The sequence below is a fragment of the Solanum stenotomum genome, chromosome 6, assembly GCF_019186545.1.
Source record: "Solanum stenotomum isolate F172 chromosome 6, ASM1918654v1, whole genome shotgun sequence".
Classification (NCBI taxonomy): domain Eukaryota; kingdom Viridiplantae; phylum Streptophyta; class Magnoliopsida; order Solanales; family Solanaceae; genus Solanum; species Solanum stenotomum.
The window spans coordinates 18,082,639-18,154,727 of record NC_064287.1 but is presented as its reverse complement, the minus strand read 5'-3'; the positions used below and the strand labels follow the sequence as shown (position 1 = coordinate 18,154,727).

The following is a 72,089-nucleotide window of genomic DNA, read 5'->3' as shown; positions in this document are numbered from 1 at the left end:
TTACCGAAGCTGAAAGGCCCACTGCTACAATGATGAAAAGATATGGTGATAGAGGATCCGCCGGTCGAAGACCTCGTGATGGATGATATCACCAAAATGGTTAACAACGTGAGATGCAAACCATTTGCATAATCTTTGTAATCCATTCCAATGAAAATCCCATCTTTATCATCTTTCTCAAAAAGTTCCACTCCACTCTATCATATGCTTTGCTCATGTCCATTTTCAAAGTAACAAATCATGTCTTTCCTTGTGTTTTACCTTTTAAATTGTGATTGACCTCAAAACCAATCATGACATTATCAAGAATAAATCTTCCGGGGATAAATGCACTCTGGTCTTCATCAACGCAATCCTCTAAGCAAAATTTCATGCGATTTGCCAACATCTTGCAAACTATACGATCAATAAGAATACATAGAGAAATCAATCTTTGATTAGAAACTAGCTCACGTTGCTTCTTTTTTGGAATCAAAATATTTTTTGTAAAAATTATTTCCTGTAATGACTCCATTGTTATTGACAAAACTGAGTATCGCATTCGTCACATCTTTACCAATTACAGCCTAAAATCTCTGATTAAAACTCAAATTCATCCCATATGGACTTGGCGCCTTATCTGAATGCATTGAGAAGACAACTTCTTTCACCTCATCAATAGTGAAAAGTCAATTCAAGGATGCATTTCGATCTTCTGTAATTTCCCCCTTAAATATATCAAGAATTGGGTTCATGTATCCTTACTCAGGAGTGTATAATGATTAAAAAAATCTATAGATCTTGCCCTCCAAACCACTATTCCAACCAGTGTTATCTCTTGTATTAAGATTAGCAAATCACAAATAATAAAAGATGAAAAGAAAAATAAATGAACTATCCGAGTCCTCAGAACTCATTGTATGTCCTTAAGAAATTTAATCTCCTCAAGTACCCGAGGTTGTTGATTAATTACTCCGAAGATAAAATGGATTAACCATTAAAGAAGTAGTGGTACCTGAAACTTCAATAATTTCAATGAACTCAAAATGACCGCAACGGATCACATACACAGAAACGATCGATCGATTTTGTTTAGTTAGAAATGTATGCAAGAGAAGGAAGAATTCGATGTAGAAAAAGGAGAGAAAGCCTCTCTATTTATAGACAACAAAGGTTGAAGGTCACAACTTTTTGAAAAGAAATACCACCTTTCAGGAAGGTCACAACCCCTTGGAAAAGGTACAACCTTTCATAAAGGTCACAACCCTTCGGCAAAGTCTCAGCCCTTTCGGAGAATCACAACCCTTCATTTTCTATTCACACCTTTAAAACCCAACAATCCCCTACATGAATAGGGAATGACTATTGTTAAAACATATGGATGAAAATTGTGTGATTCATAAGTAAGGATTGATTGCATCTGGATAATTTGGTTTACCTTTGCACTTTCCACAGTGAACATATATCGGATATAGTGAACATATATCGGATATACTCGATCAATCGATAGATTTGATATCTTTGAACAGTCTAACTTTGGTGTATACCTAGACAATATATGTCACACTATCAACTTTAGAATTGTTTTTTATTTTCATTGTTTTGTTCATTTCAGCCATGAACATGTCTTGGTTTATAAGTGCATAGAAAACTGGCCTTACCGGATTCTCCTTGATGCGGCTTACACTTCATACTTACATAGGTAATTTAAAAATGTCTTATCCCATAGATACACCATTTTACATACCCTGTATCAAACTTAGAAACCATTAAAAAGTCCTAATGGCTTATCCTTGTTACTTAACATTGTCTTATCATGAGAATGGATCATAAAAAATATTTTGACAATGTTGGACCTTCATCAATGACTTTGTTTGATCTCCTTGAACCTAGATCTTGGGATCTCCAGTTTTCTAGGTAGAGTTACTGGCACAATGACTTGTCCTCGGCCATAGTCCCATTCCTTGGACAATCTATCAACTCCCTCTCTAGTTAGGCCTTTTGTAAGTGGATCCAAGACATTATCCTTTGACTTTACATAGTCAATTAGGATAATTCAACTAGAGATTAGTTCTCTAATGATATTATGTATACATCATATATGATCAGACTTTCTGTTATACATCATTCTCCATTCCCTACCTATTGTAAATTAACTCTCACAGTGTATGCATATTAGAGCTAAAGGTTTGGGCCAAAAATATTTCAAGAAATTTCATAGTCTTTCAACTTCTTCCCCAACCATTTTAAGAGTGATAAAGTCAAATTTCATAGTAGAGTGAGCGATACAATTCTGTTTGGATGATTTCCAAGAGACTGCTCCTTAACCAAGTGTAAGTACATATCCACTCTTGTATTTTACTTCATTTGACTTGGCTATTTAATTTGCATCTCTATAGTCTTCTAATACTGTTGAATATTAGTTATAATGCAAAGTAATAGTTTTTAAGTAAGTTTTAAATACTCCAAAACTCTTTTAATTGTCATTCAATGAGCTTGATTGAGATTACTCGTGAACTGACTCAGGTTAATATCACATGCTATATCTGATAGTGTACATTTCATGATATATATCATACTTCTCAATACAATAACATAATCTAGAGTCACTTTTGTCTTCATTCTTTTGAACTACATTGCTCACTTATATTGGAGTCTTGTCAATATTAAAATCCAAATACTTGAACTTGTCCAGTACCTTTTCAAACACATCCGTAACTTCAATGTCTTTCATATCGAAGCTACTTTCTAGCAAATGCATAATACCATTTATGCCAGAAATGTCTTTTTTGATGATCAACATGTCATCAACGTAAATCCAAACAATGACCTTGTGATTTGGGTGCCTTTAATGTAAAAACATTTATCACATTCATTAATCTTGAATTCATTTTCCAACATAGTTTGGTCAAACTTCATATGTCATAATTTGGGAACTTGTTTTTAGTCCACAAAGTGACTTAACAAGTTTATAGACTTTCTTTTTATTACTAGGAACCACAAATCCCTCGGGTTGTTCCTAGTATAGACTTTCTATTACCAGGAACCACAAAGCCCTTGGGTTGTTTCATGTAAATTTCTCCCTCAAATTCTCCATTTAAAAAAAAAATGTTTCACATCCATTTTGATGAATTTGAAAGCCATATACCGCAACTAGCACAATTAACATCTGAATTGGTGTAATCCTAATTAGTGGCTATCTTGTGTCAAAATATTCAAGGCTTTATTATTGTCTAAAGCCTATGACAACAAGTCTTGCTTTGCATTTTTCAATAGTTTCATCAACTTTCTTCTCCTTTTGTAGATCCACTTTGAACCCAAAGTTTATTTCCTGGAGGTAGATCAACCAACTCTCAAGTATGGTTGGTCAAGATTGATCTATCTCACTGTTGACAGCCTATTCCCAAAAAAAATGAGTTCGCAGAGGACATAAGTTCTTCGAATTTATGAGACTCATTTCCAAGAAGAAATGTTTCAAAATCAAACTCGAAGGAAGTAATTTGTCAATTGACATTTACGACGCCTCTGAATCTCTTTATTAAATACATCCTCCTTTGGTTCTTTCCAAGGTCGTTTAGACTCTTTACTTAACTATCCAATATTTCAGATTTATGAACCATAAATCGACATGCTTTACTATTTGTAGCATATCCAATGAACATACAATCCACAGTCTTAGGTCATATTTTGACCCATTTGGGAATAGGTCCCTCATTTCCATTTCTCAAATGGAATAGACTGTATTGGAAATTGCTAGATCACTATCTCTCAAGAATTAATTTTTGTATATACTTTAAGGGACGACAAATAATTCTCTATTAGGATAGAACAAAGCCTGAACAAACACGTCTTTTTGCTTCTGCCTTTCTTACCAAACAAAAGTTTTTGTTTGTTACTCCCTTTACTAACAAACAAAAAAATTCTCTCTTTCTGAACAGACAAACCTTTTGTTGTTCTCTTTTTCTATAATGACAGCATCCCCCATAAATTTTGTGGTAAATCTGAACTTTTAAGTAGGACATTCAATATTTCGTTCAAAGTTTTTTTTTTCCTGTCAACAATTTCATTAGATTGAGCTGAGTATGTGTAGTAATTTGATGGATGATTCCATTTTCCAAATATATTTCTGCAAAAGAAGATTCATATTCTCCACATATACTACTTCTAATCATGATAATCTTTTTATCCAAAAAAAACTTCAGTTTTATATTGCCTATATGTTTCTATTGCTTCATCCTTACCATTTAGCAAATAGACATAACAATATCTAGTGCAATTGTCAATAAAATTTATGAACACTTTTTCCAACCAAGAGATAGTGTTGACTTTATATCACAAATGTCAATGTGAATCAATTTAAGGGTTTAAAATTCCCTTCAAAATAATTATAAGTACGCTTAACATACTTCGATTCAATACATACTTGAGATTTTAATTTATTGCACTAAAACTTGGTCAAAACTTCTAACTTGTTCAAATTTTGCAAGGTTTTGTAATCGACATGTCACAAATAGTTTCATTCAAGCAAGTAATAACAAATAGAAATACTAAGTTTGAAAGTTATTTTGTCAGGTAACTTTTTCCCACATATATTTTGTTCTTTACTTTTTATAACTTTCTCATATACAAACATTGTTTTAGAGTCAACACCTTGCCATATGTCCTTTTCAGAAGGACTTTTCCATAACATTCAATTTGTTATAGAATTACCCATGACCATAGTCTCATCGATCGAATAAGGGCAATATCAACCAAATGTTTATGTTACAACACAAACATAACAGTTGACTTGTCACCAGTGTTCATACCTAGACAAATAAATTTATTTTAATAGACATATTTTCATGAAAAATCATAATCTTTTAAGTGACATGTTTACATCAAAGAGTATAATTCCTTTGAATGAGTAATATAATTTTATGGTTTTATACTAGTCATATCATATACTATTAAAGAGTGACTCAACGACCACAATATCAAATATACTCCAAAAATTTTGTGGGTCTAACGTAATACAAGAATGTCTTTAAATTTCATATCTTGTACTTTCAAATTTAAATTAGATAGTAAGTCTAACTTTTTCTTTATCACAAGTAAAGAAGCCCCCCACATTTTAAATATGTTCTTAAGATTATTTTTCATATATTTTTTCCCATGCTTTCAAATTGCGTACCATCAAAATACACATTGGCAACACGAAACCTTCTTTTGGAGATTCAATCCATAGAAACACCCATTGCAGGTACAAAAATCACTAATTTTATGTCACTGGTGTTTTTTTCCTTTATGTTAGAATTAGGTAGAACACTTAGTATTTAGAATAGTAACAATATAGATTCAATCGTTTTACAACTTATTTCTAGTTTAACGATGAAGTTTTTATATTCTTCCAATCCTTAACCGAATAAACCTTGAATTTTGATGACGTTTTATATTCTTTGAATCAGGTTCACATTGAGACAGAGTAGTAAACCAAAAAGGTTTTGATCTCCAGAAACCTCAAATACAACACCGCTTCTAGCTAACGATGAAGATTTTATCTTTTTCAAATCATTTAGACTTAATATTCCTAATGAAAATTTTGTACTCTTCGAGTCAGAATATTCATTCAAATGGAGTATTTAATAAATTTGTGAAGTTTTTATATTCTTCAAACCAATACACAATTTGATTTGTTCGTGCACTTCTTATATTCTTCAAACCAAAGCAGTAAAAAATCAGAGAATTTTAGTCTCCAAAAGTCAAACACAATCAAATTTCAAATGGAGTAGAAAATTACAAAGGTTTTTTTTCCTCCTCTAAATAGAATACATATTAATAGTAATAAAGATATATTCTGAGATCATCACATAATGACCATCTATCCTAACATTTATCAAATAAATCTCATAACTTATAAAGGATAGAAAAAAATAACAATCAAGGGAAATAGAGATAAAACCTGATTTTTACACCCATAGAATCGTATTCTATTTGTCAGCAATGATTCCATGCCAGTCACTTTTCTAGCTAATTTTTTTCTTCTTTCCCAGTTTCCATCATTTTCTAATTTTCCTTAAAAGACATTGAATTTCAATGAGAAACTAAACTCATATTCAAATATTGTTAGGAGACAATAGTTGTTCATTTACTTCTCCTCATAGTTATATAAAACCAAGAATTTAGGAAAAAATAAATAAAAATTAAAGTGCATATCTTAACCTTTATGCACAAAAGAACGTTTCTTATTGAAAAGAAAACTGAAGGGGTGCAACACTTCAATGCACTTGGGAAGAAAATAAAAATAATCTTACTCATCGAAGGAAAACATAATACAGAAAATAAACTCAAACATATTAGAGTAGTACTAATTCATCCCAAATCTCTTTTATCATATGATAAAATAATTCTCTTTTTCTTCTCCTTTTTTCCAACAAAAAGAACACAAAAAATAAAAGTAATTTCCTTATCACAGAAAATACCATCAATAATAAATTTCTTAAGTTTGTTATCTCCTGTATTCAGATTAGTAAACCAGAAATAATAAAAGATAAAAAGAAAAATAACAACCATGATCAATTGTTAGCAACAACCACTAAATAACATTAAGTGTATTTAGAAAGTCATTAAACACCAAGGGTAATCAACAACTATTAAACACCATCAATAGCCACTAATAACCATTGAATACTATTATTTACTTCTTTCATCTTCTAAAGATAGAAAGAAACAAAATATTTTCTTTTTATCTTCTTTAAAGAAAATAATAAGTTTTTTCACTTTTAAACTAATAAAAGTAAAAAACTATTAATTTCTAAACTGAAAAAAATAGTAATAGTCATTTTCTTTTCCGAACTCGATCAATTAACAAGGCATAGTAGGGACCACAAAGTTATTAGCAAAGGCTTTCAATTGTAATATTTAATTCGTAAAAGCATGAATTAACCATATTATAATAAATCACAGATTATACCAATAAAAATCTGTAACTGCACTCCTATATTTATTTCCAAATTTTTACCGTTACAACTTATTTAACTCCCCATGTTAAAATTACTGACACCAATCAATTAAATCAAACATCTGTAAAATTTAATTCATTGATTAATTTAATCCTTTATTTTTGTAATTTACGTGATGGATATACATAGAATCCACATGCAAGGTTTTCACATGATTACTTATAAACAACCATAAATGGGTGTCTTCTTTCTCATATCTGAGATATGGTTCTATCAACTAATTATTATTTCACGGATGTAATATGTTATTATCCAATCCATTAGGAATATTTTGACTCATCATAGAGTCTCACCTTTTAATAGATTAAAATAATAAAGCAAACTACACATATCATAATAACTACATCAAGATTAAAAGTATAAGCTCATGTAATGGACTAGTGATATTATTTATTGAAATTCAGAACCTGTAAATACATATCCCAATGTGGTACGTTCAATACATGCAAAGTGTACTAACATAAGAAGTTGGAATTTTACCATTCCCATAATTAAGATTGAATTATATTTAATCTTGTGTTACAATCATCAAGATGTTTCTCCAACTTCATCTTTGATTGTGAACATTTAATTTTTAACTTATAAGAACCGACAATTTTGATCTTCCACGTATTAGTTAAACAACTCTATACCCAAAAATCGTCCACTATATAAGAATGGACACACATATAAACACAATGATCTATTCAAACAAAGACTTTATTATAATAATTAACATAAAACGTAAAGTCTTTATAAAGGATTAAAACCAATACTATAGCGCAACCATATGGTTAATAGTATATCCCAACAATCTTCCACACATAGACTTATAACCATGCATGTACAATTTTAACACCCATTTTATCCACATGCTATCAAAAGAATTCTTGGTAAGCCTTTGGTAAATGGATTTGCCAAATTGTTTTTCGATTCAATCTTCAAAAATCTGACATCACCCCTTTGAGTTATATCACAAATCAAGTGATATTTCCTCTCAATGTGCTTACTCTTTTTATGGCTTCTTGATTCTTTTGAGTTGGCAACTGCACCACTATTATCACAATAGAGTGTGATTGGTGCCTCAATAGAAGGAACCAGTCAAAGCTCTTTTAGAAAATTTCTAAGCCAAAAAGCCTCTGTAGCCACACCAACGGCTGCTACATATTCAGCTTTCATGGTAGAATCAATAACACATGATTGCTTTATGCTCCTCAAAACAATAGTTCCGTCCACCTCCCAAAGTAAATACATATCTAAGGTCAATTTTCTAGAATCTCTATTTGACTGGAAATTTGAATCTATATATCAAATAGGTACAAGATTTCCATGGTGGAAAATAAGCATATAATCCCTAGTCCTTTTAAGGTACTTGATAATATACTTGACTACAGTCCAATGTTCTTGCCCAGAAATATGCAAACAATGCCTACAACAAAGCAGATATTTGGTGTAGTGCATAACATAGCATACATGAGACTCCCTACAACAGAAGCGTAACAGACCATCTTCATCCCCACTATCTTGTCAGTCGTTTTGGGCGATTGATTCTTTGATAAAGTAATTCTTGTCTAGAAGGAAGAAACCCCTTTCTGGAATTTTTCATGCAAAATCTCGCAAGAATAGTATCAATATTGAGTGCTTGAGACAAACCTAATATCCTTTGTTTGCAATCTCGCAAAAGCTTAATCCCAAGTATATGAGACGCTTCTCCCAAGTTTTTCATATAAAAAAGAGAGGACACGACTCCTTAACAGAATTCAAGATACTCACATTATTTTCTATCAGCAAGATATCATCTACGTAAGGAATATAAAATGTTACTCTATCTACCTCCCGTTTCTTATAGATGTATGATTCATTTTCAAACTGATCAAAACCAAAAGTTTTAATCAAATTGTCAAAACAAATGTTCCATGCCTAAGATGCCTCTTTCAATCCATAAATGAATCTCTTAAGTTTACAGACCATATTTTCATTGCCATTTACCATGAAATCTTCTGGTTGTGTCATATAAATGCACTCATCAAGACTTATGTTAAAAAAAATGGTCTTGACATCCATTTACGAAATCTCATAATTATAATAAGCAGTAATGGATAAGAGAATCCTATTGGATTTAAGCATGGCTACTGGGGAAAATTTTTCCTCATAATCGATTCCTTCTTTTTGAGTAAACCCTTTCGCAACACGACGAGCCTTAAACGTTTTCACTTTTCCATCCACACCTCTCTTTTTCTTGTAGATCCACTTACAACCAATAAGTTTATCACCTAGTGGTTGTTCCACAATATCCTAGACATGGTTTGAGTACATAGATTCCATTTCAGATTTCATAGCAACAACCCACACTTCAGCATCTTTATCATGTTGTGTTTCAGCGTAATTTAATGGTTATGTATTAGTCTCTTCAGGGATTTTATCATATTATTCTCCCAAGAGCGTAAATCGTTGTGGTGTTCTAATAACTCTCCCACTACGATGACTAGCAACTATAGGATTTGCTACATCTTGAACTAAATTATGAACATTTTGAACTATTTCCTCCACAATTTTAGGTTGCGCGACATTACTCCCACTACTTTGTGGTAGCGAGATGTCTTGATTCTGCTTTTGAGAACCTCTGGAGCATCCTCTTGAGAAACCTCTTTTCGACCGACATACCTCCCACTACGTGGATGCAATGGTATGTCAAGAATTGTTTGAGGTACTTGTGTTGTTGTTTCATTAATAGTTATTCCTTTGCTTTGTTCCTATAACACAAGTTTACTTCTAAGAACATGGTTAATTAAAGAGTCATGTTCCAGAAAATTGGCATTTGTTGAAACAATTACCTTGTGTTACTTAGGACAGTAAAATAAACCTCCTTTTGTTTCTTTTTTATATCCAATGAAAATGCACAGTTCTGTCCTTGATTCCAACTTATTTGTTTTCCCTTTTAATACATATGCTAGACATCCCCAAACTCGAATATGGCATAGATTAACTAGGCTTGTGCGCATTCCACAATTCGGATGGGGTTAAAGGAACAGATTTGGAAGGAACCAATTTAAGAATGTAATTTGCAGTTTCTAAGGCATGTCCCCAAAAGCTAAAAGAAAAATCTGGATAACTTAACATTGATCAAACGATTTCCAAAAGAGTTATATTTCTTCATTCTGCCACTCCATTTTGCTGTGGTGTTCATGGGAAAGAATATTGAGATGTAAAGTATGATTCTGATAAGTACATAATGAATTCCGCCAAAAGGTATTTACCACCACGATCTGATTGTAATGTGTTGATATGTTTACCATGTCACTTTTCCGTTTCTATCTTGAATTCTTTAAACATTTCAAAGCATTCAAATTTATGGCATAACAAATAAATGTATCCATATTTTGAGTAGTAATGTGTGAAAGTCACAAAAAACTTTAAAACCCCTTTGTCTCATATATTCATAGGACCTAAAAAATCAGAATGAATTAATTCTAAATTATTATTGGTTCTAGTTCCTTTTGATGGGAAATGTCTCTTTATCATTTTACCTTCTAAACAAGATTCACAAGTTGGTTGTGCCTCAACTTTCAACAAACATAGAGGTCCATTAGAAATCAACCGTGAAATCCTATTTATATCGATATGACATAGACATAAGTGCCATAAGTAAGTTTGACTCAATTCATAAATACGTTTTCTTATATGAGAAATATCAATATTATTTGATTCATTTTTGTAGCATGTTATGGGAGACTTCAAATACAAATAGATGATGTATTTTAGGAGCACTATGAATGAATTGCTTATCGTACTTAATAATAGGACAATTATTTACAAATAAAACTTCATAACCAACATCCATTATTTTTGAAACAGAAAGCAAATTCCTTCTTATCGAAAGTATATAATGAACATCTTTTAAAAACAAAATTTTGGAACTACTAAAGGAAAAAGAGATATTTCCAATTGCTAGGAATGGTGTTGGTTCCCCATTCGCCTGAAAATGCAAACTTCGTTCTCACCTTCATCACGTTTCTTGACACCCCTGCAAAGAAGTTTACACATGGACAGTGCTCCTTTTGATCTACAGCCCATAATTATGTGGAAACAACCACTAAGTAACTTTCAACAATATTTAAACAAGAATTATCTTTGTTCTTCATTTTGGCTTGATATTCAGGGGATTGCCTCTTGTGGTGACCAGGCTGCTTGCAGTGGTAGCACTTGACCTTAGGCTTAGCCACACCACCTCTAGAACCTCCAGGTGCCATAACCTTGCACGACTTCTTCTTCTTTTGGGCTATAGCCAACTTAGACGAAGAAGTGACATGTTTGTCCAACATGTAAGCCACAGAGGGAAGAGTTTTCTGCTTGATAATGGATTCCGCCGCAGTCAATTCATTCAATAATTTTGCAAGAGACGAATCCATCATGTTCATATTATAATTCAAGGGAAACTGTTGAGAACTGTCTGGCAGAGTTTGGAGGATCATCTCCACCTGAGATTCCTTATCAATAGCAGTGCCAAGTATCTCCAGCTCATTCAGCTAACTCATCATGTTAAGCACATGATCCTTGACAAGTGATCCTTCAACAATTTGGGTGATCAAGTAACCCTTCATTGCAGTTTGCTTGGTAGCACAATCCTACTCTCCAAACATCTCTTTTAGAGATTCGAGCATATTGTAAGCAGATGTCATAGACTGATGTTGAAGTTGCAAGACATTTTCTATTTAGGCAATAATGTAGCACCTTGCCATCTCATCAACCTTGACCAATTTATCATAAGCCTTGATCTCCTCATTAGTAGCATCCGCTGACCGCCAGTTGTACCAGGCGAAGAACCCTATTGATTAGGGCGACCTGTTGGTGCTCTGAAGCTATAGATTGATCCCTATTGTTGTTACCTCCTTACCCCTGCCTAGAACTTGGCAATCCTTCAACCTATGGACAGACTGACCACACTGAAACCACCCTTCCCTGCCTACAAGACGCTCACCCGGATGGTACCACACTTTGGACAAGTCGAGAAAGTCTTGTTACCTGAAGCACTCCCCTAAGACTTAGAGCATGATACCCAATCTTTTTAATTCTTTCGAAACCTAGGGGATGGAGTACTAGCTGATGAAGGTGCTTGGATTGTAGACCTTTGCTGAAATTGTGAGCGATTTCCACCGTCTGACTTTTGCTTTGAGTATTCATAATTTCCTATTTTGTCCTTTTTGTTATCCTTAGCCAATTCCCTAAGCTTATCTCCCTCAACCTCCTAAGAATGAGTCATTAGTCTAGAGATATCCAGATCCCTTAAGAGCATAGCATCACTGCACTCGGTCTTTACTTGATCGGATACCCTTAACAAGAACTTACTCATTTGTATCCTTGGATCAGGAACAATGTGTGGAGCATACTTGGAGAGTTAGGTAAACTTCAGCCCGTACTCTTGGACATACATTGAACCTTGCCTTAAGTTCATAAGCTCTTGGGAAGAACCTATGTAGAAAAGCTCTAGTAAAATAAGCCCAAGTCAGAAGAGTTGCATCCGCACCCTTTTTGTATTTCCACTAAGTTAACCAAATATGAGCCACATCCTTAAGTTGGTAGGATGCCTGCTCCACCCTCTAATTTCTAGTTACTTGGATTACCTCTAGGATGTTCTTGATTTCATCAATGAAGTTTTATGGGTCCTCACCAACCTTCGACTCTAGAACTATGGTAGATTCATCCGAACAAAGTCTCGAACCCTAGCTGCAGCTAATCCATCATTAGTTTTTGCAGAAACTATGGCATGTTGATTGTACTGATTGGCCACAGTCTGAGCCAAAAGTTGTATCGCATTACGAAATTTTGCATTCATAACCTCATGGTTCGGGACTAGAGGAACTGCGTTAGCATTCCGTGAATTAGGATACCGTGTGTTGACTCTACAAGAAGGCATGATCTAAAATACATAACGACAGATTAGAAAGAAGAAGTTGAATCATACCTCACGCACGATAATAATAGCAAAGATAGTGAAGTTTTTAATAAAACACTTTGTAGCCTCCCCCTCATAGATGTCGCGTGCTTCACACCCATGAAAAAGACTCTACCTAGTGCGGCTTTCAGTCATCCTAGGACTCTTGAACATAGCTCTACCACAAAGTTTGTTGTGCCCCGAGGCTACCCCCTTGACTTTACATGGGACCTAGTATCACGAGTGACCACAAGTTAACCCTGTGTCTATCATATATCAAGCATACTGAGAAATATAGAATTAGACATGCACTACGCAGAAGATAAAACAGTGGATAATTGAAACACCACTTAACAACTCAAGATGAATCTACTACTATGTCTGAAAATCCTGTTAATGAGTTGAGTTGTTAGGACATGTCCCCACCAAACTCTAAAACAATTTAAAACTGAAAGTGAAGACTAAAATAAAAGCATGTCTATTGTCCTTGGAAATAAGGACTCACCACTGACGCTTTTGAATGCGAACTGAGAATTGATCTAAGTGTGATCTGGATGCTGAGTACCTGAACCTACATCATAAACTGATGTAGCGCAGAGTATGCGTCAGTACTTTGAATATACTGAGCATGCAGGATATAAATATTAAGTTGAAAAAATATATATAAGTTGAACAAAGCATAACTGAGCACTGAAGTAAACTGAGCAAGAATGTAAATACTAAAATATAACTGAAAAGCTAAATTGAATGCAATGTCCAAGTATATACTGAACTGAAATGCTAAAGTATATACTAAAAACCTGGTCAAATGCCCAAAGAGTCTGACTGTGAAAGCTACTATTAACCGACATAAACCACGTGATCTAAGCGTGGAGTCCGATGTATACACCACATCGAGAGGACCCAAATATACCTTGCTAGGGGTAAAAAGGCATGACTGACATGATTACTAAATCCGATGCCAAAAAGAGGAGACTTATACTCTTACGGGGGTATGTAGTTCTTGGACAATGAGGATCCGCTAAACCCTAGTCCAACTCGGTGCTAAGTCTACTCCCAACTGAATATGTATATGGCTGAAATGTAACTAAAATACAGAATTGCTCAAAATATTGACATGCAATATGAGAATTCAACATTAATATACTGATAATGTGACATTCAAAATTTGGAGCATGATTATCTTCTAAATTGACCTAGCAACTGTAATTCATGAATTAATGGAATCTACACAAACTAGGGTTCTAAGTTTGGTACAAGGAATTAAACAACCTTCCAAAAAAAAACATGATATTTCTATTAAGAATATTATAACAGCTAAATCCCGACAAATCTCCAATGTTTTAGAAACCATAGGTCTAGATAAGCTATATAGAATCAAGGAACTGGATTAATTCTAGGGACCTAGTTGATGAAAGGAACCCACTAGTGAAATCCCACATACCAAGTGACGAAAACAACGGAGAAATCTTTTGCATTTCGGGGATGAAGCTTGAAGAACACTGTTGGTTGTTCTTGAAAGAAATTGTCGCCTCTTTCTCATCTGTTGGATCTAACTTGGATGATTTTTGGAGAATGAAAGTTTTGAGTAGGTTCTGACTAGATTATTAGAGTAAAACGATGTAGTTTAGATGTTAAATAAAGTAGTTTAGAGGCTCTATGCATACACGAAAAGACCAAAACTACCCTGACTTAAAAGCTGACGAGGCCCACCTATGGAGCCACTAACGGACAATTGATGGAACCACGGTCCGTCGAGTGGGTCGTGGTTGCTGGCCTGAGTACTCCCCTCTACGGTCCTCTTCACGGACCGTGAAGCTCGCCGTGGTTCTTCACTTGGGCTAGGGGGTCTGCTGGCTTGACTTGACGGGCCAATCCACGGCTCATCAGTGGGACCACTCCCCGTGGTGGGCACAATGGTCTACCACGCTGGTTGGATGTGAACCACGAGCAGGTCGACAGACCGTGGTCCCTTTCACGGTCCATGAACCCCTCCGTGGTTCACCCAAGTTTCTGTAGCTCAGTCTGCTAGGTTCCTAAGGTGTTACAATATGCATCATTTAACTTTTCATATTGTAATTAATTATAAAAACAATGTTGCTCTTTTGAATGCAAATAAATAGACAACTAATTGTATGGAATTCATAAATTGCATGTGGTACTAACTGTATGGAATCATAAATTGCACGTGGTCGATGAAGTTTATTTCCATTTTTCTACTATGGACCTTACACATACATTAAAAATTTCCTTCATTTTCTCGTAATTTTGTGAATTGATAGCCAAAATTATTGTGTATTTAGTTAAAGTAGATTTATTTTTTTGTCCTTTAAATACTGATCACGAGCATTTTTAGGTTTTTTTTTTAAATTGCTAAACAGAATAATTTAATTTAACTAAAATAGTAAACTTTAAAAAATCCATATAATTACCAAACAAACCCTATAGAAAGTATGCAAAAATTGGTCTACTTTCGGACTGATGAAAAATTTGATTTAGTTTATTGTTTTGTAAGCATTATAAAAAATAATTAATTTTGATACAAATTTTAAGATGAATTTGACTTATATCTTATTGGGATATAGATTAAAATTATGAAATACTCCATCTGGCTAACAATAGTTGTCCACTATTGATTTAACACGCACCTTTAGAAATAATTAATAATAGGGGTAATTACAATAGTACCCTTTGAGTATATTAAATTTAATGTTCTGGAAAATGTATTAGACATTGAATAGTATTAATAGCAAATGAGCCTTTCACTTCATCACTATGTTGCTCACACAACTTGTACTTCTTCATATAAAACCTCCCAAAATTCTTGTTTTCATCGCTTCACATATCCAGAATCTTCCGAGTCTTCTTCCATTCCAGAAAAAAATCAGCATCAATGGCTTCCCTGTAAGCCATCATTTGCTTAATTTTTTGTTAATTGTTCATCAAATGTGTTTAATTTATTCAAAATGGTTAGTAATTAACATTAATCATTTATGGAGGTACCGATTAAGAGATTGAGCTATGTTTGAGGTCCATTTGTTGTTTCAAATGTTGGGTAGGGTAGTGAGGGTTCTTTCCTATAGACTCTAGACTCAAAATAAAAGTATCTAAAGCAAGATTTTATGAAAAATAAAACAACAAAATAGCACGATACAAGATAAGTGCAACAACAGATAGTGGTTTCCATATAAAATTCCCTTTGTGGGGGTCCGACCCCTACGAGCTAGTAGAGAAGGGAGAGGAAAGAGGTCTTGGTGAACCGGCATAATTAGTGAACAAGTCCTTATATTAAATTCCATATGAAATTGTCCATGTTTTAAATTTCCAGCTTTAGTGTTGAGTGATTTATTAATCAATGGTCTTCTGAGGAGTTGAGTTAGCTACAAAGTTCATTTCTTTATCCATAGGATATTTGAGTTGAGTACCTTTTATATGTAAAGAAGAAGATGAAGTGTTACCTGGTACTTGTTGTTGTTGATGGTGGTGGGAGGTACTCATGAAACTAGTTGATTTGCCATTTAATAAAAAGAAAAAAAATGATGAAGCGAGAGGTAGGGTTTGGGGTTTGTGTGCGTGTATGTGATGCTTATCGTGACCAATGACACTAACCTACGGTATGAGTGTCTACGATCATCGATAGTATAGTAACCCAACTAAAGGTTGGGGTCGTGTCCCAAGGGAGTAGTTTTGGAAATTGATAGAAAAATAACATTTAGCTCTAACTAGTCATAGATGAAGACGTTATCGAATAAAAACATAGTAAATAAAAGGGTTGACACGAAAGTGTCAAATATCGATTTTGGGGTTTTGTTACAAGTAGTAAAAGTAGCAAAAATTAACAAGAAAATCAAGTATGGGGAAATATTCTTGGGGTGTGACCACAATACAATTTGAGATAAATAGTTGGGTACATGCTTTTGACCATAAATTTTTAAGATAATAGTGACTTGGCTAAGCTTTAAATGGAAACAAGTTCCCTCTCAGGCAACTTACCCCGTTTCAAATGCGTTCCTCTCGGACACCCATTTGTCGCATGAAGACCAGCCTACCCCTTACCCCACTCACTCTATCAAGCTGAGTGTTACGATATGGGACTAGGGCTCACCCACTCGGGTTGAACATCATGTCGACCCACTCCTTAGACCATCAGTCTAGTGGTCATGGTTTCGCCACCTCCCTCTCGGGCAAGCTGAAAACACATGAGTGACTTTGCATTTGCAACTACAAACCCTTTAGATTGAACCCCAACCAGTAGGTGAAATCACCATTAAACTACATCTAACCTATCAGCAAGCAAGACCCAACAATAATATCAACATATATTTGCTAAATCGTACCCCAAGAATGGAGTTTTTAGCCACACATCAAGAAATAACAAATTACACCTAAAATGATAGTAAAATAAAATGGGTATAAGAAATTAAACCTTAATTTAAGCAAAGGAAGAAGAATAGAGAAGACCCACTTCCAACTTGGAGAAGATGAACTACTTTCTTCAAGTTCCCAAAAACCCTCTCCAAACTTGAGAGAAAATATCTAAAAAGTACTATTCTATTTTGGAAATTAAAAATAAAAGTTCCACCCTTAAAAATAATAATAAGTTCAATACTTATATACTTCAGAAAATAGTGTTGGCAGATCTTTCGGAAAAGTTAGTCGATGTCGCCTAATGACTTCTGCGATTCGCCCTACGTCTGTCTCATCGCCATTTCATGCTTACCTTTAGCACCTTCACGTTCTGGACCATTGGGCAGTATAGTACTGCTTCCTGGAACTATTCGGCGAAGAGCCGACCGCTCCTTTCATTGCCTTTTTTATCCTTCTCCTTTAGGGCTTCGCGTACTGGAACAAAGGGTGGAGTAAATCCCTTCAGTGAATTGCCAAGTGTGCTTGGCGATGCTCGAGCTTCACCTTCGTCGTTCTTTTTAGCCTTTTTGTTCCTTTTTGCGCCTAAGTGTCCATGCTTTCACTAAAACTTAAGACTTTTCATCAGATATTTAGACAAAATAAGCATTCGAGGAGACTATTCTTATCAAAATAAATCCCTAAATGAGTCGAATTTGTGGACTCATCAGTATGTGATACAACAACACCACTGATTTTAAATTTTGGATTTAGTAATCCTTGTATACGTATGTTGTATGCAAATTGTTATTTTTTCAGTTTGCTTTTGATATGGATGTTCATGGGGTTATTCTTTTATTTGCACAGAAGTGTACAAGAACTTCTACCACTATCTCTGGATTCTACTTCCCAACCCTCATCACTTTTTGATGGAACTACCAGGATTAACTAAATATTTTCTCTTAATTTCTTTCTGGTCTGCCTTAAGAAAATATGTTTTTTGTCTGCCTTATGAATAATGTGTTCTTTGTCATCATCACCATATTATTTCTCCGACTGAAGATTGTTATCTGACTCGATTGTGTTTTTTGAAGGTTGTATATCAATTATCAATGCCCCTATTCTCAACGTGTGTGGATTACCAGGAATGTTAAGGTTCACCTTTATACCACTTCCTCTATTCTACTTTATCTAGCTTTTCTCTTTGCAGTTTGTTCTAAAAACAGGGACAACTTTCTATATTTGGAGACTCTTTAACCTAGAAATTACCATTTTACTCGTAATTGCATATCTTTAAAGCTATAAAAATGTCATGACATGTGTTAGATCGAAAGTCAAAAGATACTTTTGATATAGGGTAAAATCTTTTGTCTTTTCCAAATTTCATGTCCAGTCAAATACTGTCACATAAAATGAAAAAGAGTCAGTAGTTCTCAATTTTCTTTTCGTATTTACTAGTACACTGTGCGCTACAACAAGCAGCCCCTTTACTAGGTTGAGAAAAGGCTAGTGGGCAACGACTGATGAAAAGCAACAACTTCTTAGAATTCAGATAGGGTTGGAACCCTTTACAAGGGGTTGTTTGTTGCTAGACCGGAGAGAAGAAATTCTCGCGAATAGACATAATACTTAAACTCTTCGTATACAATTCTTATCTACAAAAAGCTTTGGGTCTTCTCTTGGATTTTAATATGCGTTAAAATTTTGATGATCTTTCATTTACATATACACATTCTATGTCTAAAATATTCGATTTGGATGCACCCATAGTTCAAAAGTTCTATCCACCTCAGAAAGGAAATGCTACTAATTAGAATTGTTTATTTTATTGATGTCTTTTGTTAATTTCATTTTGGAAGTAATTTCTATTATTGTTGGAATTATTCAGTCTGTGTGTTCTTATACCTGGCAATGGTCTTGTTTGCCTAGATAAATTTTCTAACATTTTGGATTGCAGGGTTCGCAAGACATGATCAAGTTAGTTCCAATTGATCTTCAGAACAGGCCTGATTGGTAGAAGGAAAAAGTTTACCCCACATATAAGGTAATTTTCCAGAATACCAACATTCATTTTCGCTTGCCCAATTCACATGTATTTGAAAATCTTGAGCTAAGAATTTGACAGAGGCATTTGGCCTCGTTGTAAATTGTATGAGAACCCCTGAAGAAAATATCCATGAATTTTTGGGAAAGGGATTTCTCTTCTTCTTTGTATTCAATGAATATTGACTGAGCTAGTGCATAAATGCTCTAGTCTTATCATTCATCTGAGTGAAGCAAGTGATTGTTTAAATCTTTGGGAGAGCATGCATCTCATTTTATGCTTCTGGTTATTTATATTTTCTACTCTTCACAGGTGCCATCCCTGGAGGACAATAACAAAGCGACGGGAGAGAGTTTGGATCTGGTTAAATATGTTGATAGTAACTTTGAAGGACCATCACTCTTGCCGGATGTAAGCTGCAAAATTTCATTATTATCCTATTTGTGTAGGAAAATCTTAAGCAGTAAATTGATAACAATAAAATATTGGCAAGTTAATACAGGACCCCGAAAAGAAAAAATTTGCTGAAGAATATTTTGTCCCAATAGTATACAGATCGTTCGCAAAAAATGCACGGACACTGGCTGGTGGGATTTGAGCTTTTGTTCGTTGAAACTCATTATGTTTTATTTGTTAAATGTTTCTTATGTAAGTTAATGGTATTCACACTTGTACCGGGTGCACATTTTGATTACCTAGAAACTGCTCTCCACAAATTTGACGGTGGGCCTTTCTTCCTCTGTCAATTCAGTCAGGTCATTACTATATTTAATTTTCTCTTCCTCTCCGATTATGTGTCATGTGAGATGGTAGTTTTTCCCAAAAACATACTCGACAAGCAGTACCGAGTACTGTGGGTGTACTTTTTTCCAAGAATTTCAAATTTCATAGAGAGTTTGTGCTGATATGAAAACTCTGGTTTGCTAGGTTGACATAACATATGCTCCAGTTATTGAAAGGTTCCATATTTTTAAGCCAGAGGGGTTTAACTATGATATCACAACCGGGAGGCCTAAACTAGCCAAATGGATTTAGGTAGGACTTATATTATATATGGAGTGTAAAATATGATTAATATTTTTATATTGTATAACAAATTTTATTATTCATCAACTTAATTAGTTGTATTAGATGTTGTATCATAGAATGTTCATCACAATAGAAAAAGGTTCATGGCTTGCACTTGGAAAGCATGGGACTAAGGCATGTTAAAATTGCCTTTGTTTTTTTTGGTGATAGTGTAAACCTCAACGCTAGCTGGTTGGTGCATTTTTCATGTATAATTTATGTGCTTTATAATGAAGTGAAGCCTTGGAACAACAATAAAGTTGTCTCTGCGTTACTACTGAGTCATGAGTTGCGCAGACTCTTCACTTTTGATGCACCCATTGACTTTTTTTAAGAGTCCGAGCAACATAATATGTTATGTATAACAGGTTCAAACCATGGAATCAACCACTGATATTTGTGTTAGGGTAGACTACATACATTACACCCCTTTGGTGTGCAGTCTTATCCTAATCCAGCAGCGTGAAAGTGGGATGCCTCCTACATCATTGTTCTATTTTAATTGAGCTTGATTAATCTTCTCGTAGGAAATGAACAAGCTTGACGGATACAAGCAAACAAAAGTCTTGGAACAGGAGTGTAACGACCCGAGAGCACCCTCTAGTCGTTACTGGCGTATTCGACCTCGAAGAGGTCTTCTACAAGCCCTTAACATTCATCATAACATGTATCATAGAATAAAATCATGGAAAATTTAAATCTTTTACTTTGGAAGTTCAACTTCACTTCATACATGAAAAATAGAATCTAACTTCGTCACAATGCACCATCTAGACATAGAAGTATCGAAAATGGGACTTAGCCCTTACATCAATAAGAAGTCTTGAAAATAGGAAGTACAACAATGTCTTTCAACATAAGCAAAGAACTAAACATAGAAGCTAGATCATAGGGTCTTGTCCCCGGACTTGAGGACTCAACAACTTGGGGAAACAACTCCAAGTGTCTTGAGAAGTAAGCTTTAATCCTCAACAGCCCGAACCTTAATGTTTGGGTAAAGGGAGAAAATATGGGTTAGTAAAATACACGTACTAAGTATGGCTACTATGCATAAAAACCATTGAAACATGCATAAAAGGACATTTTATTCAAAAATTGCTTTTTGCCAAGTAAATCCAATATGCACATAATTAAGTATCATAGTCCAAACCAACATAATATCATCCCAACATGTAGACAGCCCAAGCAAAACTAGTGCAATGCAAAGAATAGAACCCTATAACCCAATTCAAAGCCAAGTATCACATTAAGCAACCTACTTCATGCATACGTTCATAAGATCATATTTCATCATGACTTACCACATTCATAATGATCATACATAACATAGCTTCAACATACATAAGTCATAATAATCATAATCATAAGAGAACACTACTACAACCATCTCTTAGGATCCCACAAGTGCAATGTGCAAGAGAATTCCATACCCTCCCTTACACTATGTAGAAACCCTTAAGAAATCCCTAGTAAGAGTTCACACCTTTCATACATTCATTTACTTTTACATTAGGGAAATATTACAATAACCGACATAGACCATGAGAGCTACATGAAATCCGGTGTTCTACTCCCACACCGAAAAGAGAGGGTTAACACTTGCCTAAGGTGTAACCATTCTTACATAGCTATCTAGGTAGATCCACTAAGCTAGAGTCCTATGTGGGCACATAGTTAAGGGTCAAGGAGATTGCTTCTAGAAACCCTAACTTACTAAACGTGGGGGTTTCCATCTCATGAGACAACACATACCGTAGGTAATACGAACTTGCTAAACGTGAGGAAACCCATGTGGGGAGCCGAACTCACGAGACGTGAGACCCCATCTCATTTACATGCCCTTTCGGTGCTAAGCATTTAATTTCCTTTAGTAATCATCTTTAGTCATCACATAAGTTCACATTAGCCTTTACTAGACTCTTATGTAGACATCTTACCATAATAGCTCATATGTGTTCATAAGTGAGTAACAATCCTTTCAATTTAGGCAAGTGAGTAAATCTTTCACTTTACATTACATTACAATCGAACTACCTTTCAATCATATAACAATCATACCATAATATACATACATACTTCATAGCTAATTCAAGTGTAGATGGTTAAGGATGAGGAAACTAGGTCATCAAGACCACAATAACACATAATAATTAATTCACCTTTCATATTTGTGTTCAACGAAGAACAAACCATCGTACATTCTTGCCCTTCATGGGACATCCATACTTCAATTACCAAGAAATTCATAACCAATACATAATACAAGGTAATTCATGAAGTAATAACATAATCAACATCAATATAAGCAATTGACAAATTCCCTTCATAGCCTTCAAGGCTTCATTCAAAGACTCAACCCTAATTTCATAGAAGTTATACATAACCTAGGGTAGAATCATCATAAAAACGTGAATTACATAACATCACATTCAATTCATAGCCCTCATTCAATATCCAACACAAACTAGGGTTAGAATTATGAAAAGAAGGAGAAACATGGGCCTCATGGGGAATTCTTCAAGAAAACACCAATACAACATAAATTCATCCATAATAGTTCATATAACATCAATTAAAGTCAGTTTATAACATCAATTTCACTTTAGAAAGAAGACCCACGTTTTTGGATTGAAACCTAGAAATTGGAGATTTTGAAATTGATCTTGAAGGGGCCTCTTCGGGAAAGGAATCCCAAAAGTGATAAGCAACCATACCTTATTGATAAATTAACCACCAAAATCTGAGTTGAAACCTTGGAGAGTTGGTTTTCTTCTTAAAGCTCCAATCTTCTTCAATGGAGTTGTTGAGAAGTGACAGAGAGTAGAGAGAAGGAGGAACTTTAGGTTTACATCTTTGGGATTTTGTGTTTGAGCGATAAAAGTGAGGTAAATTGACTTAAAAAAATCATTATATACACGTTTCCTAAAGTACCCTAAATACCCCTCACTTAAATTGACTCTTTAATAAAGTAAAAAATAGATTTATGAATTTCTGCATTTTCATCGCAGTTCAAGTCCGCGACGCGGAGCTGTTCCCTGAAGATATTTGGAATTAAATTTCGAGACAGTAGAGTCCGCGACAGGATCGCGTCGCGGACTGAATATTTTCTCCTTGGGGAAGCAAGTGCGCGACGAGCCCTCATTCCCTCTATGCACAAATTGCAAGCTTCCTTGGCAGCTTGCTTGGCCAAGGTTGGGGTCTTCCTCGGGGCCCCTTAGGGTCACCCTGGGGAGTTGTATTCGAACGTTTTGACCCTAGAAACATATACTTACCTATTTTAAACCTTTTAACCCGATGATACCATCATACGACACTCCCAAACCTGCCCAAACACCTAAGGACACACTAGAACACATTCTTCTCTAGTTTTCGGATGGTCGTTTCTAGACGTTTAGACTTTTACTCTTCCAAACCAAGTCAATTACATTAGTTTAGGTTTATAAAAATCATTTTGGCTATTTTTAAGTCATTATTCATAAGGTGAGGCTCTAACTTAAGTCATAGAATTTTCGGGGTGTTACAATATCCCCCCTTAGGAACATTCATCCCCGAATGTCACTTGAACTTCTTTCTAGGGAGACAATGAATCAAACTAGCAGCACAACAACCAGTCACATCAACAACATCATATCATCATATCATATAGGGATTTAATCCACAACATCACTATGCTCTAAACTCTTTACTTCACATAAGTATAGGAGGAACTACCTTCTCCATATTCAATGAGCATCAACATATATGTTAAGCAATCAACAAGACATTTCTTTAGCAAGACAACATCAAGCATGCTCATTACAACTCTCATGAAGACAATATCACACAACATCTATGGGTGTAATTTCAATCATGAGAAACAAAATTCATGACAACTCAAAATACAACTTTAAGCATGAATTTTCACAAAAATATGCACATACAAGGAATTCATGTCATAATCATCAACACACATGATTTTTTTATTTATACCAAATAAGAGAGACTACTAACCTCAACTACGGCTAGGAGTAGGAGGAAAAAGATGAGGGTAGCGGGACTTCATGTCGGCCTCAGCCTCCCATGTTGCACCCTCAACTAGGTGGTTTCTCCATAGGACTTTTACGGGGGCAACCTCTTTATTCCTCAACTTCTTAACTTGACGATCTAGGATTTCAACCGGAACCTCTTCATAATAAAGGTTCTCATTCACCCCTAAACCTTCTAGAGGGAGAATGGACACCGAGTCACCTATAAACTTCTTTAAAATAGAAATATAGAACACTGGGTGAACCAGGGCTAACTCGATGAGTAATTTCAACTTATAAGCGACCTTTCCGACACGCTTCAAGATCTCATAAGGCCCAACATACCGGAGGCTAAGTTTCCCCTTCTTACCAAACCTCATCACCCCTTTCATGGGTGAGATGTTCAAGTGGACCCAATCACCTACTTCAAATTCAAGATCTCTCTTTCTATTATTGGCATAAGACTTTTGTCGACTATGAGCCATTTTCAACCTATCCTTAATAAGTCAAACTTTTTTCGTAGCCTCATAGACTACCTCGGGATCAGGAAGAGCAAATTCACCTACTTCAAACCACCCAACCGGAGATCGACACCTTCTACCATAAAGTGCTTCAAATGGTACCATAACAATACTTATGTGGTAGCTAATGTTGTAGGAAAATTCTATTAAAGGTAGGTGGTCATCCCAATTACCTTTGAAGTGAATGACACAGGCTCTCAACATGTCCTCTAGGGTTTGGATGGTGCGTTCCGCTTGACCATCCATTTGAGGGTGAAATGCGGTACTAAGTTTCACTTGAGTACCAAGCCCACTTTGGAAAGGCTTCCAAAAATGGGAAGTAAATTGGGCACCTCTATCCGAAATAATCGACAATGGGGCCCCATGCAATGTCACAATCTCCTTAATGTACAACTTAGCATAATCTTCTGCCAAATAAGAAACCTTGATGGGAAGGAAATGGACTGATTTAGTCAATCTATCCACAATGACCTAAATGGAATTATGTTGCCTAGTGGTTCGAGGCAAACCTACCACGAAGTCCATATTGATCTCTTCCCACTTCCAAGTGGGGTTGTCAATATCTTGAGTTAGACCTCCTAGTCCTTGGTGCTTGGCTTTGACTTGTTGGCAATTTGAGCACCTAGCCACAAAATCTGTTATGCCTCTTTTCATTCCGTTCCACCAATAGATCTCACGTAACTCGTGATACACTTTGGTGGCTCCCGGATGGATGGAGTATCGGGACCCATGGGCCTCCTCTAAGATTATCTCTCTTAGACCATCCACATCTGGCACACACAATCTTCTTTGGTGCCTAAGCACCCCATCTTTTCCTTGAGAGAAAGTTTCTATTGCTTTGTTGAGAACCGACTCTTTTAGTTGCNGCCTCCTCTAAGATTATCAATCTTAGACCATCCACATCCGGCACACACAATCTTCTTTGGTGCCTAAGCACCCCATCTTTTCCTTGAGAGAAAGTTTCTATTGCTTTGTTGAGAACCGACTCTTTTAGTTGCATCAATATATGGTCAAGATGTTGCTTAGACTTCACGTCAACAACAACCGATGACTCGGAATTATGACGGACAATAACACCTCCTTCTGGAAATCTTCAAGTCGGACACCCTACCAGGCTAGCCTATGTACATCACAAGCTAACTCCCTTTTCTCTTCTTCCACATGTGACACACTACCCATAGATATACGACTCAAAGCATCCACAACCACATTTGCTTTTGCGGGGTGGCAAAAGGACACTTATATCATAATCTTTTATGAGTTCCAACCACCTCCTTTGTCGAAGATTCAATTCTTTTTGGCTAAAAACATATTGAAGACTCTTGTGGTCGGTAAACTCATCCACATGTACCCCATAGAGATAATGTCTCCAAATCTTTACAGCAAAGACTACGGCCGCTAGCTCAAGGTCATGAATTGGATAATTCTTCTCATGCACCTTGAGTTGTCTCGAAGCATAAGCTATAACCTTACCATACTGCATCAGGACACAACCTAAACCTACTCGGGAAGCGTCACAATATACTACAAACCCTTCGGTGCCCTCCGGTAAGGTCAAAACCAGAACGGAGGTGAGCTTATCTTTCAACAATTGGAAGCTCTTTTAACAAGATTCCGACCATTTGAACTTGGACTTCTTTTGAGTTAAGGCTGTTAATAGAGATCCAATAGATGAAAATCCCTCAACAAACCTCCGGTAATAACCGGCCAAACCCAAAAAGCTTCGGATGTCGGAAGGATTCAAAGGTCTAGGTCAACTTTTGAACGCATCAGTTTTCTTTGGATCAACTTCTAGACCCTCACTAGAAACAATGTGACCAAGGAAAGCAACCGATCTTAGCGAAAACTCATACTTGTTAAACTTAGCATAGAATTGGTGATCTTTGAGGGCTTGCAATACTATACTCAAATGATTCATGTGATCATCCTCACTTTTAGAGTATATCAAGATGTCATCAATAAAGACAATAACAAATGAGTCTAGAAAATTTCTAAACACACGATTCATAACGTACATGAAAGCCGCCGGGGCATTTGTATGACCAAAGGACATCACTAAGAACTCAGAATGACCATATCTTGTTCGGAAGGCTATTTTCGGAACATCAACACCTCTCACCCTAAGTTGATGATAACCCGACCTCAAATCAATTTTTGAAAAGTAACTCGCTCCTTGAAGTTGATCAAATAAGTCATCAATCCTATGGAATGGATACTTGTTCTTAATGGTCACCTTATTTAACTATCAGTAATCAATACACATACGAATAGATCCATCCTTCTTCTTCACAAATAACACTGGTGCACCACAAGGAGATATACTAGGTTGGATAAACCTTTATCCAACAAATCTTTGAGTTGAGTTTTTAATTCCTTCAACTCCTTCGAGGCCATCCGGTAAGGAGGGATTGAAATGGGTTGTGTATCCGACAATAAATCTATGCCGAAATCTATTTCCCGTTCGGGAGGAATCCCGGGTAAGTCATCGAGAAAGACTTCTGGAAAATCCTTCACTACGGGGACCGACTCCAAAGGAGGAATCTCAGACTCAAGATCCTTGACCCTCACAATATGATAGAGGCAACCCTTAGAAATCAACTTACAAGCTTTTAGACATGAAGTGATCCTTCCCTTAGGAACGGAATTTCCTCCCTTCCATTCTAAAATGGGTTCATTAGGAAATTGAAACTTCACAATTCGGGTCCTACAATCTATGGACGCAAAACAAGCATGAAGCCAATCCATCCCCAATATAACATCAAAGTCTAACATCTCAAGTTCCACCAAATCAACTAAAGTGACTCTATTGGGCAAAGATATGGGACAGCCCTATAGACTCTGTTAGCAAATATGGAATCACCTATCGGGGTAGAAACCGTAAAGGGTTTATCTAAGACATCGGGAAGCATATTAAACTTCATAGCCACTAAAGGGGTTACAAAAGACACTTTGCACAAATAGGCTTCTCAAAATAAGGACCACCACCTCTTGCTTGTTGAGGCGTGGGGGTAGACACTTTACCTTTGTTGATCCTTGGAGTGTTAGGAAGACCTTGGTTGGAAAACCTCTTTTTGAAATTTGGCTTATCTTGAATTTCAAACCTAACCTTGGAAGAATTTCCATCATCGGTTCTTGACCTCTTCAATTCTCTACCAGCTTGCTTGCTTTTGCTCCTCAATTTGCGTGGCATGAACCATGAGGCTAGAAATGTCCATGCTTGGGATTAGCATAGCCGACCTACATTCATTCACCACAAGATCGGATACACCCATAACAAATTTGTTCATTGTAGCTCTAGAGTCCAACACCAAAGTAGGAGCATGCTTGGACAAATGAGTGAACTTGAGGCCATACTCTTTCACACTCATACCCCCTTGACGAAGGTTGATGAATTCTTGCATTTTCCTCTCCCTTAGTTCCAAGGGGAAAAACCTTTCTAGAAAAGCCATCTTGAATGTAGCCCAACTTATCGGACCCTCTCTAATAGGTCTCCCCTCCTTCCATTGTTCATACCACACTTGTGCCACATCTTTGAGTTGATAGGCGGCTAACTCCGCCTTTTCTTGAGAAGATATACCCATAGCCTCTAGAACCATAAACACTTCATCAATAAACCCTTGTGGATCTTCTTCCACTTTAGAGCAAAAGAAAGTAGGGGGATTCATCCTTGTGAAATTCCTTATCCTAGAAGCGGTAGTGCTAGCATTCGGGTTCACTTGCACCCTAGCATCCCTTGCAACTTGAGTGGCCAACACTTGAGTCAAATAATGAATAGCCGACCTTATCTCAACATTAGACTTAGCCTCTTCTTCAATAGGAACTTCAGTGTTTTGAGGAGCTTGAATGGGAACTGCCTCATTCACATTCTCCTTACCGACACTCCTTGAGTTATTCCTTCTTGTATTCATTGCCTATAAGCACAAGAGGAGGATTAGAAGAAAAGGACTAAATAGAGTTAAGACTCTTAGGCACTACTATGGAATAACAAAAGAGTGAAAGTTCTTAAGCATCTCGTAGCCTCTCATTAATAAATGTGGCGCGCTTCACACCCATGAACAAGACTCTAGTCGTGTGATATCTTGTGACATGAATCCTACATTATTCTCAAACTTATGCTCTGATACCAAGTTTGTAACGACACGACAGCACCCCCTAGTCGTTACTGGCGTATTCGACCTCGAAGAGGTCTTATACAAGCCCTTAACATTCACCATAACATGTATCATAGAATAAAATCATGGAAAAGATAAAACTTTTACTTTGGAAGTTCAACTTCATTTCATACATGAAAAATAGAATCTACCTTCGTCACAATGCACCATCTAGACATAGAACTATCGAAAATGGGACTTAGCCCTTACATCAATAAGAAGTCTTGAAAATAGGAAGTACAACAATGTCTTTCAACATAAGCAAAGAACTAAACATAGAAGCTAGATCATAGGGTCTTGTCCTCGAACTTAATGACTCACCAACTTGGGGAAGCAACTCCAAGTGTCTTGAAAAGTAAGCTTAAATCTTCAACGGCCCGAACCTAAATGTTTGGTAAAAGAGAGAAAATATGGGTTAGTACAACACACGTACTACGTATGGCTACTATGTATAAAAACCATTGAAACATGCATAAAAGGACATTTTATTCAAAACATGCTTTTTGCCAAGTAAATCCAATATGCATATAATTAAGTATCATAGTCCAAACAAACATAATATCATCCCAACATGTAGACAGCCCAAGCAATACTAGTGCAATGCAAAGAATAGAACCTGATAACCCTATTCAAAGACAAGCATCACATTAAGCAACCTACTTCATGCATACGTTCATAAGATCATATTTCATAAGAACTTACCACATTCATAATGATCATACATAATATAGCTTCAACATACATAAGTCATAATAATCATAATCAGAAGAGAACACTACTACAACCATCTCTTAGGATTCCACAAGTACAATGTGCAAGAGAAGTCACATACCCTCCCTTACACTATGTCGAAACCCTTAAGAAAGCCCTAGTAAAAGTTCACGGCTTCCATCCTTTCAATTACTTTTACATTAAGAAAATATTACAATAACCGACATAGACCATGAGAGCTATATGGAATCCGGTGTTCTACTCCCACACCGAAAAGAGAGGGTTAACACTTGCCTAAGGTGTAACCATTCGTACATAGCTATCTAGGTGGATCCACTAAGCTAGAGTCCTATGTGGGCACATAGTTAAGGGTTAAGGAGATTGCTTCTAGAACATACCGTAGGTAATCTAGACTTGCTGTAAGGAAACCCATGTGGGGAGCCAACTTACAAGACGTGAGAACCCCATCTCATTTACATGCCCTTTCGGTGCTAAGCATCTAATTCCCTTTAGTAATCATCTTTAGTCATCACATAAGTTCACATTAGCCTTTACTAGACTCTTAAGTAGACATCTTACCATAATAGCTCATATGTGTTCATAAGTGAGTAACAATCCTTTCACTTTAGAGACACTTTGCAAGTGAGTAAACCTTTCACTTTACACTACACTACAATCATGAGACCTACCTTTCAATATTATAACAATCATACCAGAATATACATACATACTTCATAGCTAATTCAAGTGTAGAGGGTTAAGGATGAGGAAACTAGGTCATCAACACCACAATAACACATTAGGTATAACATCATTACAATCTAAGTAATTCACCTTTCATATTTGAGTTCAAAGAAGAACCAACCTTCATACCTTCTTGCCCTTCGTTGGACATCCATACTTCAATTACCAAGCAATTCATAACCAATACATAATACAAGTTAATTCATGAAGTAATAACATAATCAACATTAATATAAGCAATTGACATATTCCCTTCATAGCCTTCGAGGCTTCATTCAAAGACTCAACCCTAATTTCATAGAAATTATACATAACCTAGGGTAAAATCCTCATACAAACATGAATTGCATAAAATCACATTCAATTCATAGCCTTCATTCAATATCCAACACAAACTAGGGTTAGAATTAGGAAAAGAAGGAGAAACATCGGTCTCATGGGGAATTCTTCAAGAAACCACCAATACAACATAAATTCATCCATAATTGCTCGTATAACATCAATCAAAGTCAGTTTATAACATCAATTTCGCTTTAGAAAGAAGACCCACATTTTTGGATTGAAACCTAGAAATTGGAGATTTTGAAATTCATCTTGAAGGGGCCACTTGGGGAAAGGAATCCCAACAGTGATAAGAAACCATACCTTATTGACGAATTAACCACGAATATCCGAGTTGAAACCTTGGAGAGTTGGTCTTCTTCTTGAAGCTCCAATCTTCTTCAATGGAGTTCTTGAGAAGAGAGAGAGTAGAGAGAAGGAGGAACTTTAGGTGTAGATCTTTGGGGTTTTGTGTTTGAGTGATAAAAGTGAGGTAAATTGACTTAAAAAATCATTATATACACGTCCCCTAATGTAACGCCCCTCAAAATGAAGTAGGAAGAACTAGAGCTTCACATGTGTTTTGATGGAGTATGGTTGTCCCGAGTCTTGTTTAAAAGAGTTTCGTTAGTCAACGTAAAGGCATGTGCTAGAGTCTATGTTAAAAAGGTGTTTTTAAATGATGGTTTAAGGAAGAGGCATGTGCCAAGCCAAGGGGACAAAGCTTGCTCAACTTTGGCCAAGCTACTGCCTCATGACCACGGACCACTTCACGACTAGTGGTCATGACCACGGCTCATGAAAGTGGCCGTGAAGGTCACTTGGTTGCAAACTTGCAAGGCCATTTAGCCAAGCCACTGCCTCCAAGTTCACGAGCATCACCACGACCCGTGGTGTTGACCACGGATCGTGGGAGCTTCTGTGAACTTGACTTTGCCTTGGAGGGCTTGGCAAGTGAGGGAGGCTCACTGCCTCAAGGACCACGGGAACCACCACGAGCCGTGGTGCCCCTCACAACCCGTTAAGTTGGGCGTGGTCCGTGATGGGCTGCCTCAAGAGAAGGGTTTTTAAGTAATTTCATTTTAATTGTTCATTATGAGGGGTTGATTTTAAATGGTTTATATGATAAATATATAAGCTTTTAAGTCTTTTAACAAGTCATTTTACTATCTTTTCCCAAATTAAACTCCAAAGTTCTTCTCTCTCAATATTTCTCTCTCAACTCAAGGAAGAAGGAGAGGTGGAACCTAGGGTTTTAGATTTCAAGCTTTCTTCATCAAGTTTTCGTGGGATTCATCAAGTCTAAGCTATGGTGACCCTTGATTCTTGATTATCCTTTCTTTCAAGGAGTCCATTCAAAAGGGTTTCAAAAGTCTTCAAAGAACAAAAAGCCTAATTTCTATTCTAGGCATGGGTTCATTGATAAATTGTTTTCAAAAGCATTATATTGGTGAATTAAAGTAGAATTGATAATTTTATATGAACTTCATTCAAGAATCCATGTTTTCACTAAAATCTTGAAGTTGCTATGAAGTGGGTCTATTTCTATAAATTCAAAGTTGATGGAATTATGTGTAAAGCAAATTGTATTGATATATCTTGTGTTGTTTAATATTTATTTATGATTAATTGTTGATAATGGATGAATTAAGGGTAGTAAGCCTTATGGGTGAAGTATTGGTGATGTTGGCTATGGCTTTGGATTATGGTAAGAAAGCTTGAACTCTCTTTATGGAATTGATTATTGTTGATAGGTTGAACCCACCTTTGATGGAGGTGCTATATCTTATTCTTGTGTGGTATTATTGGGAATTGAGGCCATGAAAGGCAATATATGAGTGTTATTATATTGTTGTATTTTTATACATATATGAGGCTATATGTAAAGTCCTATATGAAGCTATATGTAAAGTTTATGTGAAGCTATAATGTGAAGATGTTCTAATGGTATTAATGTGATAAGGTATAAAGTGTTATTATGCTAATGTGAAAGCATGTCTCTCTTGAAATGGTGATATGTGGTGATGATGGACTATGATGAGTTTTCATAAGATGATGTTGTAGATCATATGCTAGACTTGAGTATCTTGTCTTGTGTCATGGAAGCTTGATTATATATATGAATGTTTGGTTGGGCTATCACTTAGTAATGGAGCTCTTCCTATAAATGCTAAAAGAGGAATTCTAGGCCAAGACTTGAATTGGTAGACTTAAGCATAGTGCCTTTTTATGAGTCTAGCTTTCCTAAGAAAATGTATAACCTTGAAGGATGGGCCTTAGGGCGATGTTCCCTTCTTGAGTGAAATGATAGACTTAGAGATGGATGGAGNAATTGGTAGACTTAAGCATAGTGCCTTTTTATCAGTCTAGCTTTCCTAAGAAAATGTATAACCTTGAAGGATGGGCCTTAGGGCGATGTTCCCTTCTTGAGTGAAATGATAGACTTAGAGATGGATGGAGCCGGAACAGCATGAGAATCCTTATCTAAGAAAGTCAAATGAGCTATCCTTATGATCCTAGATTGGCTATGACTAAGAAATGGGGCCTTTCATGGGAAGAGGTACTATGAGTTGGTTGAACTAGAAAAGGAACCCTCTCTAGTACATATGTGATTGAATACTCTATGGAAACCAAGGCTAAGCACCGAGTGGATGTGGTTAGGATGGTGGCCTAGTTGAGCATGAGATTAGGCACAATGAACATTCTTAGACATCTCTTAAACCATGTGCCAACATGGGTTTCTTTTGGTTCTACCCTTGGCAAGTAGAACAACCTCCACGGAGTAGGATAGACTCCAGATTCCATACCTTGCTAGTGTGGTCTATGTCGGTTAAGGCCTATTTCAAACATGTGGGATGTGCACTCTAGTATTGGATAGGTTCTACAACATGTAAGTAGTAGTATGAGATGCTATTTACACATGGCACGAGTAGGCTTAAAAGATGCTAAAGTGAGTTCCCTAAGTCTTAGGGCTATTAAGTGATTATCCCCTATATGCTTGTGTGTCTCTTAAATGGTTTTATAAAGAATGTTAACTTTGTATGTTATAATGTAATGATAAAACCCTTGTCTATGGTAACTCTTAGGAACACTTAGGTGTATATGAAGAGGTTGTATGGGCGGTCACTTCATTATTCACTTAAGTGTGGCTTAGGGTGACTTAAGATAGAGGCTTAAATGGTAATGAAGGAATTACTTTGCTATCTTGCTTAAGTATTGTGCACTTGTATTAATTGAGTTGTAAATGATGTTGATATGGTCTTAATTGTGAATGGTGACTTGAAATGTGGGTTTATGCTTGTGGTTGTAAAGGTTTGTTAAAGAAGGTCTTAAAAGCATACATTTCTCGTAAATGTCCGTTGTGCATGTTTTCTTGCATGGTATCATACTTAGTACTTATTGTACTAACTCCATATTTCTCTATTGTTATAAGTGTAGGTGGTGGGAAGTGAGGAGATCTTTTGACGAAGCTTGGGATATTGACTCTTCTAAAGAAGCTTGGTATGTCCTCATATATTCGAGGACATAGTTGTTATCTTTCTAGTATTTCCACTTAGACATTGTATAAGACTTATATTTTCTATTGTTGTAAAGGGCCGTGCCCCTAAGATGTTCTATTCATGTCTAAGATGGTACATGAGACTTAGAAATTCTACTTCTTTACATTTGAAAGACTTTATGAGTAATATGGATTTGTTTTAAAAAGTGTTTTTATTCCCTACGGTTTTTATTACCGAATGCAATGAATGAATGCTAAGGCTTGTATAAGACCTCCAAGAGGTCAAATATGCATGTAACGGCTAGGGGGTGTTCCCAGGTCGTTACACCTAAAGTACCCTAAATATCCCTCACTTAAATGGACACTATAATAAAGTAAAAAATAGATTTATGAATTTCTGCATTTTCATCGCGGAACAATTTCGCGACGTGGAGCTGTTTCCTGAAGATATTTGGAATTAAATTTTGAGACAGTAGAGTCCGCGACACGACCGCTTCACGAACTGACTTTTTGCTCCTTGGGGGAGCAAGTGTGCAACGCGCCCTCATTCCCTCTATGCACAACTTGCAAGCTGCCTTGGCAGCTTACTTGGCCAAGGTTGGGGTCCTCTTCGGGGTCACTTAGGGTGGCCCCGGGGTATCCTATTCAAACTTTTTGACCCTAGGAACATATATTTACATATTTTAAATCTTTTCACCAGATTATACCATCATACGACAGTCCCAAACCTGCCCAAAAACCTAAGGACACACTAGAAGACATTCTTCTCTAGTTTTCGGACGTCGTGGTCGTTTCTTGACGTTTAGACCTTTAATCTTCCAAACCAAGTCAATTATATTAGTTTAGGTTTATAAACATCATTTTGACTATTTTTAAGTCATTATTCATAAGGTGAGGCTCTAACTTAAGTCATAGAATTTCCGAGCTGTTACAAGGAGAAAATGGTTGAGTACTACAAGAACCGCTTTTTGCCGGTACTCACTTCGCAAACAATAGATACATTCTTTTTTTTCTTTTTTTTTTGGTTTGAGAATTGTATATATAGCTACTGACATTTCACTATATATATATTTTATTTTTTTTTTATTTTTTTTACATAAACCTTGAAACTTCAACAATGCATTGTTAATCTCAGGTGAAACTTACAGGGGCTAGTACTTTGGCATCAAATATATTACGGAGTTCAATAATATTATGCATGAGTAATAAATTGGCTCTGTGTTTTTTTTTATCTTTAATCTTTGGGATTGTATTTTCCTTCTAGAAGCTAGAGAGACTTGTACTTTTATTTTATCATAGATGTAACAGTCATGCAGTGAATTTAATTTCGATAAAAAGGATATTTTATAATATTTTTTTTATTTAATATATTTTTTTGGTCTGATAAATTGTATATATTTTTTCTAATATATTTTACTAAACTATAAAAGGGAGCTTCAAGTGGTCAAGCAAGTAGTAGGTCAACATGCCGGCTTGAGCACTTTAAGGGTGTTTTTGAAATATTTGGTGGTTCTTTCGTTTTAATTTGTTTGTTTTATTTTACAGTCTTTTATATATTTAAAAAAAATTCATAAAAATAGTTTTATATAGGAGTAAATACTGTTTGAAAATATTAGCCTCCGACTCCATAACTTTAAAAAAATATACAGCCTCATCTGCTATAAATGAAGTAATAGGTAGAGCTTTTCGAGTGACTTTCACTCCATGAAGAGTTCCTTGGCGGGCATGAGCACTTACCAAAGCTGAAAGACCCACTGCTACAATGATGAAACGATATGGTGACAGAGGATCCACCTGTCGAAGGCCTAGTGATGGATGATATCACCAAAATCCCATTTTTATCATCATTTTTATCAAAAATTTCCACTCCACTCTATCATAAGCTTTGCTCATGTCCATTTTCAAAGTAACAAATCATGTCTTTCCTTGTGTTTTACCTTTAAATAGTGATTGATCCCAAAAGCAATCATGACATTATCAGGAATAAATCTTCCAGAGAAAAATGCACTCTGGGCTTCAGCAACGCAATCCTCCAAGAAAAATTTCATGTGATTTGTCAGCATCTTGCAAACTATACGATCAATAAGAATACATAGAGAAATCGGTCTTAGATCATAAACTAGCTCACGTTGCTTCTTTTTTAGAATCAAACTATATTTTGTAAAAATTATTTCCAAAAAATTGAGTGTCGCATTCATTATATCTTTACCATTACAACCCAAAAACTCTGATAAAACTCAAATTCATCCCATATGGACCTAGTGCCTTATCTGAATGCATTGAAAAGACAACTTCTTTCACCTCATCAATAGTGAAAAGTCGATTCAAGGATGCATTTTGATCTGCTGTAATTTTCCCCTCAATCCTATCAAGAATTGGGTTCATGTATAAGACTCAGGCGTGTATAATGATTCAAAAAAGTTATAGATCATGCCTTCCAAACCACTATTCCAACTAGTGTTATCTCTTGTATTATGATTAGAAAATTAGAAATAATAAAAGATGAAAAGAAAAATAAATGAACTATCCGAGTCATCAGAACTCATTGTATGTTTTTAAGAAATTTAATCCCCTCAAGTACCCAAGGTTGTAGATTAGTTCCTTCGAAGATAAAAATGGTTAACCATTAAAGAAGTAGTGGTACCTCAAACATAAATATTTTCAACGAACTCAAAATGACATCACCAGATCACATACACAGACATGATCGATCGATTTTGTTTTGTTAGAAATGTATACAAGAGAAGGGAAGAATTCGATGCAGAAAAATAAGAGAAAGCCTCTCTATTTATAGACAACAAAGGGTAAAGGTCACAACTGTTTGAAAAAAAAGACAACCTTTCAGGAAGGTCACAACCCCTTTGAAAAGGTACAACCTTTCATAAAGGTCACAACCCTTCGGTAAAGTCACAACCCTTTCGGAGAGTCACAACCCTTCATTTCCTGTTAACACCTTTAAAACCCAAAAATACCCCACATGAATAGGGAATGACTATTGTTAAAATATATGCATGAAAACTGTGTGATTTATAAGTAATGATTGATTGCATCTGGATAAGTGGGTTTCCCTTTGAACTTTCTGTAATGAACATATATCGGATATACTCGATTAATCGATAGATTTGATATTTTTAAACCGTCGAGCTTTGGTGTATACCTAGACAATATAAGTCACACAAGCAACCCTTGAACTGTTTTGGTTCTCATTGTTTTGTTCGTTTCAACCATGAACATGTCTTGGTTTATAAGTGCGTAGAAAACTGGCCTTACCGGATTCTCCTTGAAGCTGCTTACACTTCACACTTACATAGGTAATTTATAAATGTGTTATCCCGTAGATACTCATGCCATTTAACATAACATGTATCAAACTTAGAAATCATTAAAAACTCCTAATGGCCTATCGTTGTTACTTACCGTTGTCTTATCATGAGAATGGACCATAAAAAATATTTTGACAATGTTGGACCATTATCAATGACTTTGTTTGATCTCCTTGAACCTAGATCTTGGGATTTCCAGTCTTCTAGGTAGAGTTACTAGCACAATGATTTGTCCTCGGCCATAGTCCCATTCCTTGGACAATCTATCAACTCCCTTTCTAGTTAGGCCTTTTGTTAGTGGATCTGACACATTATCCTTTGACTTTACATAGTCAATTAGGATAATTCAACTAGAGATTAGTTCTCTATATATATTATGTATACGTCATATATGATGAGACTTTCCGTTATACATCATGTTCCATGCCCTACCTATTGCAAATTAACTTTCACAGTGTATGCATACTGGAGCTGAAGGTTTGGGCCAAAAATCTTTCAAAAAATTTTAGAGTCATTCAACTTCTTCACCAGCCTTATTTAGAGTGATAAACTCATATTCATAGTAGAGAAAGCGATACATTTCTATTTGGATGATTTCCAAGAGACTGCTCCTCCACCAAGAGAAAGTACATATCGATTCGTGTATTTTACTTCATTTGTCCTGGTAATTCAATTTGCATCGCTATATTCTTCCAATACTATTGATTATTAGTTATAATGCAAAGCAATATTTTTTAAGTATGTTTTAAATACTCCGAAACTCCTTATATTGTCATTCAATGAGCTTGATTGAGAATACTCGTGAACTGACTAAGGTTAGTAATATCACATGATATATCTGATCACATACAGTTCAAGATATATATCATACTTCTCAATACTCTAGCATAATCTAGAGTCACTTTTGTCTTCATTCTTTTGAAATACATAGCTCACATTTATTGGAGTCTTATCAATATTAAAATCCAAATACTTGAACTTGTCAAGTACGTTTTCAAACACAACAGTAACTTCAATGTCTTTCATATCGAAGCTACTTTCTAGCATATGCTTAGTAGCTTTTATGCCAGAATTGTCTCTTTTGATGATCAACATGTCATCAACTTAAATCCAAACAACGACCTTATGATTTGGATTGTCTTTAATGTAAAAACATTTATCACATTCATTAATCTTGAATTCATTTGCCAACATAGTTTGGTCAAATTTCAGATGTCATAATTTGGGCACTTGTTTTAAGTCCACAAAGTGGCTTAACAAGTTTATAGACTTTTTTTTATTACCAAGAATCACAAAGCCCTCAGTTGTTCCTTGTATAGACTTTCTATTACCAGGAACCACAAAGCCCTGAGGTTGTTCCATGTAAATTTCTCCCGCAAATTCTCCATCTTAAAAAAAATGTTTCACATCCATTTTGACGAATTTGAAGGCCATATACCGCAACTAGCACAATTAACATCTGAATTGATGTAATCCTACTTAGTGGTTATTTTGTGTCAAAATATTCAAGGCTTTATTATTATCTAAAGCCTATGACAACAAGTCTTTCTTTACATTTGTCCATAGTTTCATCAACTTTGTTTTCCTTTTGTAGATCCAGTTTGAATCCAAAGGTTTATTTACTGGAGGAAAATCAACCAACTCTCAAGTATGGTTTCTCAAGATTGAACCTATCTTACTGTTGACAACCTCTTCCCAAAAAGAATGAGTTCACAGAGGACCTAACTTCTTCTAATTTAGGAGACTCATTTTCAAGAAGAAATGCTACAAAATCAAACTCGAAGGAAGTAATTTGTCAATTGACATTTACGACGCCTCTGGATCTCTTTATTAAGTACATACTCCTTTGGTTCTTTCAAAGGTCGTTTAGACTCTTCACTTGACTATCCGATAGTTCAGACTTATGAACCATAAATCGACATGCTTTACAATTTGTAGCATATCCAATGACCATACAATCCACAATCGTAGGTCCTATTTTGACCCATTTGGGAATAGTTCCCTCATTTCCATTTCTCATATGGAATAGACTGTATTGGAAATTGCTAGATCACTAGCTTTCAAGAGTTAATTCTTGTATATACTATAAGGGACGACAAACAATTCTCTATCAGGATACAACAAAGCATGAACAAACACATCTTTTTGTTGCTCTCTTTCTTAACAAACAAATTTTTTTATTTGTTACTCCCTTCACTAACAAACAAAAAAAATTCTATCTTTCTGAACTGACAAACCTTTTGTTGTTCTCTTTTGCTATAATGATAGCACTCCCCACAAATTTTGTAGTAAACCTAAACTTATAAGTAGAACATTCAATATTTTCTTCAAAGTTCATTTTTTTCCTGTCAAAAATTTCATTAGATTGAGGTGAGTATGTGCAGTAATTTGATGGATGATTCTATTTTCCAAATATATTTCTACAAAAGAAGATTCATATTCTCCACATATACCACTTCTAATCATGATAATCTTTTTATCCAACTGATATTCAACTTTAGTATTATATTCGCTATCTGTTTCTATTAAGTCATCCTTACCATATAGCAAATAGACATAACAATATCTAGTACAATTCTCAATAAAATTTATGAACACTTTTCCCAACCAAGAGATGGTGTTGACTTCATATCACAAATGTCAGTGTGAATCAATTTAAGGGATTAAAATTCCTTTCAAAATAATTATAAGTATGCCTAACATACTTGGATTCAACACATACTTGACATTTTGATTTATTTCACAAAAAGTTGTGCAAAAGTACTTCTAAGTTGATCAATTTTTGCAAGGTTTGTTATTGACATATCCCAAGCATTTATGTCACAAACAGTTTGATTAAAGCAAGTAATAACAAATAGAAATACTAAGTTTGAAAAGACCTTTTGTCGGGGTAACTTTTTCCCACATATATTTTGCTCTTTACTTTTTATAACTTTCTCAAATACAAACATTGTTTTAGAGTCAACACCTTGCCACATGTCCTTTTCAGAAGGACCTTTCCATAACATTCAATTTGTTATAGAATTACCCATGACCATAGTCTCATCGGTCGAATAAAGGCAATATCACCCAAATGTTTATGTTACAACACAAACGTAACTCTTCACTTTTCACCAGTGTTCATGTCTATACAAATAAATTTATTTTATTTTCATGAAAAATCATAATCTTTTAAGTGACATTTTTTCATCAAAGAGTATAATTCCTTTGAACGAGAAATATACTTTTATGATTTGATACTAGTCATATCATAGACTATTAATGAGATACTCAACGATCACAATATCAAATATATTCAAAGAATTTTGTTACTTTAATATATAATTCATGAACTATCATATTTATTATGTTTTTTGCAGGTGGCATTCGGCAAAGGATGCTGCCCGGGCTTTAAAAGACTGTGTTAGGATACTATATACAAAGGCTTATCATTCTTGGGGCGAGATCCCAAATAGTATACGCCAGGCGATGTTTAATAACTTTAAGGTATATACTTTTTAGTTAAGTTTAGTGTAGTTTACTTTATTTCACTATCGATCTAATTAACGTTATTCAATTTTTTTTATTCAGACTATGTGTACTTGGGAGCCGAGGCACAATCATGTCCTTTCGACCACATTTTAGAGGAAGGCATCTGCCAGACTGTCTGTCTGGCTAAAGAATGTTTGGGATACTGCTGAACGTCCGGATTGGATGTTGCCACATGTTTTTGATGATCTGGGTCGTTATTGGAACACAGACAAGTTTAAGGCAATATCAGACCAAGCCAAAAAGGCTAGAGGCAGTCTTAAGGGTGGCTCGTTGCACACCGGAGGTGCAAAGTCTATTGGAACAATTGCAAGAGAGATGGTAATTAGTTCTAATCCAAACTTTTAAATAAATAATTAGTTGATTCATATATATCGTTATAAATATCAATTTTTTATTTATAGGAAAAAGAATTGGGATGCACTCCCACTGCACCGGAGGTTTTCAAGAAGACTCATGTCAGGAAGAAAGAAACTGACTCGGATCCGGATGTGTGGGTGGAGGAAAGAGCCGAACAAACTTTTGTAAGTTAGTTAATATGAATAATATATATTAATCATGAATATATTTATGATATGTATATATATTGATGTCAATTTTTATATTTAGTATGCAGAATGAGTTTCAGCATTATGTCGCTGAGAATCTAGATAGTTCGATCGAAATGACATCTGAATTTTCCACCCAGATCTGGAAAGAAAAAGTGGTGGGGGGGGGGGCACACAAGGGTAGAGTCGATGGTATAGTCTCTCAAAACAATGTAAGATGACTCCAGTCAGGCTTAGAAGAAATTGGATCGTCAAGTCAAGCCGAGGCACTTGACGGTGTTCAAATTGCTGCTATGTCCCATCAATTAGCTAAACTTACAGCGGCACTGGCAGAGTCGGAGCAGAGAAGAGTAGTTGAATAAGAAAGCATGAGCAAGACCGTTCATCAAATCTAAAAACAAGTGATGAACTTTGCTCGTGTATCTACTACTTCGGCTCCCGAGGAAAGTGACGACTACAGTACTGATAGTGAGGATGATTGTGTAGGACCCACTCCCTAGTTAACATCGGTGAACTTTTATGAAATTTTTGTAATTTTGAAACAAATTTTGAACCAAATTTTGAAAGACTTATAAATCTTTAAATTTTGATTTACATACTTCTGAATGTTATTTTAAGTTTCTTGTTTTATGTTTTGTGTAGATTGTTTATAATTGTTTTTTTTTATTGGGCTTAATAGTATAGATCAATTGAATTGAATTGAATTGTAGGTTAGTTTCTGCTGTCAAAAAAATTGCAGAAAAAGTGCCGAACAACATGGTTTTGTCCGACGTCTTTTTCGGTTTTAATTTTTTTAAAAACCCAGAAAAGCGAAAGACAGGGTCATTTTGTCCGTCGCTTTTCTGGATTTGCATAAAAAATAATTTCCAAAATAGTGAAACTTGTTTAGTGGCTGTTTCCACCTAATTATGGGCTGCGACTCTTTTGTCCGTCTCTTTTTGGCAGTTTTTTAGTAGTGAATGCCCTGATTACCAAGACAAAATGAAGAACAAAGGTAATTCCTGTTTAAATATCGTTGAAACTTGTTTAGTCGTTGTTTCCACCTAATTGTGGGCTGTAGATCAAAACGAGCATTGTCCATGTCTGAACCTCTTTGCAAGGGTTTCAGGAAACGCAATGGCTAAGTTAGAATGATGTTTGAATTTTTCAGGCGAATGGGGAACCAACACCATTCCTAGCAATTGGAAACATCTATTTTTTCTTTTAGTAGTTCCATAATTTTGTGTTTAAAAGATGTTCTTTATATACCTTCGATAAGAAGGAATTACTTTCTGTTTCAAAAATAATAGATGCTGGTTATGTAGTTTTATTTGTAAATACTTGTGTTGTTATTAAGTACAATAAGCAATTCATTCATAATGCTCCTAAAATACATCATCTATTTCTATTTGAAGTTTCCCATGACATGCTACAAAAATGAATTAAATAATATTGATATTTCTCATAAGAGAAAAAGTATTTATGAATTGAGTGAAACTTACTTATGGCACTTACGTCTATGTCATATCAATATAAATAGGATTTCACGGTTGATTTCTAATGGACCTCTATGTTTGTTGAAAGTGGAGACACAACCAATTTGTGAATCTTGTTTAGAAGGTAAAATGACAAAGAGACATTTCCCTTCAAAAGGAAATAGAGCCAGTAATAAGTTAGAATTAATTAATTCTGATATGTGCGGTCCTATGAATATATGAGACAGAGGGGGGTTTTGAGTTTTTTGTGACTTTCACAGATGATTACTCAAAATATGAATGCATTTATTTGTTGCGCCATAAATATGAATGCTTTTAAAAGTTCAAAGAATTCAAGATAGAAACAAAAAAGCGACATCGTAAACATATCAACACATTACAATCGGATCGTGGTGGTGAATACCTTTCGGCGAAATTCATTAAGTACTTATTAGAATCGGACATTACATCTCAATATTCTACCCCAGGAACACCACACCAAAATGGAGAGGCAGAATGAAGAAATAGAACTCTTTTGGAAATGGTTAGATCAATGTTAAGTTATCCAGATTTGTCTTTTAGCTTTTGGGGATATGCCTTAGAAACTGCAAATTACATTCTGAATTTTGTTCCTTCCAAATCTGTTCCTTTAACCCCATCTAAATTGTGGAATACGCGTAAGCCTAGTCTATGCCATATTCGAGTTCGGGGATGTCTAGCATATGTATTAAAAGGGAAAACAAATAAGTTGGAATCAAGGATAGAAGTGTACATTTTCATTGTATATCAAAAAGAAACAAAAGGAGGTTTATTTTACTGTCCTAAGGAACAAAAAGTAATTGTTTCAACAAATGCCAAGTTTCTGGAACATGACTGTTCAATTAACCATGTTCTTAGAAGTAAACCTGTGTTATAAGAACTAAGCAAATGAATAACTACTAATGAAACATCAACACAACTACCTCAAACAATTCTTGACATACCATTGCATCCACGTAGTGGGAGGAATGTCGGTCGAAAAGAGGTTTCTCAAGAGGATACTACAGAGGTTTCTATAAAGCACACTCAAGACATCTCGCTACCACAAAGTGGTGAGAGTAATGTCACGCAACCTGAAATTGTGGAGGAAGTAGTTCAAAATATTCATAATTTTGGTCAAGATGTAGCAAATCCTATAGTTGCCAGTGGTCGTAGTGGGAGAGTTATTAGAACACCACAACGATTTACTCTCTTGGGAGAATCATATGATAGAATCCCTGAAGAGACTAATACACAACCATTAAATTACGCTGAAACACTACATGATAAAGATGCTGAAGTGTGGGTTATTGCTATGAAATCTAAAATGGAATCTATGTACTCACATAAAGTCTAGGATCTTGTGGAACCACCACTAGGTGTTAAGCTTATTGGTGGTAAGTTGATCTACAATAAAAAGAGAGGTGTGGATGGAAAAGTGATAACTTTTAAGGCTTGTCTTGTTGCAAAAGGGTTTACCCAAAAAGAAGGAATCGATTATGAGGAAACTTTTTCCCCTGTAGCCATGCTTAAATCCATTAGGATTCTCTTATCCATGCTGCTCATTATAATTATGAGATTTGGCAAATGGATGTCAAGATCGTAATTTTGAACTTAAATCTTGATGAGTGCATTTATATGACACAACTAGAAGATTTCATGGTAAATGGCAATGAAAACATGGTCTGCAAACTTAAGAGATCCATTTATGGATTGAATCAGACATCTCGGGCATGGAACTTTTGTTTTTATAATTCGATTAAAACAATTGGTTTTGATCAGTTTGAAAATGAATCATACATCTATAAGAAATGGGAGGGAGACAGAGTAACAATTTTGATTCCTTACGTAGTTGGCATCTTGCTCATAGGAAATAATATTAGCATCTTGAATTCTGTTAAGGAGTGGTTGTCCTCGCATTTTGATATGAAAAACTTAGGAGAAGCGGCTCATATACTTGGGATTAAGCTTTTGTGAGATCGCAAATAAAGGATATTAGGTTTGTCTCAAGTACTTTATATTGATACTATTCTTGCGAGATTTTGCATGAAAAATTCCAAAAAAGGGTTTCTTCCTTTTAGACAAGGAATTACTTTATCAAAGAATCAGTCGCCCAAAACAACTGACGAGATAGTGAGGATGAAGATGGTCTGTTACGCTTCTGTTGTAGGGAGTCTCATGTATGCTATGTTTTGCACTAGACCGGATATCTGCTTTGTTGTAGGCATGGTTTGCAGATTTCTAGGCAAGAACATTGGACTGTAGTGAAGTATACTATCAAGTACCTTAAAGGACTAGGGATTATATGCTTGTTTTCCACCCTGGCAATCTTGTACCTATTTGATATATAGATTTAGTTTTCCAGTCAAATAGAGATTCTAGAAAATCGACCTCATATATGGATTTAGTTTGAGAAGTGGAGCTATAGTTTTGAGGAGCATAAAGAAATCATGTGTTGCTGATTCCACCACATGTAGCAGCCTCTGAGGCAGCTAAAGAGGTTGTTTGGCTGATAATTTTTTTAAAAGAGCCTGTAGTGGTTCCTTCTATTGAGGCACCAGTCACACTCTATTGAGATAATAGTGGTGATGTTGCCAACTCAAAAGAATCAAGAAGCCATAAAAAGAGTAAGCACATTGATAGGAAATATCACTTGATTCGTGATATAACTCAAAGGGGTGATGTTAGAGTTTTGAAGATTGAATCAAACAACAATTTGGCAGATCCATTTACCAAAGGCTTACCTAGAAGTCTTTTGATAAGCATGTGGATGAAATGGGTGTTAAAATTGTACATGCATGGCTATAAGTCTATGTGTGGAGATTGTTGGGATATACTAATAACCATATGGCTGAGTTATAGTATTGATTTTAATCCTTTATAAAGACTTTACATTTTATGTTAATTATTACAATGAAGTCTTTGTTTGAATAGATCATTGTGTTTATATGTGTGTCCATTACTTATATTGTAGAGGTTTTTTGGGTATGGAGTTGTTTGACTCATACGCGGAAGATTAAAATTGTCGATTCTTATAAGTTAGAAATTAAATGTTCACAATCAAAGATGAAGTTGGTGAAACATCATGATGATTGTAACACAAAATTAAATATAATTCAATCTTAATTATGGAAATGGTAAAATTCCAACTTCTTATGTTAGTACACTTTGCATGTATTGAACGGACCAAATTGGGATATGTATTGAGGTTCTGAATTTCAATAAATAATATCTCTTGTCCATTACATGAGCTTATACTTTTAATCTTGATGTAGTTATTATGATATGTGTAGTTTGCTTTATTATTTTAATCTATTAAAAGGTTAGACTTTATGATGAGTCAAAATATTCCTAATGGATTGGATAATAACAAATTACATCCGTGAAATAATAATTAGATGATAGAACCATATCTCAGATATGAGAAAGAACACACCCCTTTATCGTTGCTTATAAGTAATCATGTGAAAACATTGTAGGTGGATTATATGTATATCTGTCACGTGAATTATAAAATTAAAGGATTAAATTTTTTAGATGTTTGATTTAATTGATTGGTGTCTGTAATTCTAACATGGGGAGTTAAATAAGTTGTAACGGTAAAAATTTGGAATTAAATAGAGGAGTCAGTTACGGATTTTTAGTGGTACAATCTTTGATTTATTATAATATGGTTAAATCATGCTTTTACGAATTAAATATTACAATTGAAAGCCTCTGCTAATAAATTTGCGATCCCTACTATTCCATGTTAATTGATCTAGTTCGGAGAAGAAAAGGACTATTAGTATTTTTTTTCAGTTTAGAAATAAATCGTTTTTTTACTTTTACCAGTTTAAAAGAGAAAAAAACTTATTATTTCCTTAAAAGAAGAAAGAAGAAAATATTGTGTTTCTTTGTTTCCTTAGAAGATGAAAGAATTAAATAATATTGTTCAGTGGTTATTAGTGGCTATTGATGGTGTTTAATGGTTGTTGATTACCCTTGGTGTTTTAATGAATTTCTAAATACACTTAATGATATTTAGTGGTTGTTGATAACTATTGATCTTGGTTGTTATTTCTCTTTCCATATTTTAATATTTATGGTTTGCTAATCTGAATACAAGAGATAACAAGCTTAAGAAATTAATTATTGATGGTATTTTCTGTGGTAAGGAAATTAGTTTTATTTTCTGTGTTCTTTTTGTTGGAAAATGGGAGAAGAAAAAGAGAATTATTTTATCATATGATAAAAGAGATTTGGGATGAATTAGTACTACTCTAATATGTTTGAGTTTATTTTCTATAGTAAGTTTTCCTTCGATGAGTAAGATTATTTTTATTTTCTTCCCAAATGCATTGAAACATTGCACCCCTTCAGTTTTCTTTTCAGTAAGAAACATTCCTTTGTGCATAAAGGTTAAGATATGCACTTTAATTTTTATTTGTTTTTCCCTATAATTTTGGTTTTATATAACTATGAGAAGAAGTAAATGAACAGATGTTGTCTCCTAACTATATTTGAATATAAGTTTAGTTTCTCATTGAAATTCAATGTCTTTTAAGGAAATTAGAATATGATGAAAATTGGGAAAGAAAGAAAAAATTAGCAAGAAAAGTGACTTGCATGGAATCATTGCTGACAAATGAAATATGATTCTATGGGGGTAAAAATCAGGTTTTATCTTTATTTCCCTTTATTGTTATTTTTTTCTATCCTTTATAAGTTATGAAATTTATTTCATAAATGTTAGGATAGATGGTCATTATGTGATGANGGAGCTATAGTTTTGAGGAGCATAAAGAAATCATGGGGGTAAAAATCAGGTTTTATCTTTATTTCCCTTTATTGTTATTTTTTTCTATCCTTTATAAGTTATGAAATTTATTTCATAAATGTTAGGATAGATGGTCATTATGTGATGATATTAAAATATATCTTTATTACTATTAATATGTATTCTGTTTAGAGGAGGAAAAAAACTTTTGTATTTTTCTAGTCCATGTGAAATTTGATTGTGTTTGACTTTTGTAGAGTAATATCCTCTAATTTTTTACTCCTTTGGTTTGAAGAATATAAGAACTTCACGAACAATTCAAAGTGTATTGGTTTGAAGAATATAAAAACTTCACCAATTTGTTTAATACTCCATTTGAATGAATTTTCTGACTTGAAGAGTATAAAATCTTCGTCAGGAATGTTAAGGCGAAATGATTTGAAAAAGATAAAATGTTCATCATTAGATAGAAATGGTGTTGTATTTGAGGTTTCTAAAGATCAAAACCTTTTTGGTTTACTACTCTGTCTAAATGTGAAACTAATTCAAAGAATATAAAACTTCATCAGAATTCAAGGTTCATTCGGTTAAGGATTGGTAGAATATAAAAATTTCATCGCTAAACTAGAAATAAGTTGTATAAAGATTGAATCTTTATTGTTACTATTCTAAATACTAAGTGGTCTGTCTAATTGTGACAGAAAGGAGAAAAAACCAGTGACATAAAATTATTGATTTTTGTACCTATACTGAGTGTTTCTATGGATTAATTCTCCAAAAGAAGGCTTCGTGTTGCCAATGTGTATTTTGATGGTACACAATTTGAAAGTATGGGAAAAACTATATGAAAAATAATTTTAAATACTTGAAAAATAATTTTGAGAACATATTTAAAATGTGGGGGGGAGGGGGGGGAGGGGGGGGGTTCTTTACTTGTGATAAAGAAAAAGTTAGACTTACTTTCTAATTTAATTTTGAAAGTACAAGATATGAAATTGAAATACATTCTTGTGTTATGTTAGACCTACAAAATTCTTGGAGTATATTTGATATTGTGGTCGTTGATTCTCTCTTTAATAGTATATGATATGACTAGTATAAAACCACAAAATTATGTTACTCGTTAAAAGTAATTATACTCTTTGATGAAACAACGTCACTTAAAAGATTATGACTTTTCATGAAAATATATGTCTATTAAAATAAATTTATTTGTATGGACATGAACAATGGTGAAAAGTGAATTGTTATGTTTGTGTTGTAACACAAACATTTGGGTGATATTGCCCTTATTAGACCGATGAGACTATGGTCATGGGTAAATATATAACAAATTGAATTTTATGGAAAAGTCCTTCTGAAAATGACATATGGTAAGGTGTTGACTCTAAAACAATGTTTGTATTTGAGAAAGTTATAAAAAGTAAAGAACAAAATATATGTGGGAAAAAGTTACCCAGACAAAAGGTCTTTTCAAACTTAGTATTTCTATTTGTTATTACTTGCTTGAATCAAACTGTTTGTGGCATAAATGCTTGGGACATGTCAATTCCAAAACCTTGCAAAAATTGGTTAACTTGGAAGTACTTTTGCCCAACTTTTAGTGCAATAAATCGAAATGTCAACTATGTGTTGAATCGAAGTATGTTAAGCATACTTGTAATTATTTTGAAAGGAATTTTAATCCCTTAAATTGATTCACACTGACATTTGTGATATGAAGTCAACACCATCTCTTGGTTGGAAAAAGTGTTCATAAATTTTATTGACAATTGTACTAGATATTGTTATGTCTATTTGCTAAATGGTAAGGATGACTCAATAGAAACAGATAGGAAATATAAAACTGAAGTTGAAAATCAGTTGGATAAAAAGATTATCATGATTAGAAGTGGTATATGTGAAGAATATGAATCTTCTTTTGCAGAAATATATTTGGAAAATAGAATCATCCATCAAATTACTGCACATACTCACTTCAATCTAATGAAATTTTTGACAGGAAAAAAATGAACTTTGAAGAAAATATTGAATGTCCTACTTATAAGTTTAGGTTTACTACAAAATTTGTGGGGAGTGCTATCATTATAGCAAAAGAGAACAACAAAAGGCTTGTCAGTTCAGAAAGATAGAATTTTTTTTGTTTGTTAGTAAAGGGAGTAACAAATAAAAAAATTTGTTTGTTAAGAAAGAGAGCAACAAAAAGATGTATTTGTTCATGCTTTGTTGTTCATACTTAATAACAACACAATTATTTACAAATAAAACTACATAACCAGCATCTATTATTTTTGAAACAGAAAGTAATTCCTTCTTATCGAAGGTACATAAAGAACATCTTTTAAACACAAAATTATGGAACTACTAAAAGAAAAAATAGATATTTTCAATTACTAGGAATGGTGTTGGTTCCCCATTCGCCTGAAAAACTCAAACATCATTCTAACTTAGCCATCGCGTTTTCTGAAACCCTTGCAAAGAGGTTTAGACATGGACAATGCTCGTTTTGATCTACAGCCCACAATTAGGTGGAAACAACGACTAAACAAGTTTCAACGATATTTAAACAGGAATTACCTTTGTTCTTCATTTTGTCTTGGTAATCAGGGCATTCACTACTTAAAAACTGCCAAAAAGAGACGGACAAAAGAGTCGCAGCCCATAATTAGGTGGAAACAGCCACTAAACAAGTTTCACTATTTTGGAAATTATTTTTTATGCAAACAAGTCCAAATACTGTTTGAACACCCTGTTCATTAAATCCATGAATGTTGCGAGAGCATCTGTTAGTCAAAAAGACATAACAAAAATTTTATAATGATCATACCGAGTTATGAAAAATGTCTTCGAAATGTCACTATCTCTGACTCTGAGCTGATGAAAGCCCATCCGAGGTCTATTTTAGAAAAACAACTAGAACCATGAAGTTTGGTCGAACAAGTCATCAATCCTGGGGATGGGATACTTATTATTTATTGTGACCTTGTTCAATTATTGATAGTCAATTGACATTCTGAGAGAACCATCTCCCCATGGAGAGATACTGGGTCTGATGAAGCCCTTATCTAGAAGGTTTTCCAACTGCTCTTTCAATTCTTTAAGCTTGTTGGAGCCATTTTGTAAAAAGGAATCGAAATGGGCTAGGTATTTGGAAGGAGATCTATTTTAAAGTCAATTTCCCTTTGGGGAGGAACTCCGGGAAGATCTTCTCAAAACACTTCTGGAAAATCATTTACTACTGGGACTGACTCAAGAGTTGAGGTTTCAGAGTTTGAATCCTTAAACCGAACAAGGTGATAGATATACCCTTTGGAAATCATTTTTCTAGCCTTAAGGAAAGAGATGAATCGACCCATATACATTATGCTACTACTGTTCAACTCTAAGACTGACTCGTTTGGAAACTAAAATCGAAGAATCCTAGTTCTACAATCGACTGAGGCATAATAGGAATGTAACCAATTCAAGCCTAGAATGATATTGAAATCTACCATTTCTAACTCTACAAGGTCTGCTAAGGTGACTTTCTGAGAGACTGTGACAGGGCAATTTCTGTATAACCATTTAGCTATAACTGGGTTACCAAAAATGGTAGAGACTTATAAGGGTTCAAAGAGAGTTTCTGGATTGACACTGAAGTTTACTGCTACATAAGGAGTTACAAAAGATAGTGTAGCCCCTGGATCTAACAATGCATAGACATCTAAATGAAAGAATCATAACGTACCAGTGACCACACTAAGAGAATCTTCCTGGTCTTGGTGATCTTGGAAAGCATACAACCTATTTTGATGTTGACCGTCAGCTATACCAGACAAAGAACCCTGCTGAGTTGGGTGACCCGTTGATGCTGTTGGAGCTACAGATTGATCCATATTGTTGTTACCTCCTTGCCCCTGCCTAGTAGAAGGGAAATCCTTCAACCTATGGCCAGACTAACCACACCCAAAGCTCCCTTCCCTACCTGCAAGATACTTGCCCGGATGGTTCTTACCACACTTTGGACAAGTTGGGAAAGTCTTGTTACCTGAAGACTTTCCCAGAGACATAGATCATGATCCCCTCTATTTTTGATCCTGTCTAAACCTGGGGGATGGAGTAGTAGCTGATGAATGTGCTGGGGTTGTAGACCTCTACTGAAATATTGAGCGATTTCAACCGTCCGACTTTTGTTGTGAGTATTCATAATTTCCTATTCTGGCCTTTTTGTTATCCTTAGCCAATTCTCTAAGCTTATCTCCCTCAATCTCCTGAGCATGAGTCATTAGTCTAGAGATATCCATAACCCCTAACAGCATAGCATTCATGCACTCAGTCTTCACCAAATCAGTTACCCCAAACATGAACTTACTTATTTGTTCCCTTGGATCGGCAACCATGTGTGGAGCATACTTGGAGAGTTAAATAAACTTCAGCCCGTACTCTTAGACCGACATTGAACCCTGCTTCAAGTTCATAAACTCTTGCACCTAAGTTTCTCTAAACTCTCTTGGGAAGAACATGTCCAGAAAAGCTATAGTAAAACCATCGCAGGTCACAGAAGCTGCATCTGCACCCTTGTTATCTTTCCACTAAGTGAACCAAATATGAGCCACATCCTTAAGTTGGTAGGATGCCAGCTCAATTCTATCATTTCCAGTTACCTGCATCACCTCTAGGATCTTTTTGACTTCATCAATGAAGTTTTGTGGGTCCTCACCAACCTTCGACCCTAGAAACTATGGCAGATTTAGCAGAACAAAGTCTCAAACCCAAGCTGCAGTTGATCCACCATTAGTGTTTGCAGGAACTGTGGCCTATTGATTGTTCTAATTGGCCACACTCTGAGCCAAGAGTTGGATCGCATACCGAAATTATACATTCGTAACCTCATGGTTTCGAACTAGAGGAACTGCGTTAGCATTGCGTGCATCAGCATTTCGTGTGTTGGCACTACAAGGATGCATAATTTGAAACGCATAATGATGGATTATAAAAGAGAAGTTGAATCATACCTCACACACGATAAGAATAGCAAAGGAAGTGAAATGTTTTTATAAAACACTTCATAGCCTCCCTCTCATAGATGTGGTGTGCTTCACACCGATGAAAGAAACTCTACTTAGTGTGGCTTTCAGATATCTTAGGACTCTTGAACCTAGCTCTAATACAAAGTTTGTCGCGCCCCGAGGCTACTTCGTTGACGTAAGACAGGACCTAGATTCATGAGTGACCCTAGGTTATACCTGTGTCTAGCATATATCAAGCATACATGGAAAAACTAAATAAGACATGTACTATGCGGAATATAAAACAATGGACAACTGAAAGTGAGGAGAAACCCAGCTAGTCTGAATATATAAAATATAATGAAAGTCTAGTGATGACTGAAACACCACTTAACAACTCAAGCTAAATCTACTAATATGTTTGAAAATCCTCTAAATGAGTTGAGTTGCTGGGACATTCCCTCAACTAACTCTAAAAAAATTTTGAAAATTGAAAACGAAGATTAAAATGAAAGCATGTCAATTGTCCTCAGAATATAAGGACTCGCCACTAAAGTTGTTGATTGTGGACCGAGAATCAATATAAGCATGATCTAGATGCTGAGTACCTAAACCTACATCATAAAAGGATGTAGTGCAGAGTATGCATCAGTACTTGGAATGTACTGACCATGCAGGATATATATATTAAGTTGAACAAATATATATAAGCTTAACAAAGCATAACTGAGCACTGAAGTAAACTAAGCAAGAATGTAAATACTGAAACATAACTGTAAAGCTAAACTGAATGCAATGACCAAGTACTAATCATGAAAATAACATGTTGAACTGAATGTTGAGGTATATCCTGAAAACCTATTCAAATGCCTAAAGAGTCTGACTATGAGAGCTACTATTAACCGACATAAACCATATGAGCTAAACGTGGAGTCCGATGTATACGCCCCATTGAGAGGACCCAATATACCTTGGTAGGGGTACAAAAGGCATGACTGGCGTGATCACTAAATCTGAAGCCCAACAAAGGAGACTTATACTCCTACGGGGCACGTAGTTCTAGGACTATGACGGTACGCTAAACCCTAGACCAACTCGGGGCTAGGTTTAGTCCCAACTGAATATGTATATGACTAAAATGTAACTGAAATACTGAATAGCTCAAAATACTGACATGCAATCTAACAATGCAATATTTATATGCTGATAATGTGACATTCGAAATCTAGAGCATGATTATCTACTTAACTGACCTAGCAAGTGTAATTCATCAACTAAGGGAATCTACACAAACTAGGGTTCTGAGTTTTATACAAGGAATTAAACAACCTTCCCAAGAAAACATTATATTTCGATTAAGAATACTATAACAGCTAAATCATGACAAATCTCCAAGGTTTAAGAAACCCTAGGTCTAAACAAGCTTTGTAGAATCAAAGAACTGACTGAATTCTAGAGACCTAGTGAATGAAAGATACACGCTAGTGAAATTCCACATACCTGGTGATGAAAACTATGGAGAAATCTTTTGTATTTCAGGGTTAAAGCTTGAAGAACAGTGCTGCTTGTTCTTGAAAGAAATTGTCGCCTCTTTCTCCTCTTTTAGATCTAACTTGGATGATTTTTGGAGAATGAAAGTTTTGAGTAGGTTCTGACTAGATTATTAGGCTTAGACATAATAAAATGATGTATTTTAGGTGTTAAACGATGTAGTTTAGAGGCCCAATGCATAGGGGGAAAGACCTAAATGACCTTGACTTAAAAGCTGACGAGGCCCACCCATGGAGCCACTGACTGACCGTTGATGGAACCACAGTCTGTCGAGTGGGTTGTGGTTTCTGGCCCATTCTTATTGGTTCTAAGTACTCTCCTCTACGGTCCACTTCACAGACCGTGTGAAGGACCACAGACCGTGAAGGCCACTATGGTTCATCACCTGGGCTAGGGGGTTTGTTGGCTTGACTTGATTGGCCAATCCACGGCTCGTCAATGGGACAAAGGCCCAAGGTGGTCATAATGGTCCACCACGCTGGCTTGCTGTGAATCACGAGCAGGTCGACGGACCATGGTCCCATTCATGATCCGTGAACCCCTCCGTTGTTCACCCAATTTTCTATTGTTCAATATGCTAGGTTCCTGAGGTGTTACAATATGCATCATTCAACTGTTCATATTCTTATTAATTATAAAAAAAAATGTTGCTCTTTTGAATGAAAATAAATAGACAACTAATTGTATGTAATTCATAAATTGCATGTGGTACTACTGTATGGAATTCATAAATTGCACGTGATCGATGAAGTTTATTTGCATTTTTCTACTATGGACCTTACACATGCATTAAAAATTTCCTTCATTTTCTCATAATTATGTCAATTGATAGACAAAATTATTGCATATTTTGTGAAAGTAGATTTATTTATTTGTCCTTTAAGTACTGATCACGAGCATTTTTTGTTTTTATTTAAAGAATTTCTAAATAGAATAATTTAATTTAACTAAAATAGTAAACTTTAAAAAAATCCATATAATTACCAAAAATACCCTACAGAAAATACGCAAAAATTTGGTCAGCTTTCAAACTGACGGAAAAATTGATTCAGTTTATTGTTTGGTAAGTTTGGTATGAATTATAAGAAATGATAAATTTTGAGACAAATTTTAGGATGAATTTGTCTTATATTTATTAAGGATAAAAATTAAAATTACGAAATACTCCCATTGGTTAACAATAGTTGTCTACTATTGATTTGACACACACCTTTAGAAATAATAAATAATAGGGGTAATTACTATAGTGTCCTTTGAATATATTCAATTTAATGCTTTGGAAAATGTATTAGACATTGAATAGTATTTAATAGCAAATGAGCCGTTCACTTCGTCACTATATATGCTGCTCACACAATTCGTAATCCTTCCTATAAAAGCTCCCAAAATTCTTGTTTTCATCGCTTCACATATCCAGAATCTTCCGATTCCTCTTCCATTGCAGAAAAAATCAGCATCAATGGCTTCCCCGTAAGTTTTCATTTGCTTAATTTTTTGTTAATTGTTCATCAAATGTGTTTAATTTTTTTCAAAATGGTTTGTAATTAATTGTAATCATTTACGGAGGTACCGATTAAGAGATTGAGTTAAGTTCAAGGTCCATTTGTTGTTTGAAATTTTGGGTAGGGTAGCGAGGGGTGTTTCCTATAGACTCTAGACTCAAAAGAGAAGTATCTAAAGCAAGATTTTATGAAAAATAAAACAACAAAAAAGCAAGATACAAGATAAGTGCAACAATAGATAGTGGTTGCCATATAAAATTCCCTTTGTAGGGGTACGACCCCTACGAGTTAGGAGAGAAGGGAGAGGAAAGACGTCTTGGCGAACCTTCATAATTAGTGAACAAGTCCTTATATTGGATGCCATATGAAATTGCCCATGTTTTAGATGTCCAGCTTTAATTTTGAGTGATTTGTGAATGAATGGTCTTCTGAGTGTTTGAGTTAGCTACAAAGTTAATTTCATTATCCATAGGATATTTGTGTTGAGTACCTTTTATATGAAAAGAAGAATATGAAGTGTTACCTTGTTGTTGGTGGCGGTGGTGGGATGTATCTCATGGAACTAGTTGATTTGCCATTAAAAAAAAAAGATGATGAAGCAGGAGGTGGGGTTTGGGGTTTGTGTGTGAGTGTGAGTGTGAGTGTAAGTGATACAACAAGACCATTGATTTTAAATTTTGAATCAAGTAATGGTTGTATATGTATGTTGTATGTAAATTGATTTATATTAGTTTGCTTTTGATATGGATGTTGATGGCGTTATTCTTTTATTTGCACAGAAGTGTACAAGAAGTTCTACCACCATCTCTGGATTGTACTTCCCAACCCCCATCTCTCTTCGATGGAACTACCAGGTTTAATTAAAAAATTTCTCTTAATTTCATTCTTATCTGCCTTAAGAAAATATGTTTTTTTCTACCTTATGAATAATGTGTTCTTTGTCATCATTACGATTTTATTTCTCCGACTGAAGATTGTGATCAGACTCCATTGTGTTGTCTGAAGGTTGTATATCAATTATCAATTCCCCTATTCTAAGCATGTGTGGATTACCATGAATATTAAGGTTCGCCTTTATACCACTTCCTCTATTCTACTTTATCTAGCTTTTCTCTTTGCAGTTAATTCTTAAAACAAGGACAACTTTCTATATTTGGTGACTCTTTTAACCTTGAACTTACCATTGTACTCGAAATTGCATATCTTTATAGCTATAAAAATGCCATGACATGTGTAAGATCGAAAGTCGAAAGATACTTTTGATAGGTGAAAAAAAATCTTTTTTCTTTTTCAAATTTCATGTCCAGTTAAATACTGCCACGTAAAATGAAAAAGAGGGAGTAGTTCTCAATTTTCTTCTCCTATTTACTAGTACATTGCGCGCTACATCAAGCAGCCCATTTACTAGGTTGAGAAAAGGCTAGCGCGCAACGACTGATAAAAAGCACCAACTTCTTAGATTTCAGATAGGGTTGGAACCCTTTATAAGGGCCTGCTTGCTGCTCGACCGGAGAGAAGAAATTCTCGCGAATAAAATATATGACTTAAACTCATCGTATACAACTCTTATCTACAACAAAATATAAGCCTTTGGTCTGCTCTTGGATTTTATTATTCGTTAAAATTTTGGTGATCTTTCATTTACATATTCACATTCTATGTCCAAAAATTCTGTTTGGATGAACCCATAGTTCAAAACTTCTATCCACCTTAGAAAGGAAGTGCTACTAATTAAAATGGTTGATTTTATTGATGTCTTTTGTTAATTTCATTTTGGAAGTAATTTCTATCCTTGTTGAAATTATTCAGTTCATGTGTTCTTATACCTGGCAAAGGTCCTGTTTGCCTAGATAAATTTTCTAACATTTTGAATTGCAAGGTTTGCAAGACAAGATCAAATTAGTTCAAATTGATCTTTAGAACAAGCCTGATTGGTACAAGGAAAATGTTTACCCCACAAATAAGGTATTTTTCCACCAAACCAATATTCATTTTTGCTTGCCTAATTCACTTGTATTTGAAAATTGTGAGCTAAGATTTTGACATAGGCATTTAGCCTCGTTGTAAATTGTATGAGAACTCCTGAAGAAAATGTCAGTGGATTTTTGGGAAAGGGATTTCTCTTCCTCTTTGAATTAAATGATTATTGACTGAGCCAGTGCATACACTTTTATATAAGGACTATGAAGCAAGTGAATGTTTAAATATTCGGAGAGCATGCATCTCATTTTACGCTTCTGGTTATTTATATTTTCTACTCTTCACAGGTGCCATCCCTGGAGCACAACAACAAAGTGACAGGAGAGAGTTTGGATCTGGTTAAATATGTTGATTGTAACTTTGAAGGACCACTACTCTTGCCGGATGTAAGCTGCAAAATTTTATGATTGTCCTATCTGTGTAGGATAATCTTAAGCAGTAAATTGATATAAAGAAAATATTGGCGAATTAATGCAGGACCTCGAAAAGAGAATTTATTGAAGAATTGATAGCTTATAGTGATACTACATTCGTCCCAGTAGTATACAGCTCGTTTGCAAAAGATGCACGGACACTGGCTAGTGAAATTTCAGCTTCTGTTCGTTGAAACTAATTATGTTTTGTTTGTTAAATGTTTCTAATGTAAGTTAATGGTATTCACACTTGTACTAGGTGCAGAATTTCATTACCTAGAAAAAGCTCTCCACAAATTTGATGATGGGCCTTTCTTCCTTAATCAATTGAGTCAGGTCATTACTGTCTTTCATTTTCTCTTCCTCTCCGATGATGTATCATGTGAGATGGTAGCTTTGCCCGAAAACATACTCCTCGACAAGCAGTACAGAGTAGTGTGGGTGTACTTTCATCCTAGTATTTCAAATTTCATAGAGAGTATGTGCTGATATGAAAACTATGTTGTGCTAGATTGACATAACCTATTCTCCATTTATCGAAAGGTTCCAAATTTTCATGCCAGAGGGGTTTAACTATGACATCACAACCGGGAGGCCTAAACTAGCCAAATTGATTGAGGTATGACTTATATTAGATATGGAGTGTAAATTATGATTAATATTTTTATATTATATACGAAATTTTATTATTCTTAAACTTAATTTAGTTGTATTAGATGGTGTATCGTAGAATGTTCATCACAGTAGAAAAGGGTCCATGACTTACACTTGAAAAGCATAGAGACCAAGGCTTGTTAAAATTGCCTTTGTTTCTTTTGGTGATAGCGTAAACTTCAAGGCTAGCTGGTTGGTACATTTTTCATGTATAATTCATGTGCTTTATAATGAAAGGGCAGCCTTGGAACAACAATAAAGTTGTGTTTGTGTTACTAGTAAGTCTTGAGTTGCCAAGACTCTACACTTTTGATGCACCCATTGACATTTTTTAAGAGTCTGAGCAACATAACATTTTACATATAACAGGTTCAAACCGTGGAATCAACCACTAATATTTTGTGTTAGGGTAGACTACATACATTACACCCCTTTTGTGTGCAATATTATTCGAATTCTACAGAGTGAATGTGGGATGCTTCCTGCATCAGATTGTTTTATTTTAATTGTGCTTAATTAATCATCTTGTAGGAAATGAACAAGCTTGACGGATACAAGCAAACAAAAGTCTTAGAACAGGAGAAAATGGTTGAGTACTACAAGAACCACTTTATGCCGGTACTCACTTTGCAAAAAATAGTTACATTTCTTTTTCTTTTTCTTCTTTTTGGTTTGAGAATTGTATATATAGTTACTAACATTTCACTATATAAGTTTTGTTTATTTACAGAAAGCTTGAAACTTCAAAAATGCATTGTCAATCTCCGGTGAAAGTTACAGGGGTTAGTACTTTGGTATCAAATATGTTATGGAGTTCTATAATACTATGCTTCAATAATATATTGGCTCTATGTTTTTCTTTATCTTTATCCTTTGGGATTGTATTTTCCTTCTAGAAACTAGAGAGACTTGTACTTTTATTTTATCATGGATGTAACACTCATGTAGTGAATTTAATTTCGATAAAAAAAGTGTTGTATAATATTTTTTGTAATTTAATATATTTTTATGGTCTGATAAATTGTATATATTTTTTCTAATATATTTTACTAAACTATAAAAGGGAGCTTCAAGTGCTCCAATAGGTAGTTGGTCAACATGCAAGCTTGAGCACTTCGAGGGTGTTTTTGAAATTGTTGGTGGTTCGTTTGTTTTAATTTGTTTGTCTTATTTTATAGTCTTTTATATATTTAAAAAAAATTCATAAAAACAGTTTTATATAGGAGTAAACATTGTTTGATAATATTAGCCTCTGACTCCATATCTTTAAAAAAATATACGGCCTCATCTGCTAAAAAGAAGTAATAGGTGGAGCTTTTGGAGTGACTTTCACTCCATGAAGAGTGTCTTGGTGGGCATGAGCACTTAAAAAAGCTAAAAGACCCACTGCTACAATGATGAAAAGATATGGTGACAGAGGATCCACCCGTCGAAAGCCTCGTGATGGATGATATCACCAAAATGGTTACCAACATGAGATACAAACCATTTGCATAATCTTTGTAATCCAATCCGATGAAAATCCCATCTTTATCATCCTATTTCCCAAAAAGTTCTACTCCTCTCTATCATAAGCTTTGCTCATGTCCATTTTCAAAGTAACAAATTATGTCTTTCCTTGTGTTTTACGTATTAAATAGTTATTGACCTCAAAAGCGATCATGACATTATCAAGAATAAATCTTCCAGGGATAAATGCACTCTGAGATTCAGCAACACAATCCTCCAAGCAAAACTTCATGCGATTTGCTAACATCTTGCAAACTATACGATCAATAACAATACATAGAGAAATCGGTCTTAGATCAGAAACTAGCTCAGGTTGCTTCTTTTTTGGAATCAAAATATTATTTGTAAATATTATTTCCTGTAATGACTCCATTGTTATTGACAAAACTGAGTATCTCGTTCACCACATCTTTACTAATTACAGCCCAAAAACTCTAATAAAAACTCAAATTCATCCCATCTTGACCTGTCGCCTTATCTGAATGGATTGAGAAGACTGCTTCTTTAACCTCGTCATTAGTGAAAAGTCGATCTAAGGATGCATTTCGATCTGCTATAATTTTCACCTCAGGTGTGTACAACGATTCAATAAATCTAGAGATCATGCCCTCCAAATCACTATTCCAACCACATCATTGTCCTATTCCATCCTTCAACTGAGAAAATGTGTTCTTCTTTCACCTGCTAGAAGCCATGAGATGAAAGTATTTTGTGTTCGCATCACCTTCCTATAACTAATGCTATTTGGATCTCTGCTTCCAATAAATATTTTGCTGCTCAAGGGCTTGCAAATATGTTGATTTGGCAATACTAATAACTGAATATCATAAGGGTCAGTGTTATTTTATTAGAGGGTCATTTGTGCCTTGGCTTGTTTCGATTTAGCTTGAAGTCGTTGCTTTTTATTCCCCCCCCCCCAAATCATACAAATATTCTCCGCAACGTTTAATCATTTCATCAATAGGTAGACACCTTCCTCTTTCCCATGTCGTCTGAACCGCATGTTTAATGTCTTCATCCCAGAATTCTCATATTGAAAAGGCTTAGCCACATAAAAAAATAACTTTCAATCCCAAGTCAAAAATAATCACTGTGTGATCTGAAGAACCAGATTTGATGTGATGAACTTTTGCATTTGGGAAGTTGTCTTTCAAGTTTTTATTGGCTAGTGCACAATCTAATCACTCCCTTACTGTAACACCTCGGGTCTCAAAATGAAGAAAATCCTAGTTTTCAGAAAAGTTGGTGTCAGTACCTATAGAACCACCTACGAACCATAGGTAGGAGCACATACCGTAGGTGGGGTTCCGTCGCTAAGGCCCAAATCTTGATAGTCTCTGATCCCACCCACGGTCGACCAATACGGTGCGTGGTTGGACATACAAACCGTATGTGAGGGTCAATAGCCAGTTAGAGAAAAATTGTTGTTGGGTCAACTTCAAACGGTCATAACTCTTAGCACAAAAGGAATTAGGTGGCCCATGACTTATCAAATGAAAGATAATTTAAATCCACTTTCCAATGCCACCAAGTTTGCTAAACTCTCATCTCCGAGTAAAAAGTTATGATTATTTTAGTGAAGCCCTGTCGGGCAGATTATGAATGATGAACCCAAATGACGGCCGGTAGTCTGAATGACGTACCGTCGTTTCCTTCGTGGATGGGCTTCGTCAGAATTAAGTTAGGCTCGTTTTGGCCTTTTCCCCTTTGCTAGGGGCACTTAAACTATGTCATTTAACCCCCAAACTATGTCGTTTTACTCTGTTTAAGCCTAGTAACTTAGTTAGAAGTTACCCAGAACGATTATTCTCCAAAATTCATCAAAACTTAGAGCAAAAGAGAAGAAAAGAGTCGACCAAACCTTTCCAAGAACGCAAAAGGTCTTCTTCGATTCCAGCTGATGAGTCTAAGATTTTGACTCATTTAGGGCTTGTTTTGATAGTTTGAGTGTCCTCAAATGCATAATTTATGCTCTAAACTGATGTTAAAGTTTTGATTTGCAACATTTAAGGCTAAGGAGCAAGGCAAGGATACTATCGGGCAAGAAGGAGAAAACAAGTTGAAGAAGTGAAGAAAAGCGATCCTGGTGATTGCTAAGACCACTCGGTGAACCACCAAGTGGCTCTTTAGCTCGCCCAAAGTTCAAGCATGCCAGCCTTGGGGAAAAACCAAGTTGGCGACAGAAATGGGCAGTCGGCGAATCGCCGATCTACTCCACGACAACAAGTTGGATCTCCCATGTCGCACCCTATTTCTAACCAGCCAAAACAGTTCACAACATAATATGGTTGTCACTCTGATTTTTGAAAAATTATTTGTTTTGTGTTAGAGTCCCCACTTAAATTTTGAGGAAAATATTAGGAAAACCATTTTTTAATATGTGAATGCAAACTCTATTTTGATTTGCAAAACTAGTGAGATTCTGAGTAAGAGTTTTGGTTACTCGAGGGGAAGGTGTTAAGCATCCCTCAAAGCCTATCCGAAAATAATCCTTAAACTCAATTTAGGAAAATATAAATAGGAAAACTTGTTTATTTATTTATTTTTTAAATCAATGATAAGTAAATCTCGTATGTTTAAAAAAAGTAAAATATAAGGTATGACATATATAAGTCTATTAAATAAAATCAATAGTAGTATGTTTATCATATACTAAAATAAATAAATATGCTTAATATATGACAATTTTATATGTTGAAAATATAGATGTGTCCTATATAAATGTATCCAAAATAAATGTTGAGTTTAAACATATGAAAATTTGTCATTTTATTTATATATAGAATTAAGACATGAAAGAAAATAAAAATAAAATGAGATAGTAACCGGGTGTAAACATGTAGTAAAATAATGTGCATATTAAATTGTAGGGATTTATAAATTATAAAAAAAAAATAAGTAACATTTGTAAAAGGGACAGTAGATAAAAAATAATATGTTATGTAAAAATAATATAAAATTCATACCTTTATGTGAATGACACATATATGTATGTACCTTGTATTTTTATCCCATTGACATATCTAAAATCTTGAAAATAGCATATTAAGAGATTAAAATATTTTAGAAATATGTGATTTATAAAATAGAGATAGTAATAATAGTAAATATAATTTCTTCATAAAAGGGTGATGTCAAAAGAATATAAAGTAGGCCTAACTATTGAGAATTTATTATATAGTTACATTTATTTTGTTAAATATATAAGTCTACTTTCCTACTTATTTTAGAAAATATATGTATGCCTAAAGGTAAATGTCTTGGCCATAAGTAATATCTAAAGGCAATTGATTTAGCCTTTAAACTAGTTTCAAATTTATTTGGGAATTTTAAATGATAAGTTTTCCTTAACATAAAAGCCTAAGTGAGTGTTGATAAGTATAGCTATTAAATATTTGGTCCTTCTCAGAACAAATACCTTAAGCCGTATAACAATAATTCTAACAAAACTATAATATTTGTTTTGCCCTCTTAAAATAGTGCACTTCTTCCTTTCAAAACTGCATTTAGAGCACTTTTGGATCCCCAAACTAATGCACCTTCCAAATCTCAAAGTATAGCGTTTTATATACATATGTATATTTCAAACATGCACTCTTTTTTTACTTTTGCACTAAAATTCTGCACTCTAGGTCTTTGAAAAGTAGCATTTTTTAGGATAAAAGAAAACCACATTTTTATACTTCAAAAAATATCTGCATTGTAAAAGGTGTTAAAAGGAGAGGGTTTATCTCTCCAAGTTTGCATTCTTACCAAAATCTGCATTTCAAAGTTCACAAAAAAGAGGCAACATTTTGAGATTAAAAAAAACTGCATTTTTGCACTCAGATTTTACACCCTTTAAGTTTAAAATTCTGCATCTTTGGGGCTCAGAATGCTGCATTTTGAGACTTACTATACCACACCTTTAAGCCCTCAAAAGACTGAAATCTTTAACCTCAAAATCTGCACTTCATTCAACTTTAAAATCTGCACTTTGAACCACCAAAATCTACACTTTAGGCTGCCAAAAGTGGCACTTTAAACACTCATTTAAAAGAAAAAATCTGAAAATAGATTCATGACATTCGACAAATGTGGGGGACAAAGTAAACTAATAAACTTAAATTTTCCAAAGGAACAGAGAAAGAAACAGTAAGGGGATGCCGATTATTCAAATAAGGACTGTCAATAACCAGACGGATAAAACTTACAAAATAAAATAGTCACACTGTTTACCCGAATGCAACAGCCATGTCAAACCACATAGCGTAACTAAAAATGACCAATGTATTTAAAGAAGAAGAAACAATCTTAGAATCAAAACCTTGTCGCTTTCCGAATGAAATTTCCATTGGCATCGAATCATGTCATGTATAAAATGAGAAAATCAACCAGCAATTACCAAAAATAAATAAAAAATCGCACACTACTCTTAGTAAATATTGAAGCAAACTTCCAATAAGCTCATAATTACGGACATCTAATCCTTTACGAATCTTAACAATAACGCTAAAATAAGAGGATTACTAACAATAATAAAGAAGAACAGAGAAATTAAAATGATCGAAAATACATAGCGTCAGCTGATGTCAAAGAGATAGGTTGACCAACTTAGATAAGACACGCCTAGTTCGGCAAGATCAATACCAGTAAAGGAGAGGTTTCGCAACTTAACGGAAACACCATTTTTTATACTTATGTAATAAGTTATGTCAAGACGAACTAAATGCCTTCGGATTATGGAGAAGAAAAAAAAGGGCAATCTCGTTAAAACGACAAGACTTGAAGGATATATCAAAACAGAACGAGGCTACGGATGAAACCTACTAAACATATGCTCGACCGGACAAATGTAAGATGTATAACAACAGAGGACATACTATCATTCTTGTTAGAAAGAGACCAGCTGCAGAACAGTCACCCTATAGACCCATTTCTGGAAGCAATTTAAACAAAGAAATGTCAACACAGATCATGAAGATGCAAACAATCAGTTTTTATATAGTTCAAATCGACGGGAATACAAACACGAAATACACATTCGATTAACATAACTTTCCAATAGAACATTTAAGCAAGGTAAAAATACACATCAACCAATCTCAAAACATAAGCTCATCTCAAAGATGAAGCAATATTATATAAAGGGGAAATTCATCCTTAGAAGCGAGATTACACAATACACGAATGTTGATTGATTAAGCAAACGAAAGATCTAACCTAGTAACACAATAAAATTTAAGCATGTTTTGAGCTATATAGGACGACTAACATATGAAAAGGAGGTTCACCAGGAAAAAAATTATAAACAAAACTTACAGCAACAAGTAGAGAAAATGTTTTTCTGTAAATTAAGCAACAGAGAACCAAAAAAAGGAAGAAGATTACCTTGTGTTGAGCAGCAAACTAGCACTTTGACGTCAAAAGAGTCCGACCTCAACTCATACTCGAATCCATACGAGAAGCAGAGAAGTAAAAGAAACTAAACAGACTTATTTTGTGATTCTTAGTTGATTATTGGATTTTCTTGCTCGTTCCTCGGACGATTCTTCGATGGTTCTTACTCGTTCCTCCCTTTTTTTTTTGTTTTGGATGATTTCTTCTCTGTTTTCAGAAGGAATCAGATGGCTTCTTTTATAGCCAAGTCGTAACCTCTATTGGCCTCAAGTATTCAAATTTTTGAATTCTTGGAAAGCCAAAACGGAAGGACTAATGATGAAGGGGACGGAAAATCTCTCAAGAATCAACCTTTCCAGGTCGATTTGAGAGGATTGAGTGACTGATAAGGCGTTTTTACGGAGGCCCAGAGCCGTTCTTCTGACAAGGAGATGGGGGATCACGTGGGGCAGTGATGGGAGAGGACATTCTGGTGGAAGCAGAGAAAGAAAACAGATGTGTCCTTTCGCTGGAATGGTAAAGAAAAACGTCGGGGAAGATGGAGGAATAGGGGCGAATGTGAACTCTGGGAAACAGAGTATAGGACGGTGGTGGTTGAGTCTATGTTGAAAAGCCTAGGTTTAATTTCGACTGTCCGATCGTTTGATCGGACGGTTAACAAAATAAAGGTTTAAAAAAATATAAAGATAAAAATTATATATTAAAAAGATGAATTAATTAAAGTCGTTGGATTAGATTGGATGGTCAAGATTTAAACTGGAAAAAAAAATCGCAATCAATGTGCTTCCTACATGGCACTCGCGGATTGGCTGAATTAAAAAGACTTGGATTGCCAAGTTTTGTTCAAATTAAATTTATTTAAATTATAATATTTTCTTTATTAAATAGCCATAATTTATTAAATTAAAAATAATAATTTTGCAAGACTAGCTTAGTTGATAAATTAGTGATTCTAAAAAATAAAATTAATATAAATTAGTAAATTATTAATTAATTAAGCTTTCCTAATTTTAAAATAAATTGTAAAAAATGTTTATTGTAAATAGAAATTATGTATAATTAGAAAAATCGAATTAACCCTTAAGAACAATATTTATTTGACGTGAAATTTAAAAATGAGTAAGTAGTAATATTTATATAATATATTTAATTTTTATTTATTCATTTTTATAAAAATTATATTTATGAAATAAATTTTGTCAAATAAAATAAATAATTAAAAATCATTTTCGCATTCCTACAAAATTTTCATAACATATATATATATATATATATTATTTTTATTTTTATTTTTATTTTTTATTATAATTATTAAAACTTTAGTTAAACAAATGTGGGGAGCCAAAATTGGGTGTCAACAGCATGCCCTTTTCTTTGTCCATGAAGGAGAGTAGAGAAGACATGGACAAATAAACATTGACACGAACCAATTTAGGCAACCACCAAAATATACTTTGAGCAAGAACTTGGCAAGAAATGTTTATGGAGTTATGGCCGAATTCTAGCTTTTGAGTTGCCTACATATCTCAGGCTTCATGAGAAATCAGGCCATATGTAGTTCGAGAGTGTAGGAACAAAACAAATTTTATTAAAATTTACCCCAATATTGAATTATGGTAATAATGAAATCTTTTCGTGGTGAGGTATGAAGAGATTAGCACGAATAGAGGGACGAGATATAGTTTTAAAGAAACTTGAATGAGAAATGTTCCGTAGCAATTTTTATTAAAGACCTATGGTAGAGGGATGAATTTTCGAAAAGATTTCCCCAGTGTCGAGTCATAATTAACTGAGACATGAAAGAGTTATAAGCAAGATATAAATGAACTTCTGAAAATCGAGTCGAGTTGAGTTTTGAAAGTGAATCCTTGACGTAGCTAGTGATGCTTGACATTGCACTAACTTACCCTAGTTTTGTGTTTAGAGGGAGTTCCTCGTGGTAATGTGTTGTCCTGTAAAACATGTACAACAGTGAAAAGTACCTTTGTGGTTCAAAAAAAATTATAAATTGAAATAGTAATGTAAAGAGTAGAGTGTAGATGTCCAAACGATTGTTGATGTCCCCGTTTTTGCGTTTTGAATGTGATGTAGGTAAAGTAACTTGTAATGTAGAGGCCCTCGATTGGAGGTGCTATTGCAATGTAGAAACCCAGTTGTGTAAAGCTTGTAATGTAACATTTGATTATTGGCATATAATAGTGTTGCTATGCTTGCATGCCCCAAGTCGATGGAGCTTCGGTGACGTCGCTATGATGTTTGTCTTCGATTGGCAGAGGGTTGCTTTTTTTGCTTATATACAGGCTCCGATTGGCAGAGTTCGGTCGACATTTTCTATGTACAGCCTCTGGTTGGCGGAGTTTGACAAATTTTGCTGTGTACAGCCTCTGATTGACGGAGTTTTAGTGACATTTGCTATGTACAGCCTCCGATTGGTGGAGTTTGACGATGTTTGCTATGTACAACCTCTAATTGGTGAAGTTTGAGTGACATTTACTATGTACAACCCCAGGATTGTGGAGTTTGACCCTGTTAGACGGTGGTCTCCGATTGGCAGAGTTGTTGATGAGGTTAGATTACAAGCTCCAGTTGGTGGAGTTATTTTGAAAGAAAGCTGACTATCCTATTTTCCTATGAGGATCCTCTTTTCTTCGGCACTTGATCCAGATCTTAAGCATACCTGCAAAATTTTAAATGAAATATTCTTAGACATAAGTTGCAAATTGAAGTACTTCAGGGAAATAAAGTAGGGAAAAAGCATGTTGGCTCATGATTGTGAGAAGTCGAATGGCGTTTCTGGTCATTCCCTAAAACTTGATGTTATTTTCTTGATTCCTGTGTTCCTGCACTTAAAGAAAAATTCTTAGTTTGGGAGGGGGTGTTGATTCGAATCGACTCGCGGACTGAAGCCTCATCACTGGAATCCTTCAACATCTTCTTAGCCCGTATGTAGTTTCTTAACCTAGAGACTAGGTAGGTGGAAGAGTATAAAAAATATTTTTGAAAAGAATTAGCTTGTTTTTTTCTAGAAAATAAGTATACTACGTATATATTAGATATATATATATATATATATATATATATACAGTAATTCTCCAACGGTTTTAGATTATGACATATTTTGAAGTCCATCGAGCTTTCCATTTTGTTGACTGTATCCAACATAGTGTTCTCGCTTTTAGCCTTGTGGTGAAGCTTCCCTACCTCTTTTGCTTACATTGTGACGATCGAGATTCTTCAGATTCTGAGGTTACGCTAACTATGAGGAAGTGTTTCCTAAGGGTAAGAAAAATAATGGAAATTATGCAAAGAATTGATCGAGCTTGATTCGGGCCGCCTACGTATCCTCAAAATAGGAATCAGATCATAACGTAATTCAAATACAAGTGGGAGAAATAGAAGTATATAATGCAATGACCGAGTTTGACTCAAGATGCCTACATATCCAAATGGAATCAGGTCGTAACGTAGTTCAATTACAAATAGGATAGTGAAAAATATGAAATGGAATGAGTAAGAAACATGCGATGTAATGACCAGGCCTGACTCAGGCTGCCTACGTATCCAAGAGGAATCAGTTCAGGACGTAGTTCAAATACAATAGAAACTTAAAAATATGCAAGGGAAAAGTAATAATACGTAATGCGATGACCGAGCCTGACTCAGGCTGCCTACGTATCCAAGTGGAATCATGCCAGGACATAGTTCAAAATACAATAGGAAAGTGAAAAATATGAAATGGAATGGACCGAATCCGACAAGGATTGCCTACGTTTCCTACAGAGGGAATTCAGGTCGACCGTAGTTTTAAATACATGGAAAAGATGCTTTTGAATTTTCTAAGGGAGATCGGATACGATGTGGGTTACCTACGTACCCCACCGTGGGAAGTCAGGTCTAGACGTAGTTCTGTTATATTGAAAATGCAAAAAGTACCAAAAATAAGTGCTAATCTTGAGGTCTTCAGATGAATTGATCGGCTTTGTGCTCACTCTACCGTACATTTGTGCTAAGATTGTTGCTCCTTGATCGTCAAACTCAAATCTAGCTTGATTTTTCATGTCTTTTGTTTAACTAGTAGACAAGTGGGATCAGTTGGTAGTTTGTGCGAGACAATATCAGTGCTTAATCCTGGCATGTCATCATAAGACCAAGAAAATACATCAATGTTCTGCTTAAGCAACTCTATTAACTCACGCTTTCTTTCAGCCTCTAAATGTATGTTGACTTGTGTTTTCTTCACGAACTCCTCATCTCCTAAGTTGACAACCTCTGTTTCATCCATATTGGGTTTCTTCTGACTTTCAACATGCTCGATCTCATGTGGTAGATTTCCAGGCATCATGCTTTCATCGTACTCTTCGTGATCTTGTTCGTCACTTTCACCTTGCTCGGTGGATTCGTTACATGTCAGAAACAGTGAACGAGGATTTTTATTAATATAGGTGCTAAAAAGTGCAAAAGGTAAGTAAAAATAAATATATATTTTAAACAAAGCGAATCTTTTTTTTAAAAGAAAAACAAAGACCTTTTATTTCAAAGCATTCTAGCTTTTAGAAGAGCCAAGCAACAAAAGATTAGGCATGATTCAAGCCTCAATTTGATCATGTGAATTTTAAAATTAAAACTACTCCTCCACACTACCAGGACTTTGATTGAAATAGGGACGGGCTGATGGTCCAGTTTTGCAAGATTTCTTCGGGTTCGGCATAACGAATGGTCCATTTGCTGAGATTTATCTCTTCCTCTTCTCCAGCCATGACCATGAACATACTGTCTAATCCTTCTACAATGTTATCAACTAGCTTGATTTGGAATCAAAACCCTTTCTGGTACGAATATTGTATCGCTTGCCCCTTGGTGGACTCTTCCCAAGGCAGGCTCATATCGGAGTCAGTTGGTGCCTCTCTAATGCTTCAGCTGATTGGCTCAACTATGCCATTGGACTTGGGTCCAAGCCCACTCTTTGGCTGGTACCCATACTTCAACATCTCTGACGCAACCATTTTTGTTGCACTTGACAATTTTGTATCATCTGGCTTTGCTTCCTCATTGACCCTTACAACTTGCATGATTTCCAAAATGTGAAAAGTGGCTCCATATAACTTATCAGTGACTGGGATAGAATTAACAGAAAGGATGGGGTAAGTGAGCTCCCCGTGGATGGTAACTTCTGTGCGGTCCCACTCAAACTTTACGGATTGATGAAGAGTGGAAGGTACCACTCTTGCCATGTGAACCCATGGTCTTCCCAAAAAAAGGTTGTAGTTAGATGATACATCCATCACTTGAAATAGAATGGGGAATTCAGTCGGCCCCACCTCCAATGTGAGATAGATCTCTCTAATGACACTTCTATGTGCTCCATCAAAACCTCTAACTTTCACATGGCTTTCCCTTATCTCTCCCATATTAACGCCTAAATTTCTCAGAGTGGTGATAGGACAGATGTTGCATCCAGAACCACCATCAATTAAAACTTGAGTCACAATCTTATCACAAAATTTGACTGCGTTGTGAAGCGCTTTGTTGTGCCAGCCCCTTCTGCAGGCAACTCATCATCATGGAAAGAAATCTTGTTAGCTTCCACTATTCTCCCAATTGTTGCAGCTAAGGTTTCACTTGTGGTCTCTTTTGGAATGTTTACTCTGCTTAACACCTCCATCAAAGCATTTCTATGAGCTTCAGAACTTATAAGCAGACACCAAATGGATATGTGGGCTGGCGTTTTCTTCAGTTACTCTTCGACTGAATAGTCTTTATATTCCATCTTCTTCCAAAACTCTACGGCTTCAACATCGGTATTATTCTTCTTTAGATTATGTTCTATTCAAAGAACTCTTTGATTTAGGTCCTATGGGGAATAACACCTTCCCGACCTAGTAATTCCTTGAGCCACGACAATGTCGATCGTCTTTCCCTTGGCGCCTGCTCGATAGTCCCATGGGACTGCTTTGGTGTCACACTCAGGCTTTCCAGCCATCAGAGTGGTCACTATAACTCTTGGGAGATATGTTTGGACGGTTAGAGGTTCCCTTAGTTGAACAGTGATAACAGGTTGCACCAAAGATGTCATGGCATCTTCCTCATCTATGTCTGGACAGTCAGGGCCTCCATATTCTTCATCTAGAGTAACCATGTTGACTTTTCGATTCGCATGGTTTGGAAAAGGGTTGTTGTTCACATTA

General features: G+C 35.1%; 1 pseudogene; it reads left to right on the top strand.

Annotated features, from left to right (window-relative positions):
* Positions 1-15,784: 15,784 nt before the first annotated feature.
* Positions 15,785-42,059, top strand: LOC125868528 (uncharacterized; annotated as a pseudogene).
* Positions 42,060-72,089: the final 30,030 nt, after the last annotated feature.